The sequence below is a fragment of the Nuphar pumila genome, chromosome 17 (genome assembly GCF_984573655.1).
Source record: "Nuphar pumila chromosome 17, dmNupPumi1.hap1.1, whole genome shotgun sequence".
NCBI classification, from domain to species: domain Eukaryota; kingdom Viridiplantae; phylum Streptophyta; class Magnoliopsida; order Nymphaeales; family Nymphaeaceae; genus Nuphar; species Nuphar pumila.
Genome location: NC_143265.1, coordinates 74,104,611 through 74,167,660, shown reverse-complemented (window position 1 = coordinate 74,167,660; position 63,050 = coordinate 74,104,611). Strand labels below are relative to the sequence as shown.

At 37.2% G+C, this 63,050-nt stretch overlaps 3 protein-coding genes across 3 annotated transcripts; 1 reads left to right on the top strand and 2 right to left on the bottom strand.

Annotated features, from left to right (window-relative positions):
* Nucleotides 1-12,418: 12,418 nt before the first annotated feature.
* On the bottom strand, nt 12,419-25,411 carry LOC149812234 (protein WEAK CHLOROPLAST MOVEMENT UNDER BLUE LIGHT 1-like). The gene is made up of 3 exons (XM_089993165.1): nt 25,246-25,411; nt 14,717-15,414; nt 12,419-14,497 (listed from the first exon to the last, which is right to left on the bottom strand). The coding sequence occupies exons 2-3, from the start codon at nt 15,395-15,397 to the stop codon at nt 12,680-12,682; spliced, it is 2,499 nt and encodes an 832-aa protein (XP_089849291.1). The 5' UTR covers nt 15,398-15,414; nt 25,246-25,411; the 3' UTR covers nt 12,419-12,679.
* Nucleotides 25,412-31,788: 6,377 nt separating this feature from the next.
* LOC149812233 (uncharacterized) lies at nt 31,789-37,929 on the top strand. The gene is made up of 7 exons (XM_089993164.1): nt 31,789-31,858; nt 32,179-32,242; nt 33,497-33,634; nt 35,095-35,325; nt 37,277-37,316; nt 37,390-37,487; nt 37,570-37,929. The coding sequence occupies exons 1-7, from the start codon at nt 31,809-31,811 to the stop codon at nt 37,585-37,587; spliced, it is 639 nt and encodes a 212-aa protein (XP_089849290.1). The 5' UTR covers nt 31,789-31,808; the 3' UTR covers nt 37,588-37,929.
* A 1,481-nt stretch (nt 37,930-39,410) lies between these two features.
* LOC149812232 (ferrochelatase-2, chloroplastic-like) lies at nt 39,411-49,207 on the bottom strand. The gene is made up of 11 exons (XM_089993163.1): nt 48,944-49,207; nt 48,410-48,518; nt 47,151-47,472; nt 45,205-45,348; nt 44,313-44,414; nt 43,842-43,945; nt 43,620-43,746; nt 41,017-41,169; nt 40,614-40,714; nt 40,245-40,446; nt 39,411-39,916 (listed from the first exon to the last, which is right to left on the bottom strand). Exons 1-11 carry the CDS (start codon nt 48,990-48,992, stop codon nt 39,692-39,694), a joined length of 1,638 nt encoding a protein of 545 aa, XP_089849289.1. The 5' UTR covers nt 48,993-49,207; the 3' UTR covers nt 39,411-39,691.
* Between the last annotated feature and the right edge of the window lie 13,843 nt (nt 49,208-63,050).

The following is a 63,050-nucleotide window of genomic DNA, read 5'->3' as shown; positions in this document are numbered from 1 at the left end:
CTTTCAAGTAGGGGTGTCAACGGGCCTGGTTTATCCCGACCCGACCTGAACCAAACCTTATAGGGTCCGGATATGGTGATAAATAATAAGACCCAATTAAGTCCAGGGTCCGGACCTGAAGTCCGATTAATACATGGACCCGGGTATAGTTTGTGAATTTTTATACGGACCTGAGATTTTATTAAGACCCATAATGTTTTAATGTAAAAATAATAAAAAATATGGTTTTACCAGGTATGGTCCATGTTTGGTTCATGTAGTTCTTATCAGATCTGGATATGATTTTTCTTATAGTGGACCTGATTAGATCTGAGTCCAGACCCAATACCATACCGGAAAATCTGGTCCAAGTTTGGTTCCACCGGAGTCCCAACCAAACCCAGCCCTTAACACCCCTACTTTCGAGTGTACCATTTCTATGCATTGCTCTTAATGTTAAGCATCTTTTTTTAGACTAATACCTTTTATGCTCGTTGAATACTACGAGCGGAACTTCAAGTATTCAAGCTTGGCTCATTCTTATGGTAAGCCAAGCCAAGCCAAGTCCTAGGCTCCTAGCTCATAATTAGCCCGAGTTAAATGAACCAAGTTCGAGTTGGCCTGTTTACAGAAAAAAATATATATTGTTTTAGAAATGAGAAAAATAAGATTGCCAAAAATGCATTGTTAAGTAAAAATAATCCAACTTATTTTTGCAAAAGAAATAATTCAATAATATGTTTTACATATATTATATGATGTAAAATATATTTAAAATATATTTTTTATTACTCAACAAGCTCACACAAGTTGAGCCAAGCCATGTACCAATTAGCTAATTATAATTAGGATTTGTGAAGTGATGCAGTGCATAAGAACTGTGGAATTAATTGAAACTTTAGCATGGGATTAAGAGCTTAAACGTTTAACTAATTTGATTTTTTCAAACATTCAAATGAATAGCAGCAGTTAATAGAAGATCAAAAGTGGCTGTTTCTACATTAAACAGGAACAAAGTTGAAAAAGCTGTCCATAACATGTTACCAAGAGTAATAAGTAAAGTTTGATTTGTATTAAGCATTAAATGAGAGCACTAAAGCAACCTAGACTAAAAAAATATGCGTTATATTTTTTGTAGTTTATATTTTTACATGTTTTCATATTTTTTCATAAACATATTGAGATCTTTCAATATCTTTCCAAAAAATCAATTTTTATGAGATTTTTCATTGCCAAGAAAATCCTTGGGAGATATGTTACCCAAGCTAAGCTTACACCTTCTAGTAGTGATGTAAATGATTCAGATTCAGGTCGGATACCAGATCCAACTAATTGTATATTGGCTAAACGGATTCGGCTTTCGATGGCAAAAGAACTCATATCAAATCTAGTTTTTAACATATAATTGGATTCAGATTTGTTAGCAAAGAATTAAAATAAGATCCAATCCGATTATAATCAGATATGATTTTGACTTACCAAGTCTGACTAAACTAAGTCTAATTTGGTTGGATATCAGATAAAATTTGTTCCATTAATACTAAAGAGGTTGCTTAAGAAAGAATGCAAATGTATCAAAAAGTAGACAATTAAGTCGGTGTAAAGGCTTTGTTGTACATGTTTATTCAGTTCTATTGGACACCACTGAAAACTCAGCAAAGTTCTTTAACTTTTACCAATCAGCATGTTTACGCTAACAACATCATGTTGTCATGCTCAAGTGTACAGCATAAGCATGATAGTAAGTGAAAGCAAGTTAAAGTTTTATAATCGAAAAAATGACCGTACGGCAAAAGTGACACGGTTTCTAAAAGATCTTGAAATTTCAGAAATCCATCTGATGTTCAAAATCGCAAATACTATTATTTTTTGAACTTTTTTTTAGCTTTTACATCTATAGTTTTTTGTGCAATTTTTTTTTATATGCAAATTTTTCTGTTTTCACTGGAAATGCCTTAGCCACTACCATCATCGGCCTCCGTCGTCTAAACTAATGCATAATCTCTATCACTCTGTAAAAAACCAGTCTATGGTGAATCCCATGGTGGTGCGAGTACGATGGATTATACCGCAATTGCAAAAGCAACCGCTTGGCAGCAGAGAATGGAATGGGTTTTCTGATGAAAGCTCGAACCTCGAAACCTCAAAAATACTTGAGTTACTGTACATTAAAAATTTATCAAATTCGCATAAAATAAGTGCGAGCAAACTTTCTTTTAAACTTGAACCGACAAATTTCGTAAATACTTAAGTTACCTCGCATAAAAAATTTATGATTTTTTTTTAACTCCAACCGACAAGCCTTGCAAATACTTGAGTTACCTCGTATAAATAATTTACAAAATTTACATAAAATAAGTGTGAGAAAACCTTTTTTTAAAATCTCAAACTTTTAAACATCGTAAATACCTGAGTTTCTTTACATAAAAAAAAAATAAATTGGCATAAAAATTTTGCAAACTAAAAAATTATGCAAATACCTGAATTACTTCGCATAAAAAATATAATATCGTATAAAAAATCTATGATTTTTTTTTCAAACTTGAACCTTCAAACTATACAAATACCTTAGTTATTTTGCATAAAAAATATAATAACTTCGCATAAAAAATTACAATTTTTTTTAAATCAAACCGACAAACCTCATAAATACTTAAGTTACCATGCATAAAAATGTTATGAAATTCGTATTTAAACTCAAACCTTCAAACATCGCAAATATCTGAGTTACTTTGCATACAAAAATTCATAAATTTACATAGAAAATCTGTGAATTTTCTTTTAAACTTCAACCGAGAAACTGCACAAATACTTAAGTTACTTTGCATAAAAAATAAAATAATATCGCATAAAAAATCTATAAAATAACTTTTAAAATTTAAAATATTTATCTCTTTTTTTGTGATTGAGATGTTGCTACCCAGTCTAGATCAAGATTATTTTTACTAAGGTTAATTTTGATCTAGTACCAACTAAGATGATTAGCAACACGATAGTGCGACGCTACTTGAAAAACTGTGAAAGTGTTGTAGGATCGATGCAACGAGCACTAAAGGGGGTGAATAGTGCTTTTAATCTTCGTCTTTGAAATTTGAAGGAATTTGAATACTGTAAAGCAATCACACACAAAGAACACACGAATTTTATCCTGATTCGGTCTTTCAAACCTATATTCAGGCCCCAAGCAAAACCCGCTTGAGATTTTCACTATCACACTTGTGTCACCACAAGATCAAACATACCAAAATATGTCTCACTTTCAGCAAAAACTCTGCTGAAAATAAACTTCTTCTTTAAACCAAGGAGACCCTGTCTTTTTACAGAAAAATTAAAATAACCAACTTACAATCAACCTACGAGTCTTTCTTATGAATGCAAATGGAGTGGAATAGGCTTTTAAGGCTGCTAAAATACTCAACTCATAATTTCACAAACTCACAAAAAGAATTGGAGTAAAAAACTAGAGTGAAAATACTCAGTGAGTGAGAAAAAAAATACTTGAATGAATAGGAGTGAAAAACAAAGAATTCGATCTTTCAAATCAATGTAATTTGATTCAATTCAATTCAATTATTTTGAGTGTAGATCATACTCTTATTTATAGCTGAGGAATTTCATATGTTGGTGGTACGAAAGGGTGTCAAAACAATCAGTTTTGAAAAGTCAAATCGTTTGAAAAACTGAAAAGGTACACCTTTTAAAAGTTTTAAAAAATGGTTATATTAGTTGACTGAAATAGTTATTAGTCGACTGAAATCAAATATTAACAGGCTAACAGTTAAAGTCAGTCGATTACTCTGTCTAGCCGAACAGATTTAAATTCTGGTTTTTGAAACTTAGTCGACTAAAGAAAAGTTAGTCGACTGATGAAAATCAATAGTAGACTGAAAAAACTTCCAGTCGACTCCTACTAAATTTTTCAGAAATCGAACATTCTGGCCGGTCGACTAAGAGTCGATTAGTCAACTAATCAGAAAGTTGACATTTTGCTTTGAAAAATTGGTCGACTGATGAATCTATTGGTTGACTGATAAACCTGAAAATGTGAGTAAAGAGCTTTCTAAAATGATTTTTGCCAAGGGTTCTTTTAGAAAAAAAATTCTTAAGTATTTTTAGGTGAAATGCAAGTAAGATATGCAATCAAAGTAAGGCCCTTATAAGAATCTAAGACTTTTAAAGAGATTTATATTTGCATATTTGTCCTCACTGATTCTTCAACGAATTCTTTAATTCTTTTCATCTTTCTTCATTGTCTTAGCTGAAATTCAGTTGTTTCAGTTGTTCATCATCAAAATCTTATACTTGAATTATCATGTACAACTTCATTGTCTTAACAATCTCTCCCTTTTTTATGATGACAAACTAGTCACAAATAGAGCATTGATAAACAGATAGAAAACTTACTCCCCCTATCAATATGTTGTCAAAACATAAGAAGTAAGCATAATATCAACATTGTTAACACATTGTTTTTCTTCTCATGCATATTATTTTTCTTCTCCCCCTTTGTCATGATAAAAAAGAGTAGGTGGAGTCAGAGTATAAAAAAAACGCAAACACAAGTTCAAAATATTACAAAAAAAATGTTATTAAATCAATATCAGTAAACAAAGTTCAAGAGAAGTGTTGCTTGATCATCTCCTTGATTTCAGCTATATCAGACTGAATAGATGAAAGTTGTTGAGTAACATCCTCATGAAATGTATGTTGTTGAAGTTTCAAAGCTTCAATGTATTTCAGAATTTCATCATCATCTTTTCTGGTAGAGAATTTCTTCCTTTTGCCTTGAAATGGAGGCAATATAGGAGATGGTTTAGGAAATATATGAGATCCAGAGGATGAAGGTACTAGATAAAAGTTTCATTCGTTTAAAAATAGTTTCATCAAAGATTTCTTGTTGAGAAACAAACTTTTCATTATTCAGAGGCACTTTGAAATATTTGAAGATTCGGGTAAGGATACACCCATACGAAAGAAAAGGTTTTTGTTTCCATAACGTAGTAAAAAAGACGTGTGCCCAATTTGCAGATATATTTCTAAATAAGACATATAGAGTAGTAGAAAGATCATTTGAAAAATAATCAAAAGATCTTGTTTTTTGGAGGACTTTATGAGCAAGAATTCTTCTTGTATTTCAAGCACGAGGTTGAAGGTTTGTATTTTTGAAAGGAGGATAATGAGGAGTGCCTGAAAGTAGAATTTGTTCAAAAATATTTTCATCATTAAGGTCAATGAAATTGAAAAGAGTTTCCAAAGATGGAACATCAAGAATCTGTCAAAGGAGTTTGGAATCAAACTCGATTTCAATATCTCTAACGAGAGAGGAAAGAAAATCGGTATCGTGATATATTTGCAAATTTGTGTAAAATAAATGGATCAATAAAGGATAATAATCACGATCGGAAGAAGTATAAAAAAAATGTGAAATCCCTGTAAACAATGCCTCGAGATCATATCTTGAATAAACCTGAAAAATAACACTTTTACCGGGTAAGATGGGAAGGCCAGAAATAGAGCCAAATGTGTCATAAAGAAGAGGATTTATAAGGAGGTTAATAGAGAATCCATGTCGAGCATTGGCTGTAGGTGTGGATAAGGAAGGGGAAGCATGTCCGAAGGCAGTTTTTTGACAAGGCATCGTCGTTAAGAAAGAGGAGACAAAGAAGATGGAACCTACAGAAGATGGCATTGCCACAGTGAAGGATGGAACACTGTGAGAAATACGGCATTTCAGTGGCGACGTTCGATGTTACAAACGTTATCCGGCACTGCAAACGTTGTCTGGTGCGGCAAAGATGGTCCGACAAGTAAAAAAAAGGGCATTGATTCACCAAGGGTGTTTAGAAGAGGGGAAGAGGTGGTAGAGAAAAGGGAAAGAGGGTTTGGCTGCTGCAGAGGAGAAAGAAACACACGGGCGGGTTTCTGGGAACATAACTTAAAACATATAAGTTATCGGGTCCCTCCAAAAAAAATAACAAACTATCGATCGACTAATCGTCTAATGTCAGTCGACTAAAAAGTTCTGTTTTAAAAATTTTCAAGTAAAACAAAGATTTCAAAAATAAATTATAAGTCTAATAATAAGCAAATGCCTAGTTCTCTTCTAATTCTCATAAAATCTTCATTTTTTAGTGGTTTAGTAAATATGTCGGCATGTTGTGCATTTGTAGGTATGAAATTTAAAAAAATATCACCTTTGAAAATATGATCTCATAAACAATGATGTCTCACTTCAATATGCTTAGTTCTTGAGTGCTGAACAAGATTTTTCGAAAGATTTATAGCACTAGTGTTACCACAATAAATTATTGTTGTAGAGTAATTCAAACCAAAATCTCTTAAGTTTTGCTTCATTCATAGTACTTGTGAACATGCTAAACTGGCCGCTATATATTCCGCTTCAGTAGTTGAAAGTGATACTGAATTTTGTTTTTTACTAAACCAAGAGACTAAGGAATGTCCTAAGAAGTGACAAGTTTCACTAGTACTCTTGCAATCAGATTTGCTTCCAGCAAAATCTGCATCACTATATGAAACTAAATCGAAGGAAGATGATTTCAGGTAAAACAAACAAAAGTTTGAAGTATCTTTCAAGTATCGAAGAATTTATTTTATAGCTATTAAGTGAGATTCTTTCGGATTAACTTAAAATTTAGCACACATACAAACACTAAACATTATATTAAGTTGACTAGCAGTTAAGTATAATAGAGATCTAATCACACCTCTGTAGAGCTTAATATCTACAGTTTTATCGTTTTCATTTTTGTCAAGAGAGGTAGTTGTGCTCATAGGATTTCTTCTTGATTTAGATGAGTCAATGTCAAATCTTTTAAGAAGTTCTTTTATATACTTGGCTTGGTTGATGAAGATTCATTCTTTTTCCTTTAAAGATGATCTTTTTAGAACAAAAATCAGAAATTAAGCATAAATCAAGTTCAAAAGAAACAAGAAAACCTTTGTCACATAATTGACTAATAGATAACAAACTATGCATTAATTCACCTACTAAAAGAATATTTTCTATCAAGAAAAAATTTGGATTACCAATACCGATTACTTTTCCCTTACTATTGTCACCAAAGGTGACGGTTCCTCCATCCTTACTTTGAAGGGTAGAAAATAACTTCAGCCTTCCAGTCATATGTTTGGAACAACTGTTGTCCAAGATCCACTTGTTCCTTATTTTCTAGATTTTCTTGACCATTAGTGAACTTAGTTATTATAGAGAGAAGATCATTTGATTTTTCTTTCAAACTAGATATCTCTTCTTGAAAGACATTGGTTTTAATGCCAATTTCTTTTATCTTAAATGTTTGAGAAAAGTTTTCCTGCTTGAGATCTTCTATCTCTTAAAGTAATAAATTATTTTTAAAGTCAAGAGTCAAATTTTCTGTTTTTAACTCTTTGTTTTTAGAACTTAGACTCTTAAATTTAGCATATAAATCATTAAAAGCTTCTAATAAGTCATCATAATCAAATTAACTTACTGAGTCTTCTTATGCTACAAATCACATGTTGGCGACTTCTTCATTTAATTCTTCATTGAAAGAAGAGTCACTTCCATCCCAACTTGTTTGAAATGCCTTTTTCTTATTAAATTGGTCCTTAGGCTTGATTTTGAGAAGAGAATAATCTCTTTTGATATGTTCAGCCGTTTTGCAGTTGAAACACTTGACTTCATTTGGATTTAATGGTTCAATTTTCTTCATCTTTCTTTGGAAACTCCCTTTTTTTATAAATCTTTTGAATTGCCTAATGATAAAGGCAATATCTTCATCTGAATCTTTAGAGTCTGAAATGGATTTGAATGCAAGAGATTTCCTCTTTGGTTCTTCTTCTTGTCTATCTTGAAGTTGAACTTCATATGCCATCAAATTACCAACTAAATTTTTAAGAGAAAGGGTGTTTAAATCATTGGCTTTCTTTATTGTTGTGGTCTTTCTCTCTCATTCAGGAGTTAAACACCTTAGTACTTTTCTAACTAAATCCACTTGCGAATATTCTTTTCTAAGAGATTTGAGAGTATTAGTAATATCAATCATTCTAGTTATCATGTGAGAAATTGACTCATTTTGCTTCATTTTAAATAACTCAAATTTATAGACTAAAGAGACAATTTTAGATTTTTTTACCTTTGACATACCTTCATGAGTTACGAGAAGAGTATGCCAAATTTCATTTGCAGTAGAACATTGAGAGATACGATTGAACTCTACTTTATCAATAACACAATATAGCGCATTCATAGCTTTGGCGTTGAGTGAAGCGGACTTCTTTGCTTCATCAGTCCATAGGCTGAAATCAGTTGATGGTGCTTGGTACTTTTCTGAAATGACTCTCCAAATTTCCAGATCCATGGATTATAGGAATATTGACATTCTTACTTTCCAATAGCCATATTTTATTTCGTCAAAGAGAGAAGGGCAAACTCAGGAGCATCTTTCTTTGTGCTGAAAAGATAATGTTATTGTCATGTTAGATAATGGTAAGATCAAAAAATAGCAAACCTTGCTCTGATACCAAATGAAAGTGTTGTAGGATCGATGCAACGAGCATTAGAGAAGAGGTGAATAGTACCTTTAATCTTCGTCTTTAAAATTTGAAGGAATTTGAATATTGTAAAGCAATCATACACAAAGAACACATGAATTTTATCCTTGTTCGGTCTTCCAGACCTATATCTAGTCACCAAGCAAAACCCGCTTGAGATTTTCACTATCACACTTGTGTCACCACAAGATCAAACAGACCAAAATCAATCACACTTTCATCAACAACCTTGCTGAAAGCAAACTTCTCCTTTAAACCAAGGAGACTTTGTCCTTTTGTAGAAAAATTAAAATAACCAATTTACAATCAACCTACGAGCATTTTTTATGAATGCAAATGGAGTGGAATAGACTTCTAAGGCTGCTGAAATACTCAACTCACAATTTTACTAACTCACAGAAAGAATTGGAGTAAAAAACTAGAGTGAAAATACTTAGTGAGTGAGAAAACAAATACTTTAATGAATATGAGTGAAAAACAAAGAATTCGATCTTTCAAATTAATGTAATTCGATTCAATTCAATTATTTTGAGTGTAGATCACACTCTTATTTATAGTTGGGAAATTTCATACGTTGGTGGTACGAAAGGGTGTCAAAATAATCAGTTTTAAAAGGTCAAATCGTTTGAAAAACTAAAAAGATGCACATTTTAAAAGTTTTAGAAAACGACTATATTAGTCGACTGGAATAATTATTAGTCGACTGAAATCAAATATTAGCAGACTAACAGTTAAAGTCAGTTGACTACTCTGTCTAGCCGAACAAATTTAAATTCTGGTTTTTGAAACTTAGTCGACTGATGAAAATCATGAGTAGACTGAAAAAACTTTCATTAGACTCCTGCTAAATTTTTTAAAAATCGAACATTTTGGTCGGTCGAATAAGAGTCGATTAGTCGACTAATTAGAAAGTTGACGTTTTGCTTTAAAAAATTATCACGAAAAATCGGTCGACTGATGAGTCTATTGGTCGATTGATAAACCTGAAAATGTGGGTAAAGAGCTTTCTAAAATGATTTTCGTCAAGAGTTTTTTTTAAAAAGTTTTTCTTAAATATTTTTAGGTGAAATGCAAGTAGAATATGCAATCAAAGTAAGGCTCTTACAAGAATCTAAGACTTTTAAAGAGATGTATATTTGTACACTTGTCTTCACAGATTTTTATTCTTCAATTCTTTTCATCTTTCTTTATTGTCATAGCTGAAATTTAGTTATTCCAGTTGTTCATCATCAAAATCTTGTACTTGAATTATCATGTACAACTTTCTTGTCTTAACAAACCGTCCGGGCCTAGAACACTTTTATCGTCTCATTCCAAGACTGCCTTAGATACCTCTTCATCACTGATTAGGTGCATAAGGATGGAATTGTCTTCCATGCTAACATAAGGATAAGTCTTAAATGATGATTTGAAAAAGAGATAAAATGGATGAAACTTTCTAAGAGTAAAAATTCAATTCATTTACTTATCACGTACAAAGCTTTGTTACAAATAAACTATGAGCTCTGCTTTTTTTGGATAACCCTCATCCAACCACTTTACAACAAAAACAAGCAAAACCACCTTTAAATGTGGTTTATATAAGAATCCACGTAACCGTGCATTTGGTTTATCAAAACAGCATCGCAGCCGGAGGATTTGGTTTATCCACAGATCTTAACCAATTCGGTGAGATCTTGATAAGATTTCTAGCTCATTTGGTTTATCTCTAACACCAACGGCCCTCGAAGATCATCTGCACATATATTAGATCTCGTGAAAAGGTTGTAGTAGTCAGAAGCTTCTCTGTGAATGTTCTCATGACCCACCACACTCGAACCATCTTCCTTCTGAAGCCAATGAATTTGTTTACGTTGAATATTTTGATTGACCATTAAATTGAAGAAGCGAAAGTTGCGGTCCCCCATCGACATCGGGATTTTTTACACCGATAAATTTCTTCCATTCTGAGGATGTTGACAATTCTTCCTGAAGGAGAGATTCTTTTTTATAGCGAGAGAATTCCCTTCTTCCACCTGATCCTGGAGGCTCGAGATGGCTTTTGAAGGTCCCCAATGACATGCTTTTTCCCCTTGGCAATCTGAAATCGAAGCCCGGGATGCAAATTTTTTGAATGGCATTATGATCCGATACGGATTTTGGAACCTTCAACGCTGAAGCTGAGGATCGAAATAACCATTGATCGTTGAGGAGACATCATCAGTCCAGCTTGCTGGCACCATAGTTGAAACCAAATTGCTTATTTGTCAAGTGAATCGACAAGCAGGATACGTTCACTTCCATGAGGCTCCCTCTGCCTTTTTTCCAATCAGGGCAAAAAAAAATCATCCTTCAGACCAGTGTTGTCAATATCATATCAGATCTTGAACCGCTTCGAAAACGATTCAGGTGAATCAGCGGATTCAGATTCAGAGTTGAATCAAATTGAATCGGCTAACTTTCAACCAGAAAATGACACAGAATGGGCCGATTCTCACCGATACTGACAACATTGCTTCTGACAGCAAGGCACCACAGATGATTGGAAGATCATCATTTGTTGGTTCTAACATTTTTGAAATGTAAGGATGATTGGAAGATCAAATAAGGCAGAATGTTTTTGGGTATCATCCATAATTGAGGGAGTATTTTAGAAAAAACCTTAAGATCATGGGATCAATTCTAGTAACCTAAAGAAGAGAAGGCACGGAGAGAGAAAGGATACCGCAGAACTGTGTACCTTTGCAATGTCACCATGTGGCAGCAGAAATGAGATTCTAGACATGAGAAATACAAGGAAAATTTTAAAATGGCTGAGAAATCGCTTTCATGCTACATGAATACCCACCATGAACAACAATTATTATAATTAAGGGTTTTAACGGGTCAGATCTCTTGTAAAATAGGTGAGTCCAAACCTAGATCCAACAAAGTGATGCGGTATTGGATCCAGATTCAGGTCCCATCTGATTTTTCATAAGAAAAACCATACCCGGATCTGATAAGAATTACATAAACCAGACCTGATCCATACCTGGTAAAATAAGATATTTTTTAAAGTTTTGTACATTAAAAATTTGTGGATCTTAATCGGAACTCGGGTCGGACAAAAGTTTGGTATAAAATTTCATAAACTATACCCATCCCATTTAATAATTGGACCTCATGGGCCTGACCAGGATAGTTAATCGGACCTCCTTCTTTGTAACCAAACCCTGACTCTATAGGAACCGGTATAGGTCAGAATCCAGTCATACCCAATCCATTCACATCTCTAATTATAATCTTAGTACTTGAATTGCAACAACGGCATTCAACAAGAAGTAATTACGCAGAGATCTCGAAACCCACATTCAAGAAAAATAAACCCCTAAAATATGTGACTTTTTAGTTATCTTGACCATCTTTTTCTTTTGGAAGATTTAGCTGTTTGTAAAAAAATAAAAAATTGAATTCCAGACTTGGTATTACATTTGACAGTATTTGTTCTCGACAATTCTGGCAAAACAAAGGAAAAACCATCTCATTCAGTCGCAAGCTCAATTATCTAAGAACCCCAGGTCTCCCTTGCCCAAGAGGGACTACACCCAGCTTTAGCCTCGCTGCAAGGGATGCACACCTGTGGGTTTCGAACTTGTGATGTCTCACCCGGGTACACCCAGCTTTACATGGATGTCATCCATGCCAAAGCTCTATGCATTTAAGTAGGCAAAGAAAACAAACACACACACACACTTCCGTCACCTGACTCCATAAAGTTGACATGTAGCAGAATGTTTGAGAGAACAATCAAGTTGAGTTCTGTGTAAACTCATACGACTACACAGGCAAACACGCTCATGTGCACGAGCATGCGCATTTGAGGATGCAGCAAGTTGATTCATTTACAGTATAAACTGTGTTATTGTGCAGCACAAATCCTTCATGAAAATTTTATAAACTCAATTATTACAGGTAGAACACAAATCCAGATTGTGATAATCAACATTGATGGATTTCATCGGAACCGTACAAATGAAATGCCTCATCTTCCAGAAAAGCATGATGTGCAGAAAATTATTTTACACCAATGGGGGAGAAGGGGGGAGGGGACAAAGGTATATGGAAGAGAGAAGCAGCGGTCTAAAACCACAATGTAATTACAACAAGGTTGCAGATGCCCCAGCAGCTACTTCTTTTTCCTGGTCAATAACATGATAAGCTTAGGGAACAGAGACTTTTTCTTCTTTTTCATTTGGGGGTCAGGGTTAGCGTTCTCCACATTGTTTTCCGACACCTTGGAGTCTTGATCTCCATCAGAGTTTATGACTACCTTCCTCTGCTCAGTACTCCTTGGGCTGCCTCCAGCAGGATTTACAACCCCAGAAGCAGAGTCGTTTGCCTTCCTTCTCTGCTCAAGTTCTGCTCTCCATTTCCTTAGTTCCTGCTCCACCCCCAATTTCCCTTCCTTTGCAAGTTCTGCCTTCTCTTTTGCCACCCTTAACGCCTCCCTCTTTGCGCTCAGCTCCTGGTTTGCTGCCTCTAACTTCTCCAAGCTATGTGCCTCAGCCTCCTTGGCTGCATCTATTTCAGATATGGCAGCTAACACCCTGGCATTGGCAAGTTCCTCAGCCTCGTGTGCTTTCTTACTGAGTTCATAGTATTGCTCCAAAGATAGAGACACCCCAGATTGCTCATCCAGCACGCTTGAAGAAGTCTCACTTTCATGAAGTGCTTTGATTGCTGCCAACGCTAACCTCTCTGACGCCTTGGCTGCCTCAATCTCTTTCAGTGCTGCATGCAGTCGGCTCTCTGCTGTACTTGCACCAGCCTTGGCCAATTCTGCATCTTCCTTCACCCTGCGTAAATCCTCCCGTGCAGACTGAGCCAATAACTTGGCCTGATCTGCTTCTTGAGCAGCTTGCTGCAGTGCCTTGGGCAATTCCACCATTCTCTCTCTTATTTCTTTCTCCCTTATTTGAACTGCTTCAAGCTCTGACTTTGTCTTGGCAATTTCTGCTTCAAGAGCTGAAACTGTAACTGTCGCTATTCCCTCTCTCTGTCTAATAGTGGCAAGTGCTGACTTTTCCCCTTCCAGCTCTGATTTGAGCGACACAGCTGCAACTCTCAGGCAATTCAATTCCTCTCTTGCTTTTTCAACTTTAACCCTGACTTCCTCCAACTCCGTTGTCAAAGAGAGAGCAGCAAGCGTAGCTCTCTGAGCCTGCTTTGCTTCTTCTAGCTCCATAGTCGGGTTTTTTTCTTCTTCAACATTACAGATTTCTGAATCCAGTTTAGCTTCCATATAAGCTGCCAATTCAGCCTTCAAATTGAGCAGCAACGATGATGCAGTTTCTAACTTTGCCTTGAGATCATTGGATGCTGAAAGCTGCTCGGTCAGCCTCTGTGTTTCTTCTTCTGCCATCTTCATTTCCTTTTCCTGTTTGAGGTCCACTTGTTCTCTAGCCAAGGCTGCAGCAACCTTCTGCTCTTCCAGCTCCAAATGGGATGCATGGGCCAACTCCAGAGATTCGTTTGTAGTTATCAACTCTAAAGTCAGTTCTTCAACTGTCTTTTCTATTTCCTTGGATGCAGATATTGCGTCCTCAGCTTTCATGACAGCTTTGTCCTTCTCCTCAATCAATGCAAGATGCTCGCTTTTGAGAACTCCCAGTTCGTCCTTCACCAACTTCAGCTCAATGAGTGCTGCTTCATGCCTGGCTTTTGCAGCGTCCAACTGAGCTTTGGCAGCAACACTAGCTTCATCAGCAATCCCTTGCTTAATTTCTTCAACACGCATTCGAGCAAACTGAGAGTCTTGTTTTGCCTGCTCCTCTTCAGTTTGTGCTTTCTCTAAACTCACTTTTAGTTCTTCAATTAGTCTATGGGCGCTGTCAAGCTTCTGTAGTACTTGTGCCTTTGCATTTTCAGCAATTTCCAATTCCTTCTTGCATTCAGGAACTTCCTTTTGCACCTTCAAAAGCTCAAGCTCCACAAGCCGGTGCCTCTGATGCATCAAAAGAAGCCAAAGAAAACATTCTCAATGATAATAATAAAATAGTTACTATATGTAAGTGGAATCTAAAAATAAAAAAACCACATTTACTTTTGATTAAAAACCAAAAGAACTAGCAACTAAAAAAAATGCATCATGGCTGTAACAAAAATCCATGAAATGTGGCAAATCAAGCAAATGAAACTAGCAAAACAAAGATTTCATGCACACCTCCATCGTCCTCATTTTATGGGCTTTCCAATCAACAATGCCTCCAAACTTGGTCACAGCTTCCCTCACAGATTCAAAAGGTGCTGCAGTATCAACAAGAGCCCTGTGCACCTTCACCTGCTTCACATTGCTGGAGGACAGACTAAAGGCTTCTGAAGTTTCAGATTTCCTAATTACAATCTCTTCTCGGAGTAAGAGCCGACTTTCAATGACAGTAGAATGATCCTTTGTAGCTCCTGCTTCTTTTGAGATTATAGATGGCATCACATCATCTCCATGAAGACCATTTAGAATAATACCACCACCTCCTTCCTCTTCAAGTTGCTGAGAATTGGTGTTCACCTCGGGTTTATTGTTATCTGAAGTTTGAGTCAATACAGTATTACATTCGTCCAAGTTTTCTGTCACATGGTCCTCAACGAAAGGCTTTTTTTCTTCCACGGGCAATGCCAACTTAGCTCCATCAAGATCCAGTACCAGGATATCAGGCATGGCTTCTGAGGATGATACCTCATATTCTTTTACAACCATTTCCTCATGCATTTTTGCGCCATTAATCACTGGAATATCTGAAGCTGCAGAGTGGACACTAGAGTATTCTTGAGATGGTAATTCTTGAGATGGTAATGAAGGGGCAATGGACGCACTAATTGGAGACCTCTCATTCTTTTTTTCTTCCATTTCCTTGCACTTGTAATCTACAAGAAAGACAGTCACTTAAACACTGCCTGCAGCCTGGAAATAATTTAAGATGTCGGCCTGTGAACTATTAAATGCATGGAGCAGCAGGAATACAAACAAGCTATTGCTTTCTTATTTTAGGTGTCAAGTACTGATGTTTCTAAGCAACTTCTAATTTTCTCTATCCATGCCCAAGATTTTGATGAAAAAATATCATTTTCACAAAAAACATTAATTAAATAAAAAACAGGACTTTGTGATACTCACACTTGAAGCACAATCCAAGTAAAACAACTATAGGCACATTTCAAGGCTTAAGCCAATAATAGCACCAATTATGAACAAGCAGTCAAATATAAGGAATTGGCCTCCCATCTGTCAATTTCATGAAAATCATACTAATCCAGAAACAGACAAAGTAACATTGACTAGTAAGATTATTATCTTCAGAAAATATTATACACGACGTGAATGCTGGAACTTTGAAAAAAACCCAGCCTTGACAATCACATATTATGATTGAACCTGAATGCCCCAAATATAAATTATAACTACAATCTCACTAGAAATGTTTTCTTTTTCTTTTTCTTTGAGGAAATGATCTTACAAGAAATTCTAATTACACGAAGCATGGTGTTTGATGAATTTATTTCCAGCTAATAAGTTTTTCTGTTACTGTGTAGTTTTAACTTGGTCTAATCAGGATCAAAAGCCTACAACAGAAAATAAGGCCATTAGTGAAAGTTTGCTGGTAATGCTCTGGCATACCAAGCATCAGGTTGTTGGGATAGGTAATGTGGTGCACTCCAGGTTGCTGCGATCTCAACATGAAATAATAAAATGCATAAGCATATGCCTAGCACTAATATTAGTGGTAGCCTGACGCATTGCAAGTCATAACCCTCATTAAGATTCTTTGTATCTTCTTTTCCCTCTGTTTTTATCTTTGGATGTACTCTCTGATATTTCCATGTTACATGAAAGCATAGGAATATCATCAGACACCTGGATAACATATGCCTAATCATGATTCAAACCAGATTTTTTTATGCATTGTGATAGAGATGTACTGTAAACCCATTGACTAGAACACCATTACATGAAATTTTAGTAAATTTTACAACAAAATTAAATTAAAATATTACATTTCCAAAGTACAGATAGTGTGGTTTTTCTCCTTTTATAAAATTAATTACCTTTGGTGAGTGTGATTTTTGTGTGGAATCACTATAGCAATCCAGATTCAATAGAGGTAGAAAGCATCCATTTAGGGCCCAAGATATTGCAGCAACACGTATGCATGTATATCATAGTAATGAATCTTGGTTTCAGAAATTTTCTCAGCAAGGAAATTCTTATGAGTTTTTTAAATTAAAAATTTTGGTAAACATAAAAAATATATCAAAGACAGAAAATAAGAATAATTACAAGATCGCAAAAAATTTAGAAACAAAAACATCAGATTAACATCACATTAGGAACATGACAATGGCGATAAATTGAATCGGTCATGATTTTCATGGTTTGTGAATTTATTGTGATAAATTCAAAATATGACTAATATTTGGGACTATTGTTAAAATATGTAAATACATTTATATGCGTGTTGTATACATACATATGTATGTGTACATATATGTATGTATATATATATACTTTCTTTTCTTCTATTTCTTTATTTTTTATTTATTTATTTGGCAAACAGTCAACACATGGCAGACTAGACTAGCCGTTAGAGATGGACTAACGGCTAGAAGCCTAGAAGGTCATCTTCTTCCCTCTCTTTACTCTCTCATTTCCTCTCCCTCTCTTGTATATAAATAGGGGTGTTCCCCTTATTTGAAGTATGTTTCTTGCATACTTATGAACACTTTGAATAAAGATAATATTTTTTTATATTGAACCTTCCTTGTGTGTGCCCTTTGTGGCCCTCTTTGTGCTTGTCCATTTTGGATCTTTGGTGAACATTCTTGTTTGTATTTGAAGGCTCTCATTTCCTTTCATGGTATCAGAGCTAGTGCTCTTGATCAACGATGATTAACAACCACATGCTCGTGTGTTCATGTTCGAATATCTCTTTGAAGATTGATTTGATTCTTTGTTTGGGTGTTCGCCGATTGCTTCTCAAAGTGTTTGTGGTGCTCAAGTGGACGTGCTCATTCTCTACATCTATCTCTCTTTGTCTCACACACTCTCCTCTACTCTTATTTGCAATCATCGAAGATAAGGAAAGTGTCATTGTCATGCCCATCAAACTTAATGATACTAATTATGTAATGCGGTCTTCAATTATAAAGCACCACATTTGGGGCAAGGGATTGTGGGAATTAGTAGATGGATCTAATCCGGAGCCTAAGTTAACTCTCACCAAAATGGAGAACGGAAAGGAAGTGACTCTTTCAGATGGAGAAATAACCAAAGTTATATACGACTATGAGAAAAAATAGAAAGAATGAAGAATGAGACATGCAAAAATTATTTCTTAGCTTATCAATAGCATAGACATAAAAAAATGTTTTAGTCTTGCAAAATTTGAACATGCTAATGATGCATGAGACTATCTTAAAAAAATATATTCCCTTAAAGATATTGCACATGTGTGCAATCTTCAAGACAAGTCTTGTACCATGACTCGAGCATTAGGGAGTACTATAATGCTCTTTCGGATTAGCTCTTCTTAAACCAAAGTGGCATTGCCCTTTGGACATCGAGATCCAGCAAAAGCAAATTGACATGGAGCATTTTTACCAATTCATAAATGGATTTAGACCTGAATTCGAAACCACTAAGTCGACTCTTTTATATAGAGAAAAAGTTTTCTCTATTGTTGATACTATAGACGAATTAAGTATGGAGGATAATAGGTTGAAGAAGCATTCACAAAAAAATGATGGTGATTCTGTTTTGGCCATATCTAGGCCGGGAACCTATACTCGCACTTACAAACCACCTCATTTTGAGAGACAAGACAATGAGTATGACAACAAACGGAAAATTATATGTCACTATTGCCATGAACCAGGACATATTAAGCCCTTGTGCCCTAAATTAAAAAAGAAAAAGAAAAATAAGGTGGTTTTGATTGGTCCACCACAAGAAGATAAGGACGTAAGCAACCCACAAGATACTTATGTTGGAGCTATGTCTTTTTCACAATTGGTGAAAGCACTTCAACCTCTCCTTAGAGGATCATCTCCTTCAACCGAAGCCACGGTCTCATCCTACTCTAATCCTGGTAAATCTCCTTGGCTTATTGATTCCGGTGCATCATTTCATATGACCCTCAATTTTGATATTTTATCTAAATGTTGCACTTACTCCAGTGTGCTTAATGTCTTCACTGTCAATGATATATCTATTGAAATCAAAGAAATAGAAAATTTTAAGAAAACTTTTTAAAATTAAAAAAAAAAATAATTAAAAAAATAAGATATATTTTCAAACTTAAATTAAATCTTTTATCTCTCTAAAATTCTGGACCGTGGGTGTAATATCTCCTCATCTAATGGTTGTTGGGTGCAGGATCGTCAGTCAGGGAAACTGATTGAGGAAGGCGATAGAGAAGGAAGCCTCTACTACATGGATTTTTTTTGAAATACCCATGAATATCTTTTGTTGCAATGTCTAAAAATTAGATTTAGACTTATGTCATAAAAGATTAGAACATCCCAATGTATCAAAAATTTCCTATTTTCCAAGTTTGAAATGTTTTGTAATATTGACAATTTTAATTGTAATGATTATATTCTTGACAAAATGAAGAAAATACCATTTCATGAAAGAACTTTCATCTCTACTAGGTCACTTGAGTTAGTTTATTCGGATGTACGGGGTTCAACACCAATCATGTTTAAAGGTGGATATGCTAGATATACTTGGATCTACATCCTTAAACATAAATATGAAGTTTTCATGCATTTTCAAAATTCATAACTTAGTCAAAAATAGATTTAATGATAACATTTCTATCTTTCGCACTGATTCAAGGGTAGAGTTTTTATCAAAAAAATTTAAAGATTATATTAATTTACATGACATTGTACATCAAAGATCTTGTTGACACACACTACAACAAAATGACTTAGCTGAAAGAAAATATAGGCACATCAAAGAAACTTTAAGAACTTTACTTATTGCAAGTCATGTTCCTAAATTTTTTTGGGCCGAAGCCGCTTTAAACGTATCTCCTGTTGAAAAACTCTTTAAATTAATCCCTAATTATTCTAGATTAAGAGTTTTGAATACAAATGTTTTGTTCTTACTAACAAAAATGACAAACTTTCTCCTCATGCTATTCCTTGTACATTTTTTTGTTATGCAGGTAATAAAAAAGGTTATATGTGTTTTGATTTTTATAGTGAAAAAATATATGTTTCAAGAAATGTATCATTTTTAGAAAAGGAAAGTTTCTTTGATTTTAAAAAGTCTAAGGAAGTAACTGAGTATTCCTTTTTGTTAGATTTTGTTTCAAAGCATGATATTGATACTTGTGATCTATGTCATAGGGACTCGGCAAAAGGGCCCTTGCACTCGCGTCAACATGATGCGACATGGGTGCCACACTCGATGCAACAAACACATCAGAGAGAGAGGGTTGCCTACCCACACGCCGTTTCGTCTTCACCCTTCTCTCTCGTCTTCTCCCCTCTCGATTTCCCTCTCTCTCGGTTCCCCTCTTCCCCCTTTCTCTGTTTTGGAAAACAAGAGGGAAAACCAAAAAGAGGAATAGGGGAAATTAGAGAGAGGAGAGAGGGTGAAAATAAAACCAGGGAGAGGGAAGAAATAGATGAAGAAAGTGGTGGAGAGAGAGAGAGGAGAAGGGGGGCATGCGTACCTGGCTTCCTCTCTTCCTCTTCTTCTTTTGTCGGTGTTGGAGGGAGAGATCCTGCTCCTCCTCCTTCACAGGCAGTGGCAGCGGGGTACCCGACAGAGTTCTCTCTCTCTCCATCTAATGTTGAAGACTCGAAAGTCTTTTATAACACCTGGTGCAAACCGGGTGTTATGATAAGGTATGAATGGATCCAAGTCTTATTTAGGTCCATTCAGACCTAGGCCAAATTCGGATCCGAATTTGTTTCTTTATTTCTCTCTTTCTCATGTTTTTTCTTTTTTCTTTTTTCTAATGTCTTTCATAACACCTGGCACAAACTAGGTGTTATGATAAGACATGGGTAAAGTCGGGTCTAAATTATTCAAACTTGGGTCAGACCTGATCCAGATCAGTTTCAACATAGGTCTGAATCAGACCTATGTCAAAGCTGACCCAGTTCAGTCGAATTTGTTTAGACCCAAGTCTGATTCAGACTTAGGTCAAAGCAACCCAGATTTGAATTGGACCTATTTTGACATCAAAGCAAACCTAGGTCTGAATTGGACCTGGGTTTGTTGGGTTTGCTTTGACTTAGTCGGATTCAGACCTGGATCAAAGTAAACCCAGGTTTGAATTAGTCTAGGTATACATAGCCAGGTCTATCCGAAGTTTTTTATATATATCCCTCCCGCACCCCCCACACCCAACTTTTTTTAAAGTGTTGTATCGTCGCACCCTCACTCGCACCTGCACCTATGTGACATAGCTTGTGATTGCGAATATGATCTTGATCATGATATTGAATTTAGAAATGATGTGATTAGTGAAGAGCAATCCTATGGTGACAAAAATTACTTGCAATACTCTAGACGCAATGTTCATAAAGCTCCATATGCACTTGAAAAATAATCTGATATTGAAAATTAACATGAAGTGCAATCAAGAAGATCATCTAGGACCTCCAAGCGACCTAAAAAGTTTGTGTCTTATGAATCCTTTTCTTAAGTACCAAGCATCTATTGCGTTAATTCATTACTATGTAGAACCCTGAACCTATGCTCAAGCTAAGGGACATTTCGAATAGGTAGAAGCCGTGAGGATAGAGTTAGAAGCCTTAGAAAAAGCCAAAACTTGGATACTTCAAGACATTCCACATGGCAAGAAACTTACAGGTTGCAATTTAAATAAAACACTTTATGGTTTAAAACAAGCACCAAAAGCATGGTATGACAAGTTTAGTAAGGTTATGTTAGATATTGGCTTTAGATCTTGTTTGACCGATACAACTTTATTTGTTAAGAAAACTAATGCATGTATTATTATCCTTCTTTTGTATGTGGACAACAAGATCATCACTGGAAGAGACAAACATGGAGTTGAAAATATTAAAAACTGCTAAAAAAAAATTTTGAAATGATTGATTTGGGTTTCTTACGATACTTTCTAGGAATTGAAGTTGCTTCTTCTCCTAGAGGGTATTTGTTGTCTCAGTCTAATTTACTTGTGATATTATTTTCAGGTTTGAAATTACAGATGATGGAGAAATTACAGAAAGTAGATACTCTTGAGGTTATCAATGTCAAAATGAGAATCCATGATGGAGAACCTCTTGAAGATCCAACTCCCTACAAATAACTTATCGGAGCACTCTCTTACATTTTCATTACTAGAGTTGATATAGAACACGTACACACATCTAGTGAATTTCAACATGATCTCACTTATGTTCACATGGGAGACATTATACAAATTATTAGATATATTAAAATTTATATCTCTAAAGGCCTCTTCTTATCTTTTTCATCTACATTAGATTTAATTGCTTATTTGATGCTGACTCGGGAGGTGATCCCAACAACAGGCACTCAACTACAGGTTTTGTGTATTTTTAGGTGAATCCCTAATTTTGTGGTAGTGCAAGAAGCAACACGTCTCTCTTTCATCTACGGAAGTTGAATACCGAATCATGGCTACTACCACGATGTAGGTAGTTTGGCTAATGAGATTGCTGGCAGATATGAGAATTCAAGTAACAAAAGCCTAAAAAATGTATTGTGACAACAAAAGTGTGATCTATATTGCCAGCAACCGTACGTTTCGCAAGCACACCAAACATATCGAAATGGATTGTCACTACCTGCGAGAGGAGTATTTACATGGCAAATTGATCTGCCCTATGTTACATTAGAGTACCAGTTGATAGACTTCTTTACCAAACCTCTCAGTTCTTAGGTTTCACTTTTTTTTAGGCAAACTTTCGGTCATTAAATCGTAAGTTTGAGAGGGAGTATTAAAATATATAAATACATTTTATATATATTATATTATATATATGTGCATCGTATACATACATATGTATGTATACATATACATATATATATATATGTATATATAAAATATATACTTTTTTTCTATTTCTATTTTTTATTTATTTATTTTGTAAACAGTCAACACATGGCTAACTGGACTAACCGTTAGAGCTGGTCTAACAGCTAGCTATTCTAGCTGTTAGACTAGGTCTAGCGGCTAGTTTGACCGAATAGAAGGTCTTCTTTTTCCCTCTCTTTATTCTCTCATTTCCTCTCCCTCTATTGTATATAAATAGGGATGTTCCCCTTATTTGCAGTATGCTTTTTGCATACTTATGAACTCTTTGAATAAAGATTATATTTTTTTATATTGAGCCTTACTTGTGTGCCCTTTGTGGGTTTTGTGAGTGTGCCCCTTGTGGCCCTCTTTGTGCATGTCCATTTTGGATATTTGGTGGATATTCTTGTTTGTATTTAAAGGCTCTCATTTCCTTACAACTATCACACACACACTATCACATGCATGTGTGTGTGCACACATGTCTGTGAAGCATGGACAAGTTACTGCAGGTGACATTGGGATATATGAGAAAAATCCCTCAATCTTGAATTCTGAAAAGAACTACTGAAAGTGAAAGTTACATGCAAATGCCACAATGAATGCACCAAGAATAACAATATATCACTCCAGTAATAAAAGAAATCCATTTCTTGGAAAGCATTTCATTAAGCTGCAGGTCATGAGAATACTGTGCGCTTTGGGCTTCCCTACATAATACAAACCTTGGGATTGCTCTGAAATTTCCTATGGCACATTGGCATATTCACCAATCAAAGTGCTGTAAAATTATGCTCAACGAGTTTAATATTTGATTAATCTAGCAAAAATTATAGGATATTTAAATTATAGTTTAAAACAAAATATACATCTATCGATATTTGAAATGTCTACTTCCAAAATGAAAAGATCGGTGAATTAAAAAAATCCTCAGGCATATTGCCTAACAGAAATAGATGATGAAAGACATCATATGCTTTTCTACAATCATCACCTGCTGCCAAAGACAATGTTTTCTTTTTTCTTTTCTTTTTTCTCAAGTTATATTTTTTATCAGCACAAGTTTGCTTCCTCAATGACATGCAGACATGGTATGAAACTATATCTTGGATTCTAAAATTGTGCTTTCACCATGTGCAAGCTTATTGATGTACATAAGCAATGGTACACCTCTGAAGACAGCTTCACCTAAAGGTAGTTCAATTTCTTTGTACAGAGGGGAAAAAACGCAAATCACAATTCCAAGCATAAAAGGAGCATCATGAATCATGATGACAAAGAACTTGACAAGAACACTATTCACTGGCTAAGAGCCAAGCACAACCCATAGATATAATATTTAAGCATGACACAAGAACTATAAACACAAAGAAAAGTGACTATTATATTGCTTTCAAGTAAGGTTTGAACATGGACACATCTGATCAATATAGCAGCAACTAATGGCACTACTTTACAAAATATTTTTGTCAGTAAAACATGCAAAGATAAAAAATTCTTAATCATGCCTCAGTTCTTCCACGATATCAAGAGGAAAGAAAAACATTGAAGTTATTTACTGTTTTGCAAAGGAAGCACTTTGAAGCCACATCCTCACAAAGAACTGCCATACTAGTTGTATGCTCTTTGAGGGCATAAATTTCAAGTCAAACTGGAAGGAATTCAATAGCTTGGTACTTTGACAAACCAAAACAAGATTTTGGTTTCCACCATTTCCTGAACAAAAAACTTTAAATTGAAAAGAAAAATAAAAAACTGAAACCTTAATAAAAATGATACAGGATGTTGGAGAAAAAGGGCTGCACAAGTGAACTCTCTTAAAATGCTAAATAAAAGAGACAAGATTTCTGAAAAAGAACTCACCAGGAACAAAACTACCCAATAGAGCATAGATAACAGTCAGCACAATTCATAACAAAGAAGGTGGATAACCATAAAAGTATCAATTGAAAGGCGGTTGTAACTCAAAAGCCACCTCACTCATTTCGGATAAAAAAACAATCAAAAACTCGACAAGATAATAAACGAACCTTCAAAACCTCGCACGCTTAATTCAACGTTACAAAACATCACAGAAACTAACACAACACACACAAAAAAAGCACACATATAACTTCACTGCAAATGCCCATAATCTTCGTTCTTCACCAGGCACCAACGTTCACTTGACCTCCTCTAGCACCCAAATTCCAGACAACGCAATGCAAAACCCTAATTCTTACCTTAATTCCATGCGCGGAACAAAAACAAACCCTAACCACAAGCAAATCCCACCCAATTTCAACATTTACCACCAGAAAATAGCGAGAAAACCCCAAACATCCCACTATCCACCAAGACAAAATGAAAGAAAACCGCAAAATTCATCCAAATACCGATCACAGATCCAGAATCAAAAACATAGAATTCAAAATCGATAACCCGCGCCAAGAGAACGATTTCCTCGGGAATTAAAACCCCAATTTGGAGATTTAATCCAGGAAAAAATATATACATCACAAAAGGAGAGAGAGAGAGAGAGAGAGAGAGAGAGAGAGAGAGATTTGGATCCTTCGTTCAAATAAACCCCCCCCCCCCCTAAATTTCGCCATCAATTCAGACGAAAACACTCACAAAGAGCAAATCAGAAAAACAGAGGAAGAAATCACAAGAAAAAAAACCGTAAAATTACCCGAAATTCTTCCCGGAAGAGCCAAAGCGACCCACCTCGACGATTTTGTCTGAAAGGAACAATCTTAAGGGCGAAAGGAATAAATCAAAAAAATATAATTCGGAAATTAAAAATAGAAAAATGGGGAGAGCGGAGCTCAAAATTTTATAATCGTCACACAATGGCTGCGTCGATCTGACTTTCTTTTCCTTTATTTATTCTATGTTTATTTATTATCTGTAATTGATTTAAATTTCTTCCGTAACGGGGACAACCGGAAAGTCTGGAACCGCTTTATTATTATGTTTTTTACATTTTATTATTTTACTTAATTTCTATAATAATTTAAATTGATTTTTTGCTTAAATATTTGCGACAGAAATGCATCGTTCTGTCTCTCGTTTTGACCCCGTCCTTCCCGACCCCCAAACTGCCACGTCATCACCCTAGTGAGATTTTTCCGTTGGGGGGACAAGCCGTAGCTTTTTCAAGAATGACAGGATTGTCCTCGTTTTTTTCCTTTTTTTGGGTTATTTGCAAGAGCGAATCTAAATTTTTTTATAATTCAAATTTGCTGTTTTGTTTTTATCATATTCGGATTCCAGTTCACATATTTCCTAAAAAAGTGTCCCATCCAGATTACATATAAGAGATTTTTTCTTGAAAATCGAATTAAAGTATTGAAAATATGAATTTTGGTCTCTGGCATGCGCAGAAAAGGGCCTAGGCTTGGCCCTCAATTCAGCAGGCCAAAATGAGCCAATAAGTAGGACTGGGAAACGTGATGGGCTCATGGCTAGGCTAATAAAGGGCTTGTTCAAACTTGTGAAGTAGGCTAGACATGCTCGAGCATGAACAACCAATGTTTTGTTTCGGTTCGGCTCATATAGGCGCGTTTATTAATAAATAAATAAGTATATAATGTTATAGAATAAAGATGGTTGAAGTTGAAGTGTTTGGCTTGCAATCAATAAGTTTAGAATTTAAATTCTATTGCTTACAAGTTTGGAAAAAAAATATTTTTTTTGTAAACGAGCTACTTTGAGTTTGGCTTAGTAGGCTTAGGTTAAATTTTTAATTTCTTTTTGCAAACAAACTTGCTCATGCTGGATTCATTTAGTTCAGGCTTTTTGCAAAGAAACGAGCCAAGCTTGAACACCCTATGTTTGGTTCATTTACCCGTACACACACATGCATGGAGGGTAACCTACCAAAGGCCGGGCCGGGCCAGGTATGCCCATTGCCCAGCTCTACTAAATAGAAAATGATTGTATTGTCCTTGTAAAATAGCACATTTTTGTACACAATGCCTGTGCGGTCCTACAATTGTGAATGTCCTCCTGTCCAATTGCAGTCTCTATGCTTCCACAACGAGCATACATATCCACAACTGCAGTACCAAGATTGCAGTTCAGCTCAATCCCCTTCTTGTGCATGTATGCACGAAGCGACTTGCCTTGATGCAATGCTGACAAGTCTGTACATCCTGATATTAAGCTTACGAGAGTGGCATCATTTGGCTCAGAGCCTTGTTTTTTCATCTGTGGTATAGTCCAACCTGCACTTGATAACATAAACATGGAACTTCTTTCCCTTAAGAACTTCGATCAAGGTGACAACACGCTAACAACAGTAACCTTGTTTGGTCTTACACTAGTAGTTCTCATCTCTCTAAACACTAGCAGCACTTAGCACCCATTTTGCAAACAACCAGAAATTAGAGCAAACCATGAGATAACATCTTTGTAAGGCATTTTGCTCAAGAACTTTTGTGCTTCCTCCACTAGACTCATTCTTGCATATCCTGCAATCACTGCATTCCAAGGAATAGCATCTTGTTGAACAATTACATCAAAGATTCTGCGGCCAACGTGTAGGCTTTCACACATGGCATACATATGAACAATGCCATTGAGAACAAACGATTTCATAGCTAAGCTTTCAAACTTAAAAACATAAGAATGAATCTGCCTTCTGTATTCAAGTGAGCACGGACTTGCAGAAGCTGACAAAGCAGTGGCCAAAATGTTTCAATCAGGCCGATCAACCACTAAGAGAAATTCAGAAAGTAGAGTGACTAGCACTTCACCGTAACATCCCAATTGTTTGTAACCAACGAGACCAAATTCCTCTCGAACAACTCTTCGAAAAGTTGACGGGCACACTCAACAAACCCATTAAGAAAACACCCACGAATAATTGTGTTGTAACTCACAGTATCTGGGGAAGGTATTTCATCAAACACTTTAAGTGCAACTTCTGCTCCTTGGCAATTTAGGTACATATGAAGCAAACTGTTCATCACAAAAACATGAGCCCAAAAAGAGGTTGGCACATTTTGAGGACTTTCACAATCATGAGTAGGGAAGACCTGACTCTATTTGCTAATGTCCTTTTATATTTTCTTTTTTTAGTAAAAGAAGGTTTGCATATTTTTAGAACATTCGCAAGTATGAGTTGCGAAGGTCATGTTATATTTGTGAAAAAGTAAAAATTATCTTAAAATAGAATCAAAATTTTGGATACGGGTGAATTTGGGCAAATGGTGAGGTTTTTATGAAAATGTTTTATTTTGCAAGGATAATACGGTTATTTTTAATAAATAAATCTTTGTATCACAAACTTTTATTTCTTAAATCAGACGAGTCCGGATGTTGGACCTAGATCACATTTGTATGGTTAGAATTTTAAAATAAAAACCAAGTTTGCATTTCATATCTAAAACTTACCCATTTTTTTAATGGTTTTGAAATTTAGACCTAAACCCAAAAGTCCTGCAAAATTGGGTCAGTTGGAGAATACCCAACTAAAAAGAAAGTTTTTGCTCTCGGCCTTGTACACAAAAAGATCGACTAGATCTGGGTTCACCTAGACCAAGTCCGATCAAATGTGGAGTGAGACAAAGAGTTGCACTCTGTCTTGATCTGCTAATAGACTGATTGGGTCTGGTGAAAACCAAACTGAGTATGGTCAAGTTGGGGAATGAAACAGAAATGTTCTATCTCGACCAAAAAAGTTAGAATCATACCAATTCGGTTTGAACCAGACTAAGTCTGGTATGATGCCCCCAAGTTTTTGGTCAGTAAACAAGCAGACCGACTATGTATGGGTCGACCCAGACTGAGTCTGGTCAAGTGTGAGGGTGAGACAGAGAGATCTTTCTCTGTCTCGGTCTGCATAATAGACCAACACAGTTTAGGTTACACCTAGACTGAGTTTGGTCAATAAAGGGGGCTAGACAGAGAGTCGTGCTTTCTATCCTGGTTTGGGAAGTCATGGATTGGCTTGGTCCGAGTTTTAACCGAACTGAGTCAGTTGGGTTTTCACTCAGACCAACTTAGTCTGGGTGAGTCCCGGACCGAGTATGGTTAAAAATAAAAGTAATATATATGTGGAGAAAACTGAGACAGTGACTCTCATTTTCTATCATGAATTGGGTCAGGTTTGGATCCAGTTGGACCAAACCCATAAGGGATCAGGTTTGGATTCAGTTCGGATCAAACCCATAATGATCATGGTTGGGTCCAATTCAAACCAAATCCAAATTATATCAGATTTGGGTCCATTTGGTACCAAACCCAGAATAAACAAGATCAAGATTAATCATACCAGATATGAATCCAGTATATGAAACAAAAATTGAATCATTATCAAGTTTGAGAATCAAACTAGAATAGATTAGATTTGGATACAGTTTGTTAGGGAGTGAAATAATTAGGTTTAGTTTTTACTAGACCCAAACTAGGTTAGGTTTAGTGTATCAAAAAAGAAGAAAAATACTGGTTAAGGATAGCAAATAAATTAGACATATAGTTGTTTTGGGTTTGACCTGTAGGATACAGATTCAGGATGGATCTAATTCAGAATAAGAAATCAGATCTAGATGGTCGATTGGATCTCTCTTAAATCCTATTATTCAGATCTAAACCCGCTTGAGAGGTGAAATGATTGTTTTGCCTTAGTTCTACTTTGGTAGAACGGGTATAACTCTGAACTCTGAACTTAGAATGGGATGAGGTTTAGTAAGTTGAAACTGAGACACAAAGAGGAATATGTATGTCCTGATTTTATGACCAAACACACAACTTAGAAAATGAGGTTTGATAGACTATATTCAAACAGGGTAGTTTGGTAATTTTATAAAGAAATAAAATGTCGATTTGGTAAATTTAGTGAGTCTTTGTGTAATGAACATATTCGACTACTACAAGAGATTCGACTGCAGGATGAGGTATCGATTTTTGCATTTGAGGTAAGAAAATATTTGCAAATAAATCCCTAGATAAATAAGATACAAGCTTGTTCATAAATGCATATTGTGATATGATTTCATGTGTTACAAAAATATGCCTATGTTGATTATTTTATGTATACAAATAGATTGACTAAATTACATGCTTAGGAATCTATATTTTTGATGCTTTTAATAAGATGCATGTGGATTATGCTACATATTACATGTTAATCTTAATACTTGATCATGTCATAATGTTAGCATATTATATAACTTATATCATAAATGTGTTTGTTGTAGAAATGAGAATAATGATTGGATACATATAATATGTTGCAAAAAATATAATGAAATGCTACGCTTTGAGAAAATTGAGGTAGAATTTCAGGTTTCTCAAAATATAATTTACTCTAGGAATGTTATGCTTATACGTGAAGAGAGGTATTATAAGTGTCGTGGCTTGATTAATTGATAATATATCACTTTGGAGGATCGTTATCTGTAGAATTGATAGCATGTCTATGTGATTGCATGCTATACACTAATTAGTTAACATACATTTAAAACTGTATAAAACACTAACAATGAAAAAAAAAATAATAATGCATTTAGGGTAAATGGATGTATGTGTGTTGTTGTATTTGATCTACACATATCAATACACATAGAATTTGATTTGAATCATGCATCAAAGTATACATGATATGTGTATATTGCTTTTTGAATCATTGAAGGATGATTCACGGTTATGTAAATGGCTATGTAATCTATATTGTTTAAAAATAGATTGTTTGTGTTCCAAGGATCTAGAAAGGGTTCACGAAATTGTATGGAGGCATGTTTTTCTCTCATACTCTATAAATTTACTTTTTCAAATCTATGGGCATAGGTGGATGATGGTTTTCCCTGTATAGGGACTTGAGATTTTGGATAGACTGGATTTAGACTCTTCTAATATTTATATTTTGCTTTGTAAACTCTTGATTTCATTTATGAAATGAATGGAATTGTTTTGATGTGAAATGAAATGTTTGGTTTGATTTGGTTTTTATATCTTTAGGCACCCGAGTTGGAGATAGTTTCGCAATGTTTTGAAAAAAACTTTCGCTGTGTTTTTAAAAATTTGCTATAACGAAAAAAATACCCTTCGATTTTGGGTTATGCTAGTCAGGGCTTTACAAGGTTTATATATATACTTAGTGCATAGATGCATAATCACTTTCAAACATGACCAAAATGAACTTGCTTTGATGCTCAGCATCATTATTTTTGCATAAACACTTTTAGTGTATGAGACCTTTAATGCTTTTGCCGCCGCTAAAGGTGTTATTTGATGCAAACTTGTGTTGAGCGTCCATCGTCCATCGCGTGCAGCACAAGTTCATTCAAGGTAGGGGTGGCAATCGGGTCAGGTTGGCGTGTCAGCATACCTCAACCCGAACCCGACCCGTTTATTAAACGGGTCGGCTGTGGCAAACACAAACCCGACCCATTTAATAAACGGGTAACCCGACACGACCCGCCAACCCATTTAATAAATGGGTTGGGTCGGGTAAATGGGTTTTCAGGTTCGCGGGTCGGATTGGCGGGTTGACGGGTCGGGCAGATGGGTTGGCGGGTTGACCCACCAGCCTAACCCGTTTATTAAACGGGTCAGCCGGGTTGGCATACCCCCAACCCGAACCCGACCTGTTTAATAAATGGGTTACGCGGGTCGACCCGTTTATTAAACGGGTTGGCTTAAGCCCAACCCGAACCCGCCTAAGAGGCGGGTTGGCGGGTCGTGTCAGAAATTGCCACCCCTAATTCAAGGGTTATTAAGCTCGCAGGATTTGAACACTGTTTTGCTTGTCGCTAGGGCTGTCAATGGGTCAACTTTGTATTCGGTACCCAACCCGACCGAACCCGAATTCTTGGGTATGAGCTTGAGAATGGACAATCTGAATAATATTCGGGCTGACCCGAGCAATATGCGGAGCAGATTTAGGTTATGATTTTTGCCGGGTGTTCGTTCGGTCCGGCTTTTTTGCCAGGTACGTATTTTATATTTATTTTCAATAAAAATAAATTTCTGACATTATGTGGGTTTGAGATTTCATTTTCGTGACCCCTGAGGCTGAACCCGGTCAGTAATCATATGGGCAGGTCCGGGTCGACCCGAACCCGACCCATTGACAGCCCTACTTGCTGCAGTTGAGGTGTTGAACGTGTCATGACGCGTCTTCTGTCTTATATTTGCCGTATCTTAGGACACGTGAAATCGTGTCCCTGTGATTTAGGCCCTTCCGATGGGAGGCGCACCAAATACTTGGCGAGCGGACTTCGGTTTGACGGCGTCCAAGGAGCGACCATGGCGATCGACACCGTCGAAGTTCTCGCCTCCCCCTCTTCTCTCCTCAGGTATCCAATCCAAGCTCTCTCTCTCTCTCTCATAGGGTCTTGGGTCTTGGCTGATGTGTATGCTATCCTCCGCATATACCTCAAAGACCTGCCTCTGCCACCAACCGATCCCCATCTAAATGTTTGTGGTCTTTTGATAAGCTTTCTGTTTGTGTTCGGGTTTTTCTGTTTTTGTGTTAATGGTGTTCTCATGTTGCTGTTGTGGTTGTGCTTGTGAGACTCAACGCTTTGTTGAGTTTCACTTTTAAGTAATGTTAATCGCTCTCTCTCTCTCTCTCTCTCTCTCTCTCTCTCTCTCTGTCTGTCTGTCTGTTGTGTAGGCGTCAAGATGGAGAGGCCATCCGTCAGTATTACGTCGCCGTCGACAGACTCCAATTTAAGATGGTAATCACTCGTCACCATCGTCTCCTCAGACACGAAATCGTCACAATTGATCACATGGGTAGTTCCATAAATTTTGTCAAATTTGGTTGTTTGAATGATGGAGTTGTCTTACGCAGTGATTCCTTTTCGGTAATTGTTGAATTGGATGCTTCCTGAAACCAAAATTGTTTGCTCCCCATTAACTTATAGACATCAAAAGAGGAAAATATGAGGAAAAAACTGCATAGCAGATTCCATATCTATGAAGATGTGACTGTGTTCTCTATGAAATGCTTAATTTGCTAACGGTGATGGTCTGTTAAGTAGAGAGTTGTTTAGTTTTGAGAAGTGGTGTCTCATACCATTGCTCACAAAGATAGCATCTTTTCTGGGACAGTATACCACTGACAAGTTCTATTTGGACATAGAACTTGAAATTTACAGTGGGCAAGTATATCATGTAGATCTTCCATCTTCTCTTCTTCATAATGAGAATACTCTCATGGGTGATAATGTCAAAGATTCTATTTGTCTCACTTATTTGGTAAACGATCTAACCCAAGGTACCTTGGACGCAAATGGGATTGAATTTGGTCTCAAGTGTGGTGCCTTGTGTAATGCCCCTTGTCCATCAGAAGGGAGCGTGAATGGCACTAAGATACTTTGGACGAGATCCATTTGCACAATTGTTCCCTATATCTTCAATAATTGTTCCATTTTGATATGCTCTTCTTATGATAAGATAGATTGAGGTCCTTCTAGTCTAGAAAACACTGAATGCAGGCACTTGTTTCTCAAAACTGAGATGACATATGACTTGAGCTGTTAACTAAAAGATCTTTTTAGTTGTTTAACCATGCATTGATTAACCCTCTGAATAATGGTTTCTTTCTATCTTTTAATTATTAAAGCGATATTAAAGGTTGATATGCCCAGGGTTCATTGACAAGTAATCACAAGGGAAAAGACTAGTTAACCAAAATGTGGGTATCTGAGTCTGAAATTTGTCTGCATTGATTATGTTATCTCTAGATTGGAGCTATATTCAGATGGTCTTTATGGTGACGTGATACTTGAGATATATGTATAAATCTTTGCTTTTGCTTTTGCTTTTGCTTTTGCTTTTGCTTATACAGACACAAATGGCTGCAAAAGCCACTTTGCTTTAGGAGCTTACTGCTTGTAGAGTGTGTCAGTAAATTATCTTTCTTGTATATTGAGGTATGAAGGGTTCAATGAATATGCTACTTTAGCTTATTTTTTTTATACTTGCAGGAAACATTGGTTGATCTGTTGGATGTTATCAGCAGAAGATCTTCTTTGCCTATTGTTTTGTGCTGCAGTTCTCGAGATGAGCTTGATGCAGTGTGTGCCACCATATCCAACTTGGCATACATATCCTTGAGCTCATTGGTATTATATCATTCCATTATGTGCAAGTATTTTTGTTTTCATCTTTTATGTTCACTTATTTGGAGTAAAACTGCTGAGGGTGCTAGTAGACATGCACATCCTGTTATAACTGTTTATTATTTTCATGCATTCTTTTTGGTGTCTACAGTGTCTTGTTATCTAGGACGTATTTTGATTTGAACATTTTTCTTCATTGCTAGGAAGTATTTCTATGATCTGTAAAATTTAAGAAGAATACACTTTTTCATAGAATTTTCTTCAATGAGAAAAATATAATTTTTCCTAGAGTTTCCTTCATGTTAACTAGTTATTCCATGATTAACTGGATATAATGGCAGATAAGGATTACTCTTACTTCATGTTAACTTCTGATGCTCCTTATATTGCAAGCAAATAATTCTTTATAGAACAAACATACATGCCCTGTTCCATCTTCAAGCTATATTAATTCAGTGTGGAAACTGAATTCAAGAAGTACATACTAGAAGAAACTTGTCTTTTCAGCATGTTGTTACTTTTTAGCCTCACAACCTTGGATCTGTGCTGAAATAGGCCATATGTTCATTATTTAGGTTAATAATGATCCTCAGATTGGTGGCCTTTGAAATTTTATATACAGATTCTTACGTGGTATCTGGCTACTCTATGGGCTTAAATATTGTAATTGGGAAATAATTTTAATCAGATTATTTCCTTGCAACAACTATGATAGAAGAAGATGAGTCTGAATAAGTGAAATGAGACGTTGCTGTGAAAGAGCAAATTGATGTATTCGCTGTGCATTGCACCAATACAATATCATAGACACCATTTTCATATGGACCTTATAAACAACTAAAAGCAAAATAAAGAGTATAGAAATGCATATTCTTTGAATTAACTCTAGAAACTTAGGGTGTCAATAAATAGGATTCATCTCAAGTTGGATTGTCCTAATGCAACCAATTGATACACATGCAAAATTGGATTTCAGATTCAGATTGTGATTAGACCATGCACTCTTGAATTAACAGAATTTGATTAAAATTGGTGAAAATTGAACCAATTGTATATAGCATGAAATTAAACCTTTATGGCACAAAAGCTAAAGTAGATGAATTCATGGTGTTTGTTCTTCATGATATAGATTACCCAACTCTTTTACATATAAGAGATCCGTGGTACATATATTCTGCATAATGCAGAAGAATTATGGCAGTCTGGTACTTCTGCTGACACAAAAAATGCTCCTGCAAGTATGTATTCTTTTTAGTGGTTGATATGTTAAATTGAAAATAAACATGCTTCACGTGCTGCCACTGCTGGAGACTGTGTACAGGATTGTAGATAATAATTGCTGATGCACAGGAATTCACTCATAAACGCAAGTGCATTCTTGTACTCTAGTGGTTGTTTCTTACAATTTTTTGTAAGCCCCAGATGATCACTGAAACATGATTGTCCTCTTGTTTTCCATACAGTACAGTGATATGGCAAAATCTGAGCGTGCATTGACAATTGATAAGTTCCGTCAAGCTACTGTTGAATGGAATCGCAAGGTCAATGCTCCAGAAGAGTATCTTGAAGTAAAAACTGAAGGCCAGAAATCATTTGTAATGGTTGTAACAGATGCATGCCTACCTCTGGCTGCTGCTGGAGAGAGCCCACTTTCTGCTCGTGTTTTGATAAACTATGAGCTAGCAACGAAGAAGGTGCACCTAATTTTTTTCTTTAGAGAAGATCAATAAGAATCGTATTATTTCCATTCTTTTGTTTTCTGAAGAAATCAACCTCTGCTCACACACACACATGAACACCAACACACACTATGGTCAACTGCATGTACATTCCACGATAAATTTTTATTTTTATGTATATATTTTAATTTTTTGGTCAATCTAACCCTACAGATGTGATATACATGGTTTTTTTAATAGGAACCAGGTTTTGGACCACGTGTTTGTGACATGTTTGCAAGATTTTCAAGGGCTTACAAAAATCATCGCCCGTGCTGTGTCAAATTTTCATGACAGAAACATTATCCAAAGTGTGATTTCTAACAAACAAACCATGATGAATACATCTATGAGGTCAGACTGAGTTGTTACAACTTGGAGCTATGATTTCCCAACTAGATTGTGCATGCAGTCAACCATTGCAAATGTGTGTATATTACTCTTTGGCACAAACTTACAGGTGTGAGCTTTATGACCCCATTGATGCATTCGGCATAGTTTGTTTATTAGGAATCACACTTTGGTTCCATGGCTTCGATGAAAAGCTGGGATTCTTTCAATCGCCAAATTTTGGCACATTGTGTTTCGTTCATTTTTTGATCTCCTAAAAAAACTGTTTGTGAAAGACAATTGGGTGATCCAAAACGTGCTTTTGACTAAACAAGCCTTGTAGACCATATCCGTAGAGCTTGATCTGGAAAAGAATCTAGAATTTTGAAAAAACAGGGTGGTTTTACTTGACTATGTATGTATATACATAGACGTGCATGCTTATGTATAAGATTCTTTTTTTTTTCTTTTTTGGACACTTTAGAGTTTTGATTGAAATGGCATCGACAATATATTGATTTACAACATAACATAGGAACCACAATTGATAACAATAAGGGCATGTTTGTTTCATAGAAAAAATGACCCTTTTTCATGTGAAAATGGGTTTTTTCCCACCATGAATGAAACAGACACCCATACATGGGCCCTGCCATTTTCGTAGGAAAGGCAACATTTCCTATGAAAATCCTTTGCACCTCCCCTTGGGGAATTGATTTCCCATGGTAATCCCACTGATAGTGGAGGCTTTCCGAGGAGTGTTTCTTTCATACAAAAGGCACATCTCTTGAAATAAACGGGCTCTAAATGTAATGCTAAAAGCAGAATTTGCTTCTTATGATTATAGTTTGTACCTTGTGGCAAATGACTTGTAGGCTAAGTCACACGGACTCGGCTAAAAGGTCGACGCACCCGCATCGACACGCCCCGACACGGGTGCGGCTTCGAACACGGGGCGGACATAGTCAACTAAGTGTCAAACTCGGTCAATGCATCGGGTCCGAGTCCGTCCACATTTTGGACTCAGTCAACTTTGATCGAGTGTATTTTTTTCCATTTATGAAAATTAATTTGGACTCCGGACCCGACCCAGATTTTGACTTGGAGGGAAAACATGATTTGCATACTCTCAACATGGACTACCTCGATCATGTTCTTCCCTCTAATTCAGACGATGAGGCAGATTTATAATAAGTTTTGTTGTTATCACACTCACAAGCTTCTTTTGGTAAGTTTGTGTTGTTAATTCAATAGAATTATTTTTTTTTTGTTTTAAAATTTATAATCTTATATATATATATAGGCGTGTCTCCGTGTCCAAAAAATTTGAAATTGCTCCGCACCCGTACCTGTACCCATACCCATACCTGCACCGGTACCCGCACCCGCACCCGCACCCATGTGACATAGCTTGTAGGCAGTTTTTTAACTGTTAATAATTCAGCTTCAAACATATGTGACAGATAAGTTGGTTGTTGTGTATGGCTGGATGCACCTTTTGCATAGTTAAACACTTGTTCATAGTGTGCTGATTTAGGTGTAGAGCTTTCATGGTGGCACTGGAATGTATCTTCTCAATGGTGCTAAAATTTTGCAGGAGACATATTTGAGGCGCTTGTCTACTTGCTTGACTTCAGGTGTTGGTCTTCACTTTTCTTATTCACTGTAGTGATCTGGGTGAATAGTTGATGAGAGGATGTGGACTTGCAGATGGTATTGCCATTAACATGGTTGTTGGAGGTGAGGTGGTGATCCTTAAAGGCATTGAGGAAGGCTGTGGCATTATCATTGAAGAGATGCCTATACATGTGAGTCCTTTGCTAGCCATGATCTTTGCAATATTTCTTTGCTTATGTTGAATTAGAGATCTTGTTTGTTGTGTTTCCGCAGATATCAGAAGTTTTGTAGGCAACAAAACAACTTGAATTATGGGGAACACCCACAGGAGACACAGGTGCATTACTTGGTCATGATAGCCTGAGAACCCTCAACTCTACTTCTATTATATGTTACCGCATGGCACACAAGTCCTAGTGGAAAAAATCCGCTGCATATACTGGGAGTTGTCACCTTCTGAGGGTCAGTCAGAAACTTTTAACCAGTACTTGTGTGCCAAAATGCCTTGTCAGGATAATGTCAAAAAGGAAGACTGCTTGTTTTTTCAGTTTTAAGTTATGCACATGTACTTCACAAATTTTTCTATGGTCCTTTTTCTTTACTTTTTTCCTTATTTAGTTGGCCCCTCATAAATTCTAAGGAATTTAAAATATTAGAGAAAATGCAGGAGTCTCTTTACCTGCAGCTAATAAATGAAAACTTGTGCAAGTATGGCACATGGCATGGGTTTGAACTTTGAACTTCAGTTCTCGTGAGTTCCGCTGTTGCTGATTAATTCTCAGGACATGGTGTTTGCAATTCTTAAAAAGTGGAAGGAAAACGGACATTGGCAATGCACTTGAAATCCAAACATGGGATGGTATTGGGTGTTCACAAGTGGACAAAAAACAGGTATTTCCGGGCATGCACCACAAGTGGAAAGCATATGCACAAAAATCTCGTTCTCAGAAAAATGTCGGGGAAATTCTCACGATATTTTGAAAAAAAAAAGAGATTTTTCTCAGGAAAATCTTGGGAAAATATCTGTGCACATAAATATATAAAATATATAAAATAAAATTGAAAATAAATATAAATGATATAAAATGGGCCAAAACATGTTTTTATCCCATTAAAATTGGTTACAAACATGATCTTTTCAAAAAATGAAATATTTTAGAAATGTCACGTTTTTCTGGTATAATACCGTCCCCTAAAAATATCATGATATCATGATAAAATCACGATATTTGCAAAACATCAGCGACGACTGCTGAAACGGTTGTATATTTTCATTTATAGGGCCTGCAAACAAGCTGAGTCAGTGCCTATCCAAAAAAAAAAGAAAAAAAAAGCTGAACTTGGTTCATTTGGGTGGTATCCCATGTGGTAAGCGGGGTCATGTGCCGAGCTGAAGGCCCAGGTTCGAATCCCTCTGCCACATGGGGCTTAAGTGATATCTGGTAGGGGTCTGCCTAACCCTAGCTTGCCTTTCAAACAAAAAAAGAAAGAATGTTGAGTTCTGGCTTGTCACAAGCGCGGATCGAGCTTCAACTAGCTCGTCAATTCAGTCAAATTCAAGCTGGTTATTTGGGTGAAAAAATCTCGTTTCCTTGCGTTTGAGAAAGCCAGCCCTAGCAGAAGTTAGTTGCTGCCAAAGCTGTACGTGTTTCACCCAAGATCTCCTTCCCTTATTTTATTCGGTTTCATGCATTTTGACTCCCAATCTTCCAAATGTAGTAGGCTCAAGGGCCTTTCAAAAAACAATATGTAGGCTCAAGGCAGCACCAGCTAGGCTCAGGCTTCTACCATCATAATCCTCAACCGCACATGCACACAAACACAAACCTATGTCACAGGGACACTTCAATTTATGTCCATGTCGTATCCCCTTCTATACTACTGCAAAATATTGACAGTGTCTCGTGTCCTCTTGCCATGCCATTTCCCTTTTATAACGTCTCTCTCTCTTCTCTATAATGTCTCCCGCTTGAAACATTGAAAAAGCCTTTAACTGCTGAAATTACTTAGACGCAGGTGCTCGTTTACAAATATGTACCAACGAGTACTGTTGTCAGCAATACGATCAACCATATATTTCATATAATAAAGTACATCAAACAGGCAAAAAAATTACTAAAGGAAAAAACTGGCAGTTTTTGAAATTCACCAAGAACATAAGACTTATTAAAGGATCAGTAAGCAGCACACACTAGTAATATTATATCATTCCTCAACATGGAGCACGCAAGGAGAAACATTACATCTTCGCTGATTGATGTATTCAAATGTATCAGCTGATTATACACATTAGGCGCTGTCATATATCAGGTTCTTACAAGTTCCGCATGGCAGTTGATGGTTCTAGAATGGTGATGAATAGCAGCAACAAGATACAATATCCCCACAGGGCTTCTTAATGAAGTGGTGGGAGAACGCCCCACTGATGCAAGAAGCCTTCACCAGTAATTACTTCCAAAAGCAACAAAACAAGCACTGCAAGCATGGCTGCTCTACCATTCCAGGTCTCGGCGTTCTTGGTCCAACCCCATTCCCACACTGTAACTGGTGGTGGTAGCTCTCTGCGTTGAGAATCATAGGTTGCCAAGAGCTCTTCCACGCTACCAAGAGGCACGAGACTCTGCAACAAGACGATATCAATTCATAGTGAAGTAAGAAGGAAACTTTCCAACAAAAAATAACGATAATACCTAACAATAATCGCTAGAAAATTATATATAGGAACAAATGTGAGAAGTGCAGTGACCACATTGTTCATTTCTGTCCTTGAATAATTTAAACACGTTTAAGCAGATGCCCAAGATACTAATACAAAATATTCAGTTTGTGCATGTTATTTTGATACAATCATGCAAGTGACCCACCACTAATCATGTCATGGAGCAATGCAAATTTAACAGTGCTCTATCAGGTAGGATAAGGGCAAAATAAATGTCTCAGAGGCTTACTTGGCAAGCTTCAAGGTTAGAGACAGCCATCGCACCAACATACGGCAGAGATTCTATTACAGCATCAGCCAAATCTGAAATGAAAGTGGGCTCACACCCTAAGGCAGGAACACGGCCCCATTTCTTTATACCAGATTTTAATGCCAACTCCTTGTACTCCACATCGATTTCTTCGAGTGTTTCAATGTGTTCACTGACAAAGCTATGAAAACATGCACAATAATTAGGTGATGCTTTCCTCGAAGAAGCCAACTTAAAAATTAAAATATAGCTGTGCATATAAAATAAAACAGCAAAATAATGAGCTGTTAAGCTGAGATTTCAAAGGAAAGTAGTTTTCCAAGGCAAATTTAGTGATGGAATAATCACCTGATAGGAACAGCAAGAAGGCTCTTTATTCCTTTTTGGCCCAGATCTACTATTGTTTCATCAGTATAAGGCTTTAACCATTCAACTGGCCCAACGCGACTCTGTCAATACATTCACATATTGGAAACATTGCGAGCAAGCAACACTAAAATCTAATCTAGCCAAGAAGAAAGAAAAAAATAATAATAAAAAATAGAAATCTGGAACATGCAAGGTATATTAAAGATGAGGGGTGAAAAGATCATGATCAAATATATTAATAGTACAGAGGTGGGACACGTAAGGCAGGGTGGTCGTGGGGCCCCACCCGGGGTTTCCCTCACTCTAGTGAGGGTTCCTCGGCATAAAAAATAATAATAATAAATATATTAATACATACCCATTGCTAGTAAAAAAAGATTACCTGATAAGCAAGAGTATAGGCATTCCTAATTCTTCGTTTCTCTAACTCTTCCATGATCAAGTCCACACACTCCTCCATCTCTGCTTTATATGGATCACCAGCTTCTTCAACATATGCAAGTGGTACTCCATGAGCACTAAAAAATATCATCACCTATGGCATGGTTCTTGTGAGCTTTTAACATATCACTTTTGAACTGAGTAGGGCAAAGCTATTTACTACAATTAAAGGCTTAAAGCCTAGTAAATCATAACTGGACCAAGTAAACACAAACTGTTAATCAAAAGACAAGAAATCTCACCACAATAAAAAACCAAACTAGCCCAAAAAAGGGAAGGGGGGGCGGGCTGCAGCTCCACATAGTGTAATCAGTAACTCATTGTTTAAATGATATATGCAAGAGGTCACATACAATAATCATGCACGAATAGTTTGTTGAAAAGCTTCTGCTAAAAGAACAATTCTTATTAGTTGAAATTGGAATAAAGAGGATACCACGTAGTCTAGTGCAACACCAAGAATTATGCCCAGTGACTTGAGAACCCTCCTCAGGAAAGGACTTTAAAGCTTTCATGATGGACTCAAATGACTGGCAGACCTAGTTTGTTCATTGACATGAAAAACATAGTCCAAAGGAAACAACTAGCTAACTTGATTGTACTTTTTATCTAATCCAACTTGGGAATTTTAGGTCTAGGCTATTGAATGATTAAGCACTAAACAACAGATATGCAACAGAAAGGTGGCATGGATGCAGCTAGGGGTGGGGCATCGGGCTGGCCCAGGCCCGTTTAGAGCTCAGCCCGCTGAGCTTTAAGTGTGGCCCGGCACGTTTACTAACGGGCCGTGTTTTGGCCCGGTTCTTAACGGGCTCGGGTTTGAAGAGCAGCCCAAGGCACGGCCCATTGGCCCAACGGGCCAATGTGAATCGGCTTGGGTCCAGCCTGGTCTAACGCAAATCCATTTGTAAATAGTAATAATTAATAAGTTCTCAACTTTTCATGCACCCAATTAATTATCTTTCTAGTTTTCATAAAATTAATGTAACTAATTAGGTAAATAGTAATAGTAATCAAGTTACTATGCAATAGTTAATTTTTTTAATTTTATATTATTAAAAAATTAATAAATAACTCATGCCCATCGGGCTGGCCCTGGCCCAGGCCCAGGCCACGTATATAACAGGCCGGGTTTGGGCCCAGTACCTAATGGGCTCAGGTCTAAAACCTTGGCCCAAACCCGGTCCATGGCAGGCCGGGTCGGCTTGGCCCATCAGGCTGCCCAGCCCGTTGCCCACCCCTAGATGCAGCTTAGGTGTTTCCTAAGAAGAATATTGGATCAAAAGAGACCTTTTTTGTGGATCTGAAAGATCCAACACAAACTTAAGATCACATATCTAACACACTCAGGGTCAACACCTGTTGAATCCACCTAGGCACAACCATGACACAAACAAATACATTTGGAAAATATGGATGAACCCAAGTGAGGCACCTCTCTCTCTCTCTCTCTCTCTCTCTCTCTCTCTCTCTCTCTCTCTCTCTCTCTCTCTCTCTCTCTCAGAGGCACCTTGGGAGAGCATGTCCTAAAGGATGGGCAGCCCATCTAGTACAGAGAGAGAGAGAATCCAATAGAAAAGAGGGAATGATGGAATTATGTCATAGACAAACATCGGTATGGGACATGACATGGACATGCTTGATACAATGTGAGAGTTTTGCCATACATTATATATATATATATATATATATATATATATATATATATATATATATATATATATATAATCATTATTTTGTTGATCAGGCTCTACAGATATGATCTACAATCATTATTTAGTGGGAAACAAGTTTTGGATCATGTGATTATGACAAACATGCAGGTTTTATATGATCTTAAAAATCAATGGCTCACAATGTACGAAAAATTTCATGACTTAAAAAATCTTATTTTTATGTCCAAAAAACATGATTCCTATCAAATAAACTATGTTAATGTACATCTATAAGGTCTGATTGAGAAGATGCAACCTACAACTATGATTTCTAGTAGGTGCACCGGAGCACCATAGCATTACTCTCTCTCTCTCTCTCTCTCTCTCTCTCTATATATATATATATATATATATATATATATATATATATATATATAAAATCTAAAGAAATAAAGCATGAATATCATCTTAAGTACAAATTCTTGAACAACAATTCTAAAACATTAAACAATTAATATAAGAGGAGAATTGTAATGTAATATTCTCTCCAAAAAACTGAAACCTAATGTAATCAATGACAAATTTTAAAAAGAAAATACAACACGAGTATATAGAAAATAATCAATCAATATCATAGGAAGAAATAGATAAAGTCCAGTGTTGACCATGACAATGAAGTGTCATTTTGTGTCCTATGTCTTGTCCAGTTTCGTGTCAACACAATAGACAGAACAAACACATGTTAATTGCTAAGTGTCCGTGTGAGATAGGAGGGAATATCCATTTTTCTTTTCCCAACTGATGAGGAGAAGTTGGAGTTGATAGGAATTATAAGCTTCATAATACCAAATTCAACATCCAAATAAGTAAATTTTCAGAAAAGAAGTACCTCTCCAGGGAATTCAAAAGTTTGCAGTTCCTTCTCGATTAGATTGGCCATGGCCTTGATATATCCTTCACGTTGGTACCATGAAGGTATAATCGTGTGCTGCATGTTAACCAGATACTCATCCTCCCTAAGCACAAGACAGTCACCACATATAAAAACAAGTATGTATAAGACATGTATATATGCTGAACATTTAACATTTTATAGTAAAATCATGTTCACCTGAATATGCTTTCTAGTAATCGAAGACTGGAACCACTTGTTGAGATCGAAAATTGAGGATATAATGGAAGCACAACAAGTTTGGTAATGTCATCCCTTTTAATCTGTAAAATATGAAATCATAAGACAATTATTACCAGTTGAACTAAATAGCTAAACATTTAAGTTGGAAACTTTTCTATTAGATACATATACACCAAAGCCTGTGCTTGTGTAGCATAAAATAAGCTTTGGGCTAAACAAGCAGATGAAAGAGCTATGCTCAACCACATAACAACTTAAAACAGTCACGCAACCTAAAGCAGATCTTCAAGAAGCCAGAAAACAGCGTTGACAGTCAGCCACACAAGCAGCACTCAAAAGAATGGAATTTCAGAAAGAGCATTCCAACAAATTAACAAAAAGCAAAACAGCTACAAACCCAAAACTAATGGTGCTTGTCTTTTGACAATACAACTAGACAAGATTCACCTGTTGAATTGCCTCTTCAGTAAATGGGTGCCAATAACGCATTCCCACATACACCCTTGCAGGGACGTTCTTTGCTTCGAGAGCTTTTCTTAGCTCTTCAGCCTGTTAACAAGATGCAACAACCAACTTTTAGACTGTAAAGTAGAGTGAGAGCAAAACACTATAAAAACAGATGCCAGTAGGCAAGCATATCATCCATAGGAGTATAACAGGATATAGATCATCCATAGGAGTATAACTGGATGCATATGGGTTAGGCAACTATGAATTCACAGAACAAACTATACAAGACCCATACAAGGAAACTACACAAGGTTTTAAGAAGCCCAATCTAAGATATTTGAGTAGGACACCATCAAACTAGCATCTGCAAGAATATAAACCTGTTAAGGAAGAAATGCAAGACATTATTGTACCACTAAAAGGAATTTCAAAGTTATGTATAGAGTGCAATGAAAATGCATAAGACAATAAATAATCAATCTAAAATTCTAAATGCATGAATGTAGGTTATAATCAATACATAATTATGATATTGACAAAATAAGTGAAGCATTCCTAACAACAGTTCAGGTCAGGTGTATATGTGTCTAAAGACTCAAAAGCAGAAAAACTACAATTTCCTATAAAGCTGAGATAACAAGGTCATTTGTCTAAAGGGGCATCACTTGTACATAGTAAGAAATAATTGGCTGTATTGTTGAATTTCTAGAATCCACTTTTCTCATGATAAATACAAGAAAAAGAAATTCCACTGCAGTTCTCAACAGAATTATAATATCACAATCATTATATTTAAGTCAAACAGGCTCCACAATAATTTACAAGTATTATGAAAAATATTATCCAAAAAAAGTATTGAAGATTTTGAAAAAAATGCATCAGATCGTACTTGTGCATCTGTAATCCTCCGTAAAGGAGAACCACCTCCAATGGAAGTATAACCTTCCTTGCTCTTTGGAGCTCTGACAATAGATATAAATTGTGCTAATGGTTTCTGGAGAAATCGGAATAACCTTGGAAGCCGAATAATATCCTGTCATACATTGAAATTTTGGCATCAAACACAAATATAGAGTCATGAGGTATGAAAATAGACATTTTACCTTTACTTAACAGGCTTTTCTGTTCACTAAGACACACAATAATGAAAATATTGTACTATTGAACAAGAGGATGTTAATTTTTCAGAAGTGACCCACTCCATCTTCATCCAGAAAGATTTACTATCACGAACACTAATTACTTGGGAGCAGAATTAACCAAAACACCGTGATTTATATACAAGTTCAAATGAATCTTGGCTTTCAATCACATGCTTGCCGATAAAAAAATGAAATGGAAATAAAAAAAAACTTTACTGATTCATAACAGAAGAAAAAACAAATCTTGTTTGTTTGACCGTTATCTTCACTCGAATTTAAGTGTTATGTTGGGAACACCTAAAAAGAGGATCTAAAACTAGGGATGCAAATGGTTCGGCTTTCATATCCGGGACAGCCAAATTTTGCAAATTCCTCTTCCTGAATCCGACCTGTTTGCAACCTATGTCACCTGAGTACGGGTGTGGGTGTAGGTACAGAGGGTATGAAACTGCAATTTCAGAAAAAGAGGGTACGTGTATCGGGCTGTGTCGACATGGGTACGTGGCCTGTTTTGCCGTGTCCCGGTGACATAGCTTGCAACCCTATCTATAACTCCACTTTAGTTGTTTCTTTTATAAGCATCCACCCTTTGTTCTAGCTTTTGTTTTATATCTAGGCAATCTTAGCAGTAAAGCAGCAAGATATGTAAGAAAGCTCAGAATGCCAAAAAAAAAAAAGATTCTCCTCTAATGTAACAAACTAACAACATTTTTTTTAAGAAAATTATTTTTTCACAATCAAACTGATAAAAATTTAAATAAATTCAGAACTTCTATAGTTGATACTGCATCTAAAACTTCAAATTAAACAAAAAATATGAAGCTAAAACATTTTCCAGAATAAGGCCATCAATACAAGAAAGTACATTTTGAGGTCATTATAGAGAGCAATCACATCATATTGTATATAACCGATCCATGGTTATATTCAATCCCACCGCACATCTCACTTGGAAATGTAGGAGTGGAGCCCACACCTCAATCAAGTGAGATGTGTGGAGGTGATGGAATATAACATCATACACAATATGAGAGCCACTGTTCTTGGTTGTTACAAACATCCAACAAGATACCATTATATTTTGGTTAGGACAAAGTGGGTGCAAGGCTGGCTTAGGCCGATCAAACAACTTCAGACAATCAGTTAATATCCTGATGTTATGGGCATCACAACCATATCAGGAAGGGGCATAATATGTCATACAGGCTGCAATAACAGTAAGAGTTGGAAATGCATATGCACACAAGCACTTGTGAAACACTTCAATTAACAACATGCCATGATTGTGTTTGTGATTTATTAGAAGTAAACAATAACCAGATTAAGAAAAAGAAACAAAAAAAAGGTGAGGCAAGAGAAACACACCCAGTCTAAACCTATCCACAATCTGAAATATGACATTATTCCAGTGTGTTACCAAAGATAATAAGAAGTAAAGTTTATCAATTACCAGTCCAAGCCTGAAACTCACGAACATGACTCGCAAAATTGGTGAGTTCTTGTAGTCTCAAAAGACTAGCACTTTTAACTCTGGGTATTGCTAATGCATGCAAAGAAGTAAAAGCCACAAAAACTACACACACAACTCACAATTTCAATTAGAAATCATATGTGCTGGAGTTCTCATGAGATCATCAAAACTTTAAAATAAAATGGGGCCAGATAGATAAAACAAGAAAAGAAGATCTCTTACTGGGTCAGCAAAAAGATTAAACAAGAAAGGTTGCACGTCATCAAGAGTCTCAGGGCCTCCAAGATTAAGTAACAAAACTCCAACTCTTTCATTGCCAACAAAAAGCTTCCTGTCTGGATCCTGAGCTCCAGTAGTTACAAATGCCTTCACAGATGAAGAATACCTTATTGGTGGCCCATTTCCTTCTAACAAAGAATATGGCTCAAGCCAACTTGAGTAATGTCTATAATTGGTGCGACTCTTGGATCCCTTGCAAGCCTCCTTTGGAAAACCAGGACAATGTAGTAGCCTATCTCTGGTGTATAATAGTCGAGGGAACAGCCTGTAACAGAGAACATTGTTCCTCAGGTGAAGAACCAATACACACTATTCCATAACATATATTTCATGAGAGAAAAAAGAAGGAAAAATAAAATCTCTATCAAATCCACTATGGAGGTTGATAACGTTATAAATTTCCATGAGATTTACACTCATGTTTCATAGCTGCACATTTAAGTATCATAAAGAGAAGATTTAGGAATACCAAAATCCGGAATGGGGAGATTTGACAAACATTCATACACTAAGTAGATGTGAGAAGAAACGCTAGAAAGGTAGGAATATTCTCAGAAATGTTGTAACAAATTCAACAGAAAGCACAAATATTGCTAGTGGATCAAAAGGCATAAGGATGAACCTCTGCCACAAAGTGTGTAGAACAGTTTTCTTCAGCTTTTCTGTCGTACAAGGTATTGACATTGTTTCCATATCTCAAGCTTTTGTATTGTACAATGTATCAATCAGCATAAGCGCACGTAGTTAAACAAAAGAATGCAACCAAGCAGTTTTCTCCAGCTCGATATACTGATAACAAGCCTGACATATATCAGATACAAATGCTTTTCCATCATATCCACCACAAGGGCATAATCCAAACCAACTTTTAGTAAATAAATTCAAACCCGATCATTCCATAATAAGTAACATCTATGCTCGTTAAAGCATCCATAAGCTCACGCTCTGTTCCACAACATCACACAGTAGAAAACAAAAAACACAAGAAACCACATAATTTTCTCCTTTTTCTAGCAAAAGGAAGTTTCACTAGCACGAAGTAGCGCAGAAAATATCATCAGTCGCAGATAAATCAGCCAGTGCATCGAAAAACATGAAGTTTCCTCCCAAAACCTTATAATCTGGCTAGCACGATCCTCTACTTTTAAGGACAAAAAGGAAAAAAAAAACATCAAGAAAACTAGGAACTAAAAGCAACTTACCTGTTGGCGGAAGAACCCACGCACGTAACACTCCCAAATTTGACCGCCGTGGTCGCCATCTCCATCACTCCTCGAGTGCTCGCCTGAAGCGACGATGACACCCTCTCCCCTGCAATTCATCCGAATAACAAGTAACTCTCGTCAGGGGCGGCTCAAGAGAAGTTGAGGCCCTAAGCATATTCCATTGGAGGCCCATATTTCTCCATATTTTTTTTTTCATTGGAAGCCCCTCAGCATATGCCATGTTTCATTGGAGGCCCTCAGCATGTGAAATGTAAGCATTATATATATTCTTTCATTTGAGTCATCAAATCTCAAAGAGGTCAGCCGGCCCTGACTCTCGTAAAACTAGGGTTAGATCAAGAAAACCCAATCAACAATCAAGCCGACACCAGGAAGAAAAAGAAAAACAAGGTAAAACACACAGAAACCAGAAATCAACACGTAAACTAGGGTTAGATCACGAAGAAACGTTAATAATCAAACAGAAACCAAGAGGAAGGAGAAGAAGAACAAGAAGGAAGATGATCTCACATTGAGAGGCCGGAGCGGAGAGGGAAATCGCGAGCACCTCCACCACCATGATCCCGCCCTAATTCCTCTCCAACGATTGCGATTCTAAACCAAAATTTTGTTGGAGGGGGGAGAGGAGGAGACAGGAAAGCGCAGCTCCGAGCACACACACACACACTGGTAGTTGCCCAGCAACAGCACTCCCGAGAGGAAAGAGCACCCACCCGCTGAGAGCGGCCTTAAATAGGCACAGCGGAAGTAATCCTTAAATTATCTCCGCGCGCTGACCTTGCCTTACCATCTCATCTCATCACTCAAAAACTTTTTGTTTATTTTTTTTTTTTTCTGTTGAGATGGGATCTGTCAGTGTGGTCTGATGCAGAGCACCTCTGGATGCCGTTGATCTCAAGATGAACGGCAATCAAAACATGTACGAATATGATGCCGCGCCACTTTTTTTTTATGTCGTTCGTACTTCGGATGAACGGCATCGGAATGGTTTTCACAGTTTTGATGGGGGTGCCGTTCATTTTAAAGATGAATGGCATCCAAGGTGCCTCGTCAGAGGGTGATCCTCTCTATCTTTTTTTTTTCTGACATCGGGCCTTGAGAATGTCTTGATCCGAATTGGATTGGGATTATTTTGTTTTTCTTTGAAGGCTTATTTTATGAGAGGCTCTGCATATAATGGTGAACGTTTTTTTAGCTGGGGAAAAACTGTTTCACTCACCGAGTTCATCAGTGTAAAACCCTATTTTCCTTTTTTTTTTTCTTTTTTTTGAGAGAGAAAGCTGGGGTTAGGCAAACCCCTAACAGTTATACAACCATACCATTTGGGATTCTAACTTGAAACGTCCCAACACAAGGTAACTTGCACTAACTGCTCTTGCTCTGTTGGTCTTATTTTCCTTTTACCCACGAGGGACTGCACCCAGTTTTGGTCTTGTGGCGAAGGTCGCACACTTGTGAGTTTTGAATTCCAGACATCCTATATACTTAGGATGTCTCTACTAGATGAGTGGTTTTGGTTGCTTGCGGGGTGCTGTAAAAATCAGTGTTGTGAGAGGCGTACGCCTCAGTACCTGAGGCGTACGCCTCAGAGGCGAGGTGCATGCTCAAGGTACTGAGGCGTTGCTGTGATGCGCTTAAAGTAAATATAAAAAGTTTCTAACCCAATTCTGGGATTTCTGGGTTAGAAGCAGCCATGTTCACCATAATAATGATGAAATGTTTCACTACCACATATTTTTACGATATTTTAGATAATACCACAGATACTTGAGAGTCTCATGTTGTGAGAAGCGTAGGCGAAGCGCAGGCAGGCTCAACGCCTTGCTTCGCCTCATCACATTTAACAACCTTGGTAAAAATGAGATTCACTTTCTAAATCTCATCAAACGAGGTCTCATTTGCAAAGGCTTGCTTTTGGGGAACTGTGCACAAACTCACTTTTTTTAGGTTATGTTGATTTTGGGGGTGCTACGCAAATGAGATTCACTTTCTAAATTTAGTAACGCTTACGAGGCCATACTTGGTTTAGGGTTTGGATATGGATCTTGCACCAATAATCGATCCATAAAGATTTATGAGGGTGGTTGTCACTTTTTTTTTTCTATTTACTGCACGTGATATTTGAAAGGTTCATGTGAGACATTGTAAATGTGGGGTCCTTCATTTATCTTCTATTTTTTTTTTTTATAATTTCTCATATTTTACGGGGTGTGTTATGGAATACGGACTGTATCCACGTTTGGAAACGACAAGTTGGACGAATTCCCGTTTTCCCCGATCTACTATCATCACTATGTGAATTCTAGTGAAGTGAATTGGCATGTCTGATGTGTCTTTTTTGTCATGGGCACCACAATAAATCTATATTTCTTAGGTCACGTTTGGTGCTCCGTCTTGGATTCAGGAAGGTCTTCTAGGATGTGAGCCCCACATTTTCTAAAAGAGAAAGTTTGGAAGCCTTAAATAAAATCTTTCAATCTATAAAAGTGATTCAAGAAGGAGATTTCAGAAAGGAGAAAAAAGCTCCTTCCTTTAGGAGTGTGTAACGCCCCCAAAATGCTTAACTTAAAAAATTGTGATTTTTTTTTAAAACAACAAAAAAACTTTCAACCTAGGTTAAACCATCCTGGGTGGGTTATAGGTAAGAAAAAAACAACTCAAGGACATAACAAAAATCATTCATTCATCAAAATATCTCCAAGTGATAAATTTTAGAGTTACACAACGAGTTCAAATGTTCAAGTAACAACAAAATTCCTAGGAGCGGAAGAGTAACAAGCAGTAAGTATGGTTCATTGAGCCTTCATTCCGCATCGCACCATCGCCACTAGCAGTCATTACCTATATCCCCATGAAACAAAATCAGATTCTTTGCAAGTACATTAAAACACACACAAGTATGTTCAAACAAAAGCATATCCTTAATTGATGACCATAATCAAAACAAGCAAGAACAATTCAAATTTTAGTCATTGTATTCAATAAACAATATACAACTTTGCAACAATATGCATCAAGTATCCATGATACGGCAATTTCATAAGATACAATACTAACATTTCTCCAAATAATTTAAATACATAGAACCAAGAGAGCTAATACCAATGTGGACTATGAACATTTAGTTTCTTTATTTAAGGTTATCCTTGAGTATACGGGGTTCTACCATGTCAACAAGAGTTACTTCGGTGTTTGTTATTCAAGGTATTTTAGTGCCAAAGTATGCACTTGATCGGTGTGTCCCAAAGGGGGTGGTTCAAAAATCAAGAGAAGTCTCCCCAATGGTCACAAAATGAAATTGGTTGCAACCATACTACTGCAGTAGTTGGGGCTATCCCGTGGATACCCCATTCTCCCTAACTTTGAGTGATTGGAGACCATGGAATGTCTTGCTCCCAGAATTAATAGTTGTTACTCGAGGTTGTACCACCAACCTTTTCAAGTAGGCCAATTTGTGAATGGGTTCACAGGTGTGATCATTCAATAATTTTATCTGACCTACCTCAATCCAAGAAGTCAATTCGAGCTTAAGCCCAAGTATTCTTTCAGAGCATGGTCATATTGTATTAAGTGTATCTAATCCAATTTCATTAAGCTCAAGCAATCAAACCCTTTGAGAGCCATTCCGTCGGTGAAGACAATCCCAGTTTAGGTGTGGATGAAATTGTGGTGTGTTACAAGCACCTAAAAAGAATTTGGGACAATCCCAATATTGTACAAGAGTGATAAATGATGACAACAAAGTTCACATGAAATAAAAATCATATTTATCCATGAAATCATTCACAAATGTGCACATTGGCACTGTGCGAGTTCTTTGAACCATTCACGCCATAAGAGCAATATTTTAAACATGTATATAATAACTAAGAAAATGTGCAACATGCTTGTCAAAAACATAATGAGCATTATCAAGCTCAAGCAATTATCCCTTCCTTCTCATATATAGTCATACACATATGTATGCAAGAACTATACACAAAAATTAGATTGTAACGATAGTGAGAGAGTGAAACTTAAACCTTGATCTAAAGGTACCTATGAAAAACTGATTTTTACATCATCCCAATTTAAAACCGTGAGAGATAAAGATATAATTACTTATTGCTGAAATTTTAGTCTAAGGCAAGAACAATCAACCATTGTTAAAGGCATGCTATAAATATTTTTTTACACAACAGAAAGACCATTTTATCTTTTGTGACTATTCATTCAAACAACAAGAAAAAGTTACAACTCTAACTGCACATAATTTTCTTTTATTTTTTTATATACTTGTGTTAATGATGATAGTGCAAAGTGTAATATTGTGAGAAACACTCTTTTGTGCTTTTAATTGTTCATGTAATATATGTCATTTTTGTGATTGAGCTGAATCTTTCTTTGGGTTGTTTTGACTATGTGGCATGATAAGTGAACAAGACAATTATTGATAAATTGAACTGTCGTATAAAATGGGTGATTCTTAGTGATGGGGCCTTGGCCGACATGTGGAAGGTGAATTTAGCTAATTTCAAATCACCATAATCCTGCCTTTTTGTGTTTGTTTTTATTACTTGTTGAGAGTAAGCAAAAGAAAATTTAGGACCTTTTTAGCCTTCACACATATCATTTTCAGTGCAAATTATTTTCATATGCGAATTTTCTTCGTCTCCATCAAATAGGCCTTAGCAGAGAGGTTAAGAAAACTATAATTGTGAATGAAAACGTAAGAGTCTTGATGTAGAAACCAAACCACCTAATGACTTATAGTGTATTCGCGAGGGTGTCCTTTCATGTCACCAATCTGGTCACAATGGTGCAAGGTTTGGTCAATTTTTTTTTGCAGTTCCTTGTTTTAGGGATGGCAGTGGACCGGGGCGGGGGCGGAGGACAAGGTCTCTACCCTCGCCCCGTCTCAAAATCCAAACCTCCATCCCTGCCTCTATCCCCGCATGGAGATGAATTTTAACCTCCACCCTCTCCTCCATCCCTGTTTCATGTTTTCCATCCCCGGTCCAAATGGGGTGAGGTGGGGTGGGGCCCCGTTTTCCCTCGATTTATAGTCACCCTTTAAAGGATTGGGGATGGGGATGGGGCGGGGCAAGACAGGGATTGGGACGAGAATGAAGCGGGGCAGAGCGGAGTGAGGGAAAGCATAAGTCCAACCCTGCACGGGGATATATATTATCCTTCATCTCTGCCTCCATCCCCATTTCATAACCTTCATCCTTGGTCCAAACGGAGCATGGCCCCGTTGTCCCTCAGTCCACTGCCATCCCTACCTTGTTCCATTGCTATTTACGCTCATGTCTGTCAATTGGCCTGCTCGTCTGCTAGGGAATACTCTATCTCTTGGACAAATGTTTGTGGGGCAAGGGCCCCACTCCCCGGGCTAGGTTCTTTGCCTGGCCGGTGAGTCTCGATAAGGTTCCAACCCATGACAACTTATGCAGGCATGAGTGGTGCATGGTTAGTGTATGCAGGTGGTATGGTGTGTTCGTCGAGACTAGGGATGGCAGTGGACCAGGGCGGGGGCGGGGGGCAAGGTCTTCACCCCAGCCCCATTTCAAAATTTGAACCTCCATCCCCGCACGGGGATGAATTTTAACCTCCACCCCCACCTCCATCCTCGTTTCATGTCCTCAATCCCCGATCCAAACGGGGGCAAGGTGGGGCAGGGCCTCATTTTCCCTTGGTCTATAGTCATCCCTTGAAGGATTGGGGATGGGGTGGGACGAGGCAAGGTTGGGATTGAGACAGGGCTGGGCGGGGGAAAGTGTAAGTCCATCTCTGCCTTCATCTCCGCACGAGGATAGATTTTAACCTTCATCTCTGTCTCCATCCCCATTTCATGCCCTTCATCCCTGGTCCAAACGAAGCAAGGTGGGGCCCTATTGTCCCCCGGTCTAGCGCCATCTCTAGTCAAGATAGCACTTTAATTGCTCTGGTTTTGTTCCCTTTTCCATCCCCTTTTCAAGCTTTCATGGGAAATTCATATACCTGAGTTTTTGCGGGGCCTAAAATGTGCAAGCAAACATGTGAATATGGATTTGCCTTCACAAACATGCAGAAATACAATCTGGACCCCTTTTCAATGGAAAGTGTTCCACATTGGAAGTAAGATTCTATTTCTGCAAAAGAGGTGCAGGTGCCCTGGCTTCCTCTTCAGTGACATTCAAACTAGCCCTAGAGGGAATCAAAACAAAGGGTTTAAAGTACCCAACTAAATAATAAAGGAAAAACAAATTAAGATAATCGCAATAAATAGAAAGAAGAAAATTTTGAGATTACATGTAACAGGGGAAGAACAGTCCCGAACGTACCTTAGTACACCCAATTTCTCATAAAACTTACAGATTAGAATTTGTTACATAGTTCTATTATTAAGGAACTTTTTTTTGAGATGAAAATAAAATATTGTTGAAAAAGAAATTAAGAAAAACATAATGTTAAGTAATTATTGAAAAAATTAAGAAAAATATAAGATTAAGAAATTATATGAAATGAGAAGAGGGGCACACACATACACATTTTAGGGATTTATGTGCAGAATCCTTTATGAAACAAACATACATTCTATTAAACTTTTTTGGGTGACTCACATTTTTTTTATATACTCAGGATTTTACCACGAACAACAATAATGCATCACTCTAAAAGCTTGTCATCCCCAACCACCACAATTGTCCACTAAGCAAATCTGAACAATATCTAGCAATGCAATCTCCTTAGGCATTTGAGACCCCCTCATTGCCGCTAAATCAATCCTCGTCATAGAAGGAAACTCGAACCAGTCTACCACCAAATGATCGACCTCTCAAGATCAACAAATGCTCGTGTTGCTTGCTCTTCTTGCTTAAACTGAACATATATTCTAACAACTTCATCTTCCAGAAAGCCTGGTTTTGTGATTTCAAATATTAGATCATGTGTCAGAGTGCAGTGTTTAGCACATTCGTCCGCAACTTTGCCTTCAAGTTCATTATCAACTTGACCCGGATCAACCGTGTTTCAAAGTAAAAGAACATGAGTTGGAGGACTATTCAGATTCACACTCTTGAGCTTCTTCTCTACCATAGATTCACAATGACCCCTGCCCTGTCTTCTTGGCTATCAAGGGAGTAGTGATTTGTCCATCCTGCTTTACAAGCCCTTGGCCCTCTTTCCAATCCATCTTTGCCATCAATCTCTAAACTGCTATCATCTGTACACCAACCCCAACACCAATCCCAATTTTGGGTGACTTCCTAATAGTAATAGTAAGCCCATCTACGTAGAAGGTGGAATAGGTGACCTATTAAACTGTCGCCAGCTAAGGATAACGTCGGGGTGTAACCAACCGAATCTCATCTGCCCTTTATTTGCGCATTATCAGTTGAAGATCTCTAACATCTCTCCTATTCTCGATATGTTTATCCTCATTCAGGTGTAGAGAAATTAAGATAACAAAAAATATGTTGAAGCAATATAGGATCTAACAGAGGCACAATCAAATCACAACACAAGGGTTTACGTGGTTCGGTCAACACGACCTACATTCATGGGGCACAGAGAGAATAATCCACTATAATGAAAGTAGAGAGTACAATGTAGAGAGTACAACGTCCAATAACTTGCCCAAAGCTAAAGATAATAACAACAAAGAAATCACAGAAAGAAATGAATACAAGATTACCTCTCGGGTGCACAACCCGAGTGAAAGCCCACACCACAACCAACACCTCTCTCTGAGGATCAATGCGTGATGACGAACCTTCTTCATTCCTTTTCTTCTTTCCACTCTCTCTCTCTCTCTTCTTCTCTCTCTGCACACTGCACACAGCCACTCTTCCCTTCTCCTTTCAGCACACAGCCTCTGCACCCCTATTTATAGATGTCATAGAGTCTTCTAGATATGAACCTTCTAGAAGTGAGCCTTCTAGACTCATTCCAAAAATCGAAGGGGTTTTAACCCTTCAACTTCCTGCATTAATGGGAGTTAGGTGACTATTTCACTTCCCCACATCATTAATGAGGGGATAGGGCTGACCCTTCAACTTCTCTTGCATTAATGAGAAGTGGGTGGCTATTCCACTTCCCCACACCATTAATTAGGAATAGGGCTGGACCCAACACCAGGTACACTCATTGTGTTGCCTTTATATCTCCTGTAATCGTGTGCGATAATGAACAAGAGAAACAATACCTTACATTCATGGATGTAGGCCAATGGCCGAACCACGTAAAACAAGCATCTTCGCCATTATCTCTCAAACCCATATCCAAGGTTACGCAAGTTAACATGACCTTGGTACCACTGCTCGACGTTTCCATGCTTCTACTCCACAAGTATTTAGTGCTGCTGACCTTAGTGTAATCCCTTTCATTTTCTCTTTCTGCTGCCTTTTTCTGTTTCTAGTTCCCTCTCCCTCTCCCTCTTTTGGCAGTGGTGGTTGCATCAGACCCGACGGCCACAAGATGGATGGGTTCTCTTACCACAGAAGGTCCTTGTAAAAGGAAACCAGAAATGGCAGGAATTCTTGTTTTGCTCGTGACTATCTCATTTTGTAATAAATTGATTGTGAATCGTTGGATCAAGTGCAATGAACGGTTCACAGGAGATTGGTTCGACCAACCCAAAACAAGGGGTTGGTGAAGGCATTTCTCATATATATATATATATATATATATATATATATATATATATATATATATATATATATATATATATATATATATATATATATATATATATATATATATATATATATATATGAGTGAAGATAGGCAATACGTGTTTAATGTGTATTTTTAGGTTTTATTTTGTTTTTAAATTCTGAAGGTACAAATGTGATAATGTACCTGATTTTATAGGGATCAACTCTTGAAGTGTTTGATTCTGGTGGGATTTCATAAGGTTCAAAAAATCAACGGTCTAAAATTTTTGTAAACTTTCAAGGCTTGGATTCATTGTAAATCGACCATGCTCAACACATTTATGAGATAGGAACTGCGAAAAAAACATAGAAAGAGTAGAAAACCCATTAAACACATATCATTAAGCACCTAACCCTATGATAAATGCGTTCGACCAACTTTTTTGGTCTGGTCGAACCAGTGCCATCTGAATCGACCGTTTTAGTTGAGGGACAGTTCATCCGAATCGAAGAGTTTAATTTTTTTTTAAACTTTACAAGAGCTGAATTTAACCTTTTCCAACTTTCCCACCGCCTTGGGACCTCCCATGGTGCAAAGCAGGTTATATGTTCCCCCCCTGAACATGGCAGTTAGCTATATCTCATGTTCGGGGGTCCCAAAGAGCACCACGTATGTAAGCATGTATGTCTCGTATCCCCATGTTTGTCAGCATTAATTAGCGTTGGAGTTTGATGCGATTGCAAAGACTTAAGTACCCTCTCCTCCATTGGTGCAAAAAAAAATGACGATTCTTGAAAAGGAGTGGTTGTAAAGACTTAAGTGCCCCGAAGATGATTATTTAAGACCCAGTCTCTGCACTGCAGGATTATCTGAGAAAGAAATCTCCCCTGGAGATGGCCATGAACATCAACCCTCTCACTCTCTCTCTCCCTTCTATTTCTGCTTCTATGCACATCCAACAGAAGATCTTATATTGCTCCATCAAGCATCGGCTGACCTGCACATTGACTGTTGTGGAGCCTGATTCAGAGTTTTTACCCTTACAGGAGGAGGGTTTGGGGGTTCATCCTAGCGTGGGTAGAATCATTCAACCAAATGAGTTATAGATCCTGATTCAGAGTTTTTACCCTTATAGGAGAGGGGTCTGGGGGCTCCTCCCAACGTGGGTAGCATCATTCAACTTGAAGAGTTGTGGAGTCTGATTCAAAGTTTTTACCCTTACAGAAAAGGGGGGTCTGAGGGCTCCTTTCAGCGTGGGTAGCATCATTCAACTTGAAGAGTTGTTGAGTCTGATTCAGAGTTTTTACCCTTACAGAAGGGGGGTCTGAGGGCTCCTCTTAGCGTGGGTAACATCATTCAACTTGATGAGTTGTGGAGTCTGATTCACAGTTTTTACCCTTATAGGAGGAGGGTTTGGGGGCTCCTCCCAATGTGGATAGCATCGTTCAACTTGATTTGTTGTGGAGCTTGATTCAGAGTTTTTGCCCTTACAGGAGAAGGGTTTGGGGGCTCCTCCCGATGGTCATCCGACGAAACAAACCTGAGCCATAAAAATTGTCTGTTTGAACTTTTCATCATCATCTTTTTCTTCTTCTTTCTCCGTAAAATTTGAGCATTTAGATCTCATGTTTGAACATCCACGCATGTGCAGTTTGCTTTCATCATGTTCAGTTGCTTTCTAGATTATACTTTGAATTCTGGTACATTTTAGATCTATCGATTTGAATATAACCAGAGCTCATTTTAATCTGAATTTTTTACTGCAACTTCATGCATATGTCTTCATGCTTTCCACCAAAAATAAGATCATTCTGAGTTTGTTTAACCCACTTTAAAAATCGAGATTCAGAACTTGTTATTTTGCATCATCAGGATTTTAGCAAAATTAGGACCAACTTGCGGGAGTGATTTCTCCCTAACCAAAGATGATCTTTCCGATCCGTAAAAAGGGTTGTTTTCTAAATTGAATCTAGTTTGTTCATACCAAATTTCAGCGATTTTTATGGCGTTTTCATACCTGTTTTGGGTAAAAAACCATAACCCTGTCACCCTGTGTCATTTTAACGGCTCAGATTTTGATCCATTTTGTTTGAATTTTATTTCCCTAATGGAAGACCATTTTTCAATTCTGTAAAACGGGTTCTCTTTGCTTATGTGTCTAGTTCATCTCTGTAAATTTTCAAAATTTTTCATGGTAAATTATTATTTTATTTTGATTAAATACCAGAACCTTGTATCCAGATTTTATAAATGTTCTGATTTTGGCCCCCATATCATGATTGTTGTAGCACTTCTTCAACAAATCGCTATTTGATTGACAATATTCTTCAGCAAATCGTTGTTATGATTTTTTGGGTCTCTAATGAGTCCTTACTATGATTTGTAGTATTTTTAGGTCTCCAACGAGCCTCACAATGATTTAGAGTGTTGTCCGCTCTTTTAACTATGGTTTATAGTGCTTTGGGGTCTCCAACGAGCCCCACAGCAATTTGTAGTATTTTTCGGTCTTTTAACTATGATTTATAGTATTTTCGGGTCTCTAACGAGACCCACAACGATTTATAGTGTTGTTGGACCTCGCTATAGCGATTTGTAGTGTTTCTCGCTAAACACTACAGCGATTTGTGATACAAATCGCTATCCGAATCAGGACCAACTTGTTATGGCCATATCTCCATAACCAGAGATCGGATTTCAAATCCGTAAAAAGTAGTGTCTTTATTATGAAGTCTAGTTTATTCTTGTATATTTTTAGTGATCTCTATGGTCATTTGATACCCCATTTGGATCTAAAACCAGACCCCTATCAGTCTGCCTTATTTGAGTGACATAGGTTTTTATTTCATTTTGTAAGAGTCATATCTCCCCAACAAAAGATCATTTTTCAAATCCGTAAAAAGGGTTTTCTTCTTTTATGTGTCTAGTTTATATCTGGAAAGTTTTATAACTTTCTATGCTCATTTGATATTTCAAACCTGTTAAAAACCGAGACATGTCTCCAACAAGTTATAATTAACTTCCATCCACTCAGTTAAAAGGGAATAATAACATGTCTCGGTTTTTAACAGGTTTGAAATATCAAATGAGCATAGAAAGTTATAGAAATTTCCAAATATAAACTAGACACATAGAGGAAGAAAACCTTTTTTACGGATTTGAAAAATGATATTTCGTTGGGGAATTATGACTCTTACAAAATGAAATAAAAACCTATGTTACTCAAATAAGGCAGACTGATAGAGGTCTGGTTTTAGATTTAAATGGGATAACAAATTACCATAGAAATCGTTGAAAATTTACAGGAATAAACTAGACTTCATCACAAAGACACCATTTTTTACGGATTTGAAATCCGATCTCTGGTTAGGGAGATATGGCCCTAACAAGTTGGTCCTGATCCGGATAGCGATTTGTATCACAAATCGCTGTAGTGTTTAGCGAGAAACACTACAAATCGCTATAGCGAGGTCCAACAACACTATAAATTGTTGTGGGTCTCGTTAGAGACCCGAAAGCACTATAAATCATAGTTAAAAGACCGAAAAACACTATAAATCGCTGTGGGGCTCGTTGGAGACCCCAAAGCACTATAAATCATAATTAAAAGACCGGACAACACTATAAATCATTGTGAGGCTCGTTGGAGACCCAAAAATACTACAAATCATAGTAAGGACTCATTAGAGACCCCAAAAAATCATAACAACGATTTGCTGAAGAATATTGTCAATCAAATAGCGATTTGTTGAAGAAATGCTACAACAATCATGATATGGGGGCCAAAATCAGAACATTTATAAAATCTGGATACAAGGTTCTGGTATTTAATCAAAATAAAATATTAATTGACCATGAAAAATTCTGAAAATTTACAGGGATGAACTAGAGACATAAAAAAAGAGAACCCGCTTTACATAATTGAAAAGTGATCTCTCATTAGGGAAATAAAATTCAAACAAAATAGATCAAAATCTGAGCCGTTAAAATGACACAGGGTGACAGGGTTATGGTTTTTGACCCAAAACGGGTATGAAAACACCATAAAAATCGCTGAAATTTGGTATGAACAAACTAGATTCAATTTAGAAAACAACCCTTTTTACGGATCGGAAAGATCATCTCTGGTTAGGGAGAAATCACTCCTGGAAGTTGGTCCTGATTCTGCTAAAATCCTGACAGTGCAAAATAACAGGTTTTGAATCTTGATTTTTAAAGTGGGTCAAACAAACTCAGAATGATCTGATTTTTGGTGGAGAGCATGAAGACATATGCATGAAGTTTCAGTAAAAAATTCACATTAAAATGAACTCTGGTTACATACAAATCGATAGATCTAAAATGCACCAGAATTCAAAGTATAATCTAGAAAGCAACTGAACATGATAAAAGCAAACTGCACATGCGTGGATGTTCAAACATGAGATCTAATGCCTTAAAATATGAATGGGTAAAAACTTTGAATCAGACTCCACAACTCTTCAAGTTGAATGATGCTACCCACGCTGGGAGGAGCCCCCAAACCCCCCTCCTGTAAGGGCAAAAACTCTAAATCAGGCTCCACAACTCATCAAGTTGAACGATGCTACAGTCAGTGTGCAGGTCAGTCAGTGTTTGATGGAGAAATGTTGGATCGTTTGTTGGATGTGCACAGAAGTAGAGAGAGAAGGGAGAGAGAGTGAGATGACGTTTTACCCCTCTCTTGTAAGGGTAAAAACTTTGAATCAGGATCTACAACTCATTTAGTTGAATGATGCTACCCACGCTGGGAGGAGCCCCCAAACCCTCCTCCTGTAAGGGTAAAAACTCTAAATCAGGCTCCACAACAGTCAATGTGCAGGTCAGTCGGTGCTTGATGGAGCAATGTAGGATCTTTTGCTGGATGTGTACAGAAGCAGAAAGAGAAGGGAGAGAGAGAGTGAGAGGGTTGATGTTCATGGCCTCCTCCAGGGGAGATTTCTTTCTCGGATAATCCTGCAGTGCAAAGACTGGGTCTTAAATAATCATCTTTGGGGCACTTAAGTCTTTTCAAGAATCCTCCTTTGATTTCTTCTCTAGAGAGAGAGAGGGTTTTACAGTGTTTTACGGAGAAAGAAGAAAAAGACTTTGAAGAGTCAACATCATCCTCGACTTTCTGGATGGAGGACATGTTTGTCCTTTTTTTGAACTGTTTGTTTTTTCTTTTTTAAATGAAGGGCATTTTTGTTATTTTCTCAAACCATCACTTTATGAGAAGAATAGCAAGAAAGGGTACTTAAGTCTTTGCAACAACACCAGAGTCCGATGCAAAGTTATGTCAACATACACGAGAATACGAGCCCCATGTGCTTGCATACGTGGTGCTCATTCAAAGCCCCGAACACAGACGTGGAATTCAGTGAATCATCGGGGGGGAACATACACCACCCTCTCCCCATGGTGGGATGCCCTAAGTACGAACCTTCCTTCTCTCTCTCTGCTTACAGAGGAAAACCTCTTCCTCTGCCTCGACCGCTACCGCCACCGCCACCGCCGCCCCTTCTTTTGCTTCGTCTGTCCCTCCTTGTCTGCTGCCCCTTCTTCTGTTCGCCTCCTGCGCCTTCTCTGCCGCCCCTCGGGGTCGCTGCCTCGAAAGCGTCTTTTCTCCGGCCAACTGCTCCTCTTGAGTCTCTCTCCTTCTGTGTGTGTTGGGCACGATCTAATACAAGGATTTTGAGAGTTTTTTGAGGGATTAAAAGCCTAGAGCTCCACAGATCTTAGAATATGATAAGCCCTCCCGACGAAGAGTCCGTCCGCTGGCCGGATTTCCTGCCAGACTCCGGCCATCTCGCCCACGTAGCAAGCACAAGTCGCCCACGTAGCAAGTCGGTGCGTCCGCTTCTGTTTAGAAATCGCCTATTTAAGTTTTTAGTCTAGGGTTTTTTCGTGTCATCCATGCATGCGATAGCTAGTAGCTGTAGGAAATTATGTTCATTGGTTTTCCTTTGGTCCTTCTTTCTTTTAACTCTTTTGGTGGATTGAG

What these genes read in the sequence shown, in the direction of transcription:
- LOC149812232 (XM_089993163.1), bottom strand. Translation starts at nt 48,992, where the DNA reads ATGGTGGTGGAGGTGCTCGCGATTTCCCTCTCCGCTCCGGCCTCTCAA. An exon ending in GTGGGTTCTTCCGCCAACAG is followed by an intron (nt 47,473 to 48,409) that starts GTAAGTTGCTTT and finishes TCTCTGTTACAG; the next exon opens with GCTGTTCCCTCGACTATTAT. An exon ending in TTAATCTTTTTGCTGACCCA is followed by an intron (nt 45,349 to 47,150) that starts GTAAGAGATCTT and finishes AATGTATGACAG; the next exon opens with GATATTATTCGGCTTCCAAG.
- LOC149812233 (XM_089993164.1), top strand. Translation starts at nt 31,809, where the DNA reads ATGGCGATCGACACCGTCGAAGTTCTCGCCTCCCCCTCTTCTCTCCTC. An exon ending in ACAGACTCCAATTTAAGATG is followed by an intron (nt 32,243 to 33,496) that starts GTAATCACTCGT and finishes TTATACTTGCAG; the next exon opens with GAAACATTGGTTGATCTGTT. An exon ending in GTCTACTTGCTTGACTTCAG is followed by an intron (nt 37,317 to 37,389) that starts GTGTTGGTCTTC and finishes GTGGACTTGCAG; the next exon opens with ATGGTATTGCCATTAACATG.
- LOC149812234 (XM_089993165.1), bottom strand. Translation starts at nt 15,397, where the DNA reads ATGGAAGAAAAAAAGAATGAGAGGTCTCCAATTAGTGCGTCCATTGCC. An exon ending in ATAAAATGAGGACGATGGAG is followed by an intron (nt 14,498 to 14,716) that starts GTGTGCATGAAA and finishes TTGATGCATCAG; the next exon opens with AGGCACCGGCTTGTGGAGCT.